General features: G+C 33.1%; 7 protein-coding genes across 7 annotated transcripts; all 7 read right to left on the reverse strand.

Annotated features, from left to right (window-relative positions):
- Positions 1-1,171: 1,171 nt before the first annotated feature.
- On the reverse strand, positions 1,172-5,118 carry LOC114727955 (peptidyl-prolyl cis-trans isomerase D-like). The gene is made up of 10 exons (XM_028914745.1): positions 5,041-5,118; positions 4,861-4,915; positions 4,611-4,702; positions 4,454-4,478; positions 2,726-2,764; positions 2,506-2,623; positions 2,250-2,362; positions 2,092-2,173; positions 1,823-1,941; positions 1,172-1,368 (listed from the first exon to the last, which is right to left on the reverse strand). Exons 1-10 carry the CDS (start codon positions 5,116-5,118, stop codon positions 1,172-1,174), a joined length of 918 nt encoding a protein of 305 aa, XP_028770578.1.
- Positions 5,119-22,296: 17,178 nt separating this feature from the next.
- LOC114727926 (Werner Syndrome-like exonuclease) lies at positions 22,297-22,963 on the reverse strand. The gene has a single exon (XM_028914711.1). It carries the CDS (start codon positions 22,961-22,963, stop codon positions 22,328-22,330), a length of 636 nt encoding a protein of 211 aa, XP_028770544.1. The 3' UTR covers positions 22,297-22,327.
- A 3,277-nt stretch (positions 22,964-26,240) lies between these two features.
- Positions 26,241-27,629, reverse strand: LOC114727956 (uncharacterized). Its single transcript, XM_028914746.1, has 3 exons — positions 27,110-27,629; positions 26,845-27,005; positions 26,241-26,765 (listed from the first exon to the last, which is right to left on the reverse strand). The coding sequence occupies exons 1-3, from the start codon at positions 27,627-27,629 to the stop codon at positions 26,241-26,243; spliced, it is 1,206 nt and encodes a 401-aa protein (XP_028770579.1).
- Positions 27,630-35,765: 8,136 nt separating this feature from the next.
- On the reverse strand, positions 35,766-53,394 carry LOC114727957 (uncharacterized). The gene is made up of 4 exons (XM_028914747.1): positions 52,881-53,394; positions 36,860-37,020; positions 36,044-36,778; positions 35,766-35,885 (listed from the first exon to the last, which is right to left on the reverse strand). The coding sequence occupies exons 1-4, from the start codon at positions 53,392-53,394 to the stop codon at positions 35,766-35,768; spliced, it is 1,530 nt and encodes a 509-aa protein (XP_028770580.1).
- Positions 53,395-56,764: 3,370 nt separating this feature from the next.
- Positions 56,765-58,675, reverse strand: LOC114727958 (uncharacterized). The gene is made up of 4 exons (XM_028914748.1): positions 58,162-58,675; positions 57,503-57,750; positions 57,056-57,352; positions 56,765-56,872 (listed from the first exon to the last, which is right to left on the reverse strand). The coding sequence occupies exons 1-4, from the start codon at positions 58,673-58,675 to the stop codon at positions 56,765-56,767; spliced, it is 1,167 nt and encodes a 388-aa protein (XP_028770581.1).
- A 7,330-nt stretch (positions 58,676-66,005) lies between these two features.
- Positions 66,006-66,704, reverse strand: LOC114727925 (Werner Syndrome-like exonuclease). The gene has a single exon (XM_028914710.1). The coding sequence runs from the start codon at positions 66,665-66,667 to the stop codon at positions 66,032-66,034; it is 636 nt and encodes a 211-aa protein (XP_028770543.1). The 5' UTR covers positions 66,668-66,704; the 3' UTR covers positions 66,006-66,031.
- Positions 66,705-69,841: 3,137 nt separating this feature from the next.
- On the reverse strand, positions 69,842-70,692 carry LOC114727927 (uncharacterized). The gene is made up of 2 exons (XM_028914713.1): positions 70,260-70,692; positions 69,842-70,084 (listed from the first exon to the last, which is right to left on the reverse strand). Exons 1-2 carry the CDS (start codon positions 70,629-70,631, stop codon positions 69,953-69,955), a joined length of 504 nt encoding a protein of 167 aa, XP_028770546.1. The 5' UTR covers positions 70,632-70,692; the 3' UTR covers positions 69,842-69,952.
- Positions 70,693-72,089: the final 1,397 nt, after the last annotated feature.

A 72,089-nucleotide genomic window follows, 5' to 3' on the forward strand; every position in this document is an offset into this window, starting at 1 on the left:
AAATAGGTGTTGCTTTCCTAAAATGTTCTTGCTAATTAAGTATATTCCTCTTTAGCTCTTCTTTGGTAATTACAATAATTGAAGAAAAATAAAATCACCTAAAACAGGAAATAAATTATGATATACTACCTCTGTTCTTTAAAATAAAAACTAGTTGACTAATTTAAGTATATTATAAAAATTAGTTAAGTTAGTTATCGTTTCTTGAACAACACTAAAATTTTGAAAGAACTTCTTTGGATTAGCATTAAACGATGGTTGAAATTAATTTCCATAGTACCATGGTTAAATATAAAAACTAGTTAAAGATTGAATTTGATTTTAAATATAAGATATCGATTCACTTTGTTTCTCAAATTTATAATATTTTCTCTAAAATATTCTCATTAATTGCAAGATGTTCTCACTAAAAGATATTTTTAATGTACATGATTAAATAGGATAATTTAGAGAAGGCAACACAAATTTATTATATTAACTAACATCGTATATTTCTAAATTCTAAGTGCCACAGATTAGAATAGAAACTTCATTTTCCGGGCTACACTTTTTACATGGTAAAACATGCAAACATTAATACATACTTGGAGCAAGTGAACAATATGTTTTTCATTCAGGAGCTGAAGTCTTGGTTTCATGCTGCTCCTGAGGTTGTGGAATCAGTTGGCACTACAGGTGCAACTTGGGCCTTGAAAGTTAGTGATCAGAATGGAGAAGGGAATATAAATGCTATTTTACAGGAAGCCTCTACAAAACTCATGTCGAAAAGTCAAGAAAAAGTGACTGAAGCAGTAAATAAATATTGAAACAGAAGCTTTGAGAAAGGGAGAATCAGGCCCCCAACAACATTGGACTCCCCATGGGGACCTAACATATAATCTTAAGCACGTAGCACTTGTATTCACAAACATAGAATATGTCTGTATTATTTGGGCATTTTTTGACACGGAAGAGGAGATAGATAGCCTGGACCTGCTATTAAAGAGTTCACCAAAAGCTAAATTCAAAATATAATTTAAGAAATTCAATTCGGTTCCATGATCAAATACAGCAATTACTATTCCGTAACAAAACAGCATTATCATCATATCTCACAGCTCAACTGGCTCCATATTTTAACCTAAATATGAAAATGACTTCTTCATCTTTTCTTTTACTTTTCCTTTTCTTTTTAGCGCAAAAACGGATATTCATTTACTTCGAAACTGTACGAATAAGTAACTGGTGGAACCAAAATAACATCTAGATCAAAATGGTGGGACCAGAAAGACATCGCCAGATTGAAAGAGAAATCAGCAATACTACGTTGGTCTGGGGAAGAAGGTTTTGCGAAGCTTTGCCTTTGTGGAAGGCCCTTCTTCACTTGCCCTGCAAGGACACAGGATCGAGCAGGGTATCAGGATCAAGACTAATTAAAAAAATCAATATATTAATAAAATAAGCACTTATTATTATTATTAACATCTGTTGGAATGAACTGAATAATTTTCCTTTTAAGTCTTAAATGATCAATTGAATTTCAAACCTTACAATCAAATAAGCCTACGATTCATATTGACTCAATTAATGATATTAATATTTTTGCACACTAGAATATTGCTATTTTCGTTGTTTTTGTAATTCGTCATTGCTCTTTTTGGGTGGATGTTTGTCTATATATATTCTAAAACAATTTTTTGCAAGTCCATCCATCCGTCTTAATTTCTTCTAATGTTCAACCACCTTAGGATCCCTGTATCTTTCTAGTGTGAAAAGGGTCCAGGAAAGAGAGAAGGAAACAAAAATTTCAGGAGAGATTAAGGGTTCCTACTGTTTAACATACAAATGGTGGAAACAAAAAAGATCATCAGCTTGAAAGAGAAATCAGTTAACCTTTTTTCGGGGAGGATGGGTTTATAAACCTCCTTTGGCTTTGAGGAAGATGGCCTTCGATAATTTGCCCTACAAGGAGACAGTCAAATAAGGTCTCTTCATTCTGCTAGAGTACATACACATAGGAGCTCACACCATCATATGCAATATTATTCAATCATGTTCAAATATGAATGCCATCATAATATAATGACAAACTAAAAATGTATTCTGTTTTACCTGTTTAGTTCAACTAGTGCTCTCCCCTGAAAAGAGAGCGCACTAGATAGACAAGGCTTCACATCAACAGGTCGGTCTCTGGCTGCAAATATTATTAGGATGAGCTCACGCAAAATTATCATTTTTAATGGAACTAATATGGTCAAAACGAAACCCACCATGATATAATACACCAGAACGGCAGATTTTAATTGGCGTATAGTAAATCAACTCTTGAATTGTTCTCAGAGTATCAAGTCCTTCTACAAGCTTCCCAAATACCACATGCGAACTGCAAAAGATTCCAAACAACAGAACTAGTGTATTATGAATTGCTACAATGCAATTTTGCACACCGGACAGTTTACATTCACACCCCAACCGGTCATGAGAAGATGAATAAAATGCAAGATTTAGAGTTAACCATCTATGAACCTGTCAAGCCTTGGATCAGCTTTCAGTGTGACAATAAAATGAGAACCAGAAGCTTTTTGATCACGTCGGCACATGGATAGGAGCCCTTCTTGGTCATGCTTAAGCTCATTTGACTCAACTGAAATGAATCACAATAATTTGAAACTCTATTAATCAAAATAAATAGACAAAAACATTTTGAGAACTTTTTAAAAGTGAATCCTGGATGTAGCATTCTCACCTGGGAAGCATGGACCATATATGCTTTCTCCCCCTTTCCCTGCAAAAAGATTGAGAACAAGACACAGGTGTAAGAGTACATATTACATTTAGGAAGGAGAAGTGATTAGTAAGTTTGGAAATTATAGCAAACTGGGCATCAAGCCAAATGAACTTAGCAATTAGCATTGTAGTTATGAAGAACCTCATAGTACTTAATCAATAGTGTTGAGAGGATCGTTTAATGAAGAATTTATCAAAAATAAAACATTATTTTATATAAATTGACGATTTAATGTACTCAGTAGTGACTGTTAAAACGTAGGATTTCCAACAGACACACTATTTAAGCACCCATTTAGAAATACATCTTAGGCGACAACATTTTCATGAGGGAAGACGATCCAGCTAAAATCCTCAATTGCTGATCTTTAATTCAACCCTAATATTTAGGGACCGAAATGATTTGAAGACAAAGGATACAAAATTTACTTAAAGTTGATATATCAATATCTAATATAAAAGATATAACAAGACCCATTGTTCCCAAGCAATGAAAATCTTCAAATACAATGATACGCCAAAAAAAAAAAAAAAAACAAAGAAATCTACTTTCATTTGATTATAAACAACAAAATGTGATAACTGGTAAAAATAATAATTTCATTCATAGATGAATTGCTATGGAAATAAAGAATGATTTTAAGAAGGTTGTTGATTCAGCTGAGGGTGTTGGTAGCCGACCTTTAACAGCCACCAAGGCATCATGTGTACTGGCATGGAATTGTCAAGGGTTAGGGGTTCCTCGACAGTTAAGAATTTAGAAAGTGTGATTTACACTAAAAAATCCCTAATTGCGTTTCTGATGGAGAATAAACAGAGAAAGATGGTGGTAGAGAGGTTGAGAAGGAGGTGTGGGATTAGATGAAGCTTAGTTGAACCAGAAGGGAAGAGTGGTGGTCCGGGTTTTTATGGTGGTATAATGCAATGAAGTACTGTTTAGCAGTAAAAATTTGATTCATGCTCGGGTTGTTTCCGGGAAATTTGAGATGCCTGGCTTCATAACATTTGTTTATGGCCCTACAGAAGAAAGGGAGAGAATGAAGGTTTGAAGCAAGGTAAAGGAGCTTGCAAGAGAAGTGGTGGGTCCTCGGTTATGCTTGGGAGATTTTGACAACTCGGCTTCACAAGAAAAGAAAGGACGTAGACCAAGAGCAATTAGGAAGATCACTAACTTCCAGCAGTTCATAGTAGATTGCGAGTTTACTGATATGGGGTTTCAAGGGCTGAGATGTACTTGGTGTAATAAAAGGAGGGATGGGGATAATATAAAGGAGAGAATTGATCAGGTGCTTGCTAATATTGAGATAAGAGAGAATATTAGTTGACTTGCAGTATGAGGGAGTTAGAGCACCAAGGAACTTTAAATTTGAGCAGGCTTGGATTGATCATTCTGAATACAGTGAAGTAGTGAGGAGTGCTTGGGGTATGGGTATGGATGGAGTGAAAGAAGCTATAAAGCGTCTGCTTAACTGTGAGAAAGCTTTAATCAAATGGAGTAGGAGGTTTCCAAATTATAGAAAGTTGGTTGTAACTTGATTTGTTCGGTGATTAATAAAATGGATTAGTGTTTAGGTCCAAAAAAAAATAATAATCATTACATCCATAGAAATCCACTAAATGTATTTCTCAAGTTACAAGCTTCAGAAAGCAGTCTATCCTAAGGTCAATGCATTGAAAGAAAACGTACCAGTTTCCCAGCAAAAACCACCTCCCTGCAAGAGGAAAAGTAGCATCAGTATATAGTCCTGATGCCACATTGCTAAGAAAACTGTTTTGGGCATTAAAAAGCCTATGTATCATGGACAACTTAGTAAGCATAAACTTAAAACTATATCGTTAGATACCTTCACATAGGAGCTGCCTTTCTTGAGACGATGAAAGTAACAATGTTTGTACTGCAGTATCTTTCCCGTTTTTGGACTAGTTCCCTTTTCTCCTGAACAAAGAGAAGATGAAATGAGGATTGGGTAGACCACATCATAAAACACAAAATTCAAAGTCAGTTAACACGCCCAAGGTCTTGTTCAATTAGTAAGACTGTAATTGCAGTATAGGAGGGTTCTACTAGGGATATTAACGAAATCAGATTATTACCTGTACATAGAGCACGGAAATTTTCTGCAGTGAAGGGAGCACTGTCATAGAGTAGCTGGGGCAATGGAAGAATTCATTAGTTTGCATTTATATTCACAGTCAACGTAGCAAAATTTAAAAATAAAATAAAAACTCCATGTATGATCATTGTAATTCAAAAGTGCAAAAACAAAAAGGTACCTCAAAAACCATCCTTTCATGGGGGGGCGAACATATTTCAACATCCATAAAAACAGGGAATTTCTCTTCCTCTGCCATCGTCGTTTTTTATCGAGCAGAACTACGCCAACAAGAACACTGATGTCACAAAAATCAATCAAGAGAGACCTTGAACTTGAAGACGAAGGACGTAGAGAAGAAACACCGAACAGTGTCGACAGGCAGAGAACTTGATCATACCTTGGAATGCAGTGACGGAGGAGATGGAAGTGCCAAGCCGTGGCGACAGGCCGAGTACTTGAAGGAAAAGGAGACGTAGAAGAAATGCCGAACGCTGGACAAAGGGAAGGTCCTGGCTCGGCCTCACGCTGTAGCGGACTGAAGCAGGACAGGAGAGGCGGAGCGCGAACCAGGGTTTGGGAGAAGCGGAGGAAAGGAACGGAATCGCGGATGGGGGAGAAAGGAAAAGGACGTACCCGCGTGGGTTAGGACTCAGCTTCTCTCCTTTACCTCTTTCCTCCGCTGGCCGTGCGCTGCCTAAAGTAGAAGGCCAAATGAGTGAATGATAGTTTCCAAATTGGAGAGGAGGCGCTAAGTCGTAACTGGGAAAAAAGCTAGTTATTGTAATAATAAATTAATATCTGTTATAAATAAAAAGGAAATGGAAAAGAATCATATAGTCTTTCTCATTCTATTTAAAAGTACTCAATATATTATACTCATCCGGTTCTAATTATAAGACCCAATTAACTTATTTGAGGAGATTAAGGAAGTAAGTTAAGTTGGTTATTTATAATAAATAAGTGTTGTCATTCCTAAAATATCCTTACTAATTAAGTATATTGGCTAAAACTATCATTATTAGAAGGATTATCTTGGAAAAAAATACATAAATATAAGAGACAAAATGGATTGGAGTCTTATAATTAGGACCAAATAAAAAGTCAAATGGGGTCTTACAATAAAGACCGGAGGAGTACATGGTTTCTATTTATAGACACAACTTTACACCTTTGATAGAATCTACAAATTACATAATAATAAGAGATAATTATAGAATATATAGATAATAGGAGATATTGAAGATTATGGGAGATATAAAAAATAATAGGAGATATATAGACATCCACAAAAATATTATTATATTCATAACAATCATTTAAAATTACTGTTGCCACTTTTTTTAATTCTTAATGATATTGTATCTTACGTTGTCTTCCTATTGTGACTTGATTTGGATTAGATTGGTCGGGTTTTTCTCGATATCGTTGTTGTTTTTTTTTTTTTTTTTAAACCTTTATAGTATCATTGTTGATCGGCAATTTGTAAAATTGTACATTGGTATACATCGAAAAAAATGTACATTGATGTATAAAATATTAACTTCATCTTTAATATAAAAATTCATTTAATTTTTATTTTGATTTTAAATATAATATCTCAAGTCGTTTTGTTTTTTATATTTATTTTTTTTTCAAAATAGTATTTATAATAATGATAGTTCTAACCAATACACTTGATTAGTAAGAATATTTTAGAAATGACTACATCTATTTATTACAAATAATTAATTTAACTAATATTTTTAATCTATTCAAATTAATCAATTAATTTTTATATTAAGGATTAGAGATAGTAATTACTAAAATTCAATAGAAACTGTTCATAATAAAAACTATAAATTATACCCACGAAGACGCGTCTGATTAAATTATGATATATAAAATATGTTTATTACTTATGGCTCTTCATTTATGTGAACATAGTCATATCTTTTTAGATTGTCTAACACAACACAAAATGATAATTTGTCTAAAAAGTTGGAGATTTATTAGAAGATAGAGTGATGGGCCAATTAAAACCAAAAAAAAAAAAAAAAAGAGGAAGACGATCTACCATATGCATGCACTAGAAGTAGACTTTTAGCGGGCTTATGTTCCAACCAGGCCTTTAAACTTTTTGACGGATTTTGACCCAAAAAGTAAGGATTCTTTTAGTTCGAGTTTGGGCCAAAACTCCAGCAATTGTATTCTTGTCTTTTATTTTAGGGACAATTAATCCGCAGCTCTTTATAGTTTCAACGGATTTTGAATCAGGTCCTTATAGTTTTTTTCTTTTTATCAGGTCCTTATGCTTTCACCTGTTTTTAATTAGGTCCTTGTATTTATTTTTCTTTTTATCAAGTCCTTATAAATTCACCTTATTTTTAATTAAGTCCCTGAATTTTTTATTCTTTATTTTATAAATTCTAATAGTACTATTATATAAACATAAAATAGTATATATTATTTAATATTAGTTTATAAACAATAATATTCTAAAGATATTGAATTATTATAATGATTTTAATTTTTTCAGAAAAAAATTAATTGTTCTAAAAAATTTCCTGAATTAATTAATTCTATTACTTTTTTATTACATAATTATTAATTTAATTTAATTATTAATATTTTATATTTCAGTATTAATCTATTTAATTAAGCTTATATTTAATTAATAAATAAAAATTAAAACTACATGGACTTGATTAAAAATTTAGTGAAATTATAAGGACTTAATTAAAAGAAAAATAAATACAAGGACCTAATTAAAAAAATGTAAAAGTATAAGGACCTGATAAAAAGAAAAAAAACTATAGGGACCTGATTCAAAATCAGTTGAAACTATAAGGACTTGCAGATTAATTAACCCTTTATTTTAATGGGATCCTTCCCAATGTTGGTAACTTACAAGCCAGATTTTAGCTTCTTTATTTTTTGGGCCATAATATTCAACAATAAAGTGCTGGCCCAAAAAAAAGCGTTAATGATCCTATTTAAAGTTTTAAAATGATTGTAAGTATTTTTGTAATTCATCAATATCTTTAATATTTATATGTGTTCTTGGACATTTTGCATTACTCATTCACGTTGGTTAATTTGACTTCCTCTCCAGTGTCCATCATCTTTATCCCAATTCCAGAGATTTGAGGTCCACATGGGCTTATAGTTCTTCGTTTTATGTAAAATAAAACGAAATGATAAATAAAATAAAGAATAATTTTATACACAGAAATAATAATTATATTTCTTAATAAAACATGTTTACTACCAGATGATGAAACAATGTTATAATCATTATCATCCATAAATAAATTAAAATAGAGTAACATAGAATCAAAGGTGAATTAAATTATTATTTATTCACAGCTTGTGTGGCTTTTTTATTATTATTTAATCATCTAATAATAATTAGCAATATATACATATCTATTTTAAATTTTTGGTAAAAAAAATCTCTCGGTTTTACCCATCCTTAATATAAGAACTAGTTGAAGATTGAATTTAATTCTAAATATGAGACCTTAATCCATTTTATCTCTTAAACTTATAATATTTTCTCTAAAATACTCTTATTAATTGTAAGGTGTTCTCACTAAAGGATATTTTTAATGCATATGATTAAATATGATAGCTAGTTTAGGGAAAGCAACATAAATTGTTAAAATGAACCAGTCCAAGAGGCAACGGAGACTCATGCAGAAAGGGAACCACGTCGCAGTACACGTGAAAGGAGACTCACATGGAAATTTAGGGAGGACTGACGACTATAAACCGTTAGAGGAAAGAGAGTGAGGGTGTGAAATATGTAATGATTCTCTGATTCTCCTTCCTGTACCTCTCGTCCTCTCTGAGCTTTCTTTCCCTCCCTTCCCTGGTTATATTCCTCTTCTGTTGCTTTACGTTACTTTTGGCTATCAGTTTGTGATTTGGATACTGTATTGTGTCAAAACGTCATGCTCCTCCGGTCCTTATTATAAGACCCCATTTAACTTTTTATTTGGTTCTAATTATAAGACCCAAATCCATTTTATCTCTTATATTTATGCATTTTTTTCCAAGATAATCCTTCTAATAATGATAGTTTTAACCAATATACTTAATTAGCAAGGATATTTTAGGAATGACAACACTTATTTATTATAAATAACCAACTTAACTTACTTTCTTAATCTCCTCAAATAAGTCAATTGGGTCTTATAATTAGGACCGGAGGAGTATATATATATACACACACACAGATAAATCCAGATTTCCATATTTACTTCTCTGCGCTACTATATACATTCATACGAACATTCCACAAGGGTTCCGAAAGAACGTAAAATCCTGCCCACATTTGCATTTCATATTCTTGGAAGTGCTCACCAGAGAACCACCTTCTCCAAAAAGACAACGTTTACAAGCAAATACGACTGGATAAAGCAAATACGTTGGGCACCAAACCACCGTTATGTAATTATTTATTCAGTCAGAAGCCATCACACTTCTTCAAAACAAAACAACAAGGTAGAAGTACGAAAGAGAATCAGGAAATCGAAGCACTAGTCACGTAGCTCGTAGGCTTCCATTTCGCCAACAGTTATTTTTTTTTTGCTTTGCGTCTTTGTTTCCCCTTCTTCTTAACATTATTTGATAAAAATTCTTGCAGGCCAATTGTCAAAGCTGATGTTGAAACCATGGAAGCTTTAAGGATGCTCATAACCTGCATTTGTATGCATGAGTCTGATGCAAAAGGCAAAAGAAAATTGCAGCAAGCATGCTAATAAATCTGATCACATTCAAGGGAAAACAAACCCAAACCATATAACTTCTTGTTTTTTGGTTTCAAACAAAATTTGCATGTCCTTTAATTTGTCTGTTTAAAGGTTAGAAGATACGTACCTCTTGTACCCCAATGGAGATTGTTCTTTCTTCCAAGTCATGGTAAGGCACCTTGAATTCAGTCAAAGGTGATAAAACATCATGACATGATAAAGGTTTCACAGACAAGTCATCAGCAACCATGAACTTGGTTCCACTCTTTGCATATCCACTGCCTGATTTGTCCTCTGTTACTGGAGACTTAGGGTCGCACATTCTTACTCTTCTCACACCACGGACATACAAACTAGTATCGGCAGTCAAATAATATGGACCAACAGCGTAGTCGTTAGAACAACAATTTAACCGAGACGGACACTTTAGTTCATCAATCGGTAACATCTGGTTATTAACATTAAAGAATGGGGCTATCATGAGGTTGGCGAACACATTTTTCAACTTCTCTGACTTCAAGTCTCCCGTTGAATCAAAATTGAAAAAACTGTTAAATAATTTGTCGACGCATTCCAATCCAGAGTTTCCTTCTAAAACTCTTTCTACTGCTCCTACTGGGAATGTCAAGAAACTAAGAAGCTGGTCCATGACATCTTCCTCAACTTGAGCAAACAATATCTTGAACTTTGATTTTCTGATCAATACCTTCATCTTCATCGTCCTAGTGTTCTCTTTGCCTAGTCTCTCAGTTATCTTGAGAAAGGTTTCGGAATTCACAAGGCTGTGCTCCTTCCTTAACAATGAATCTGTGAGAGCCGTCTTCGAGATTATCAAGCACTTGAGTAGGTCCAAGATCTTCGAAAACATAACAAATCATCATATGATGAGAGATAAAGGATTTAAGACTCATGGTGATGACATAATCAATGGTTCCAGAAGTTCACCTCTTTTGAGCGAAGAACCACAGTGGATTCCTGGGGTGGAACTTTAGAGCGTAGATTCTTTAGCAGACACAATATTGTGCTCAAATCAGCAGGGTTTACAGATAGATCATCGGAAATAATAAAAGATGCAGTCTCCTTTACATAGCCTTCCCATGTATCGTCTGCATTTTGGACAGGTAGGAGATGAAGCAATATTAAATTATTAATAATCGAGTCAAACGTAGCATATGGTTTGTTCAATAAGGATAGACCAAAAACATAAAATGGGTTGCAAAAAGATATTATTACCTCTAGTATCACTATCACCTACGTTTTTATCGGATCCACTAACCACAGGACTGCATAAGAGTGATCCGCAAGCATTCAGAAGGAACGTAAAATCCCGCCCACATTTGCATTTCATATTCTTGGAAGTGGTCACCAGAGAAGGTCCTTGAAAAAGACAACGTTCACAAGCATAATACTTGATTGGATCAGTATCGTCAATGCTGAGTTTGAGTTTCTGATTATAACGTTCCATGGAGTTCCTTGGCTGAAGCAGCATTTGCTTGCATGTCTCCGAATTCAAATACTTGGGGTCTAGATTTCCCACACTTTCATACAGCGAGCTTATGCATCCGAATCGGCAAGGCTTCGTGTTTGAATCCCTACTTACGAGTCTAGCAATAGTTCCCAGTGGCAGTGTCAAGAAGCTTAAAAGAATATCCACAAAATCCTTCTCTGCTTCGGCAAAGAGCACTCCGTTTTGCTCTTTGTCCACAAAAACTCTCAAGGAAATTTGTTCCGGAATAGCAGTTGAAGCCATGGGAGCAATATTATTAACCCACCAAATCCAGCAAACGTTTCAGAAACTGTAACGGGGACGTAACGTATTTGAATTTGAATTTGAAATTGAAATATATATATATATATATATATAAAGCATGCGAGAAGATATATCGTACCTGTACTGGAGAGTGGCTCTCGTTATGGAGGTTATGGTTATGAACAAGGGCTCTTCAATTATTGGAAACTGATGATATGACCAATGCTTTGCGACTCCTCCTTCATTGCTAAGGTAAATGCTTGCAATCCTTTGGAAGTCAAAAAGTTCTTGCCTTCGTTGCTAAGTTGAGATTTTTTGTTAAAGCCTTTCTGCCCATCTTCTCCTCTTTAGCTCTTCTCCAGTAATTACAATAATTGAAGAAAAATAAAATCGCCTAAAACATAAAGTAAATTATTTTATATATATATAATTATATCAAGTTCTCTTATCACATATGGATATGTGTCATGTGTCATATATGACTATATGTAATTGGAAAACATGATATAATTGGACATAGGAGATTTAATCTAAGTATTTTCCTATATATAATTAGTATATAACATAAATCTTTTAACATATTTATATCTAATTTTTAAACTCTATAATTAAAATAAATACGCGTCTTTATTTTTTAAGTTGTGATCGCCGATATTAGAAGACATAAAAATAACCCATTATCGTGTTTCTGATAATTTTTTTAGAAATTTATTAATATAGCCATAATTATATTAGTGAGAAGACTATCTTACATTTTGTTTTAAAAATTAGACCCTAAATTCAAAAGAAAACCTCACCAGAACATATCCTATACGTATGAACGCAACAAATGGTAATATTAAATTCATTAGAGTGTTTTATGCAAACATGAGCCAGAAAACCAACCTTGTTAGTCCCCGATCCATTGTGCCACATGAAGCATGAGAAACAACCGCATTATTTAAGGAGTAAATCATAATACCATTGGTTACATTTTTTTCATATACTCATCTGACTGGACCGGATCGGATTGCAACATTAAGAGTTGGGAGAATCATTATAAAGTTCTAAATAAAAAAAATATTTACTTAAAATTTTATTAATAACAGAGCAACTTGCAACAATAAATTTCAGAATAATAAATAATAACTACTCACTTATTATTGGACTTACCAATCATCGGGAATTCATTGTAATTCTCGCTCCAAATTACAAATTTTATTATTGGGTTGCTTGGAGCTGCCGTAATTCATAGGCCTTGCCTTGTTTCAATAAGCGGTACCATACTTGGCCTTATATTCATAAACCCCATTAGACCGTATATATTAAATATTGAAAATACATTATACTTTGTATCCAAAAAAAAATACCATACTACATATTATAAAGTAAATAATAATTTATTCTCAGAAAAGGCATCTAGATGTGAATAATTCCGTAAGTATCGCACCAAAACCTTTCAACCTTTCAAGACAACTGGACAACTAAATGTTGTAAACACGTCATGTTTCATTTTGTGGAAGAGTAAAGAGCAGTTTACTACTTATTTTGATACAGTAAAAATATTCATGCATCAATTGAAATTGATTTTCTTTTCAAATGAACTTAAAAGATCAGCCTTCACTTTATTCTAGTTTTAAGGAAATCCTTTGTCTTCTTGATTATTGACGAGAAGGTGCCTTTTCAAGCTATAACTATTAAAGGTCAAGTTTAAAAAGTTGCAAATTTTTTAATATTCAGTTAATTTTAATTAATTTCCTTAATCCTTAAAAAAGTAGTTAATATGATTTAATAGAAAAGACTGGAGAGAGTAATTAATTTTGAAATAATTAAAAAACAAAAAGGGAAGTGGAACAATATATGATCCGACTTGCTTCAACTCCTTATGATGTTTAGAAATGAAAATTAGCCTTTCCATAGTAATCACCATATATTTCAATATAATCTTTTTTATAGTTTTATTTTAATATGATCATGTTTGAGCAGCTATAATCAGTCATAGCAGTATTTCCTCCCGTAGACGGTAGTAATCATGATTCCTTAAAAATGAAGTCTTGCAATTTGCTTTCAACTTTTTTTTTCTTTTTCTTCTTTTTTTTTTTGCCCATGTTTGCAGGAGAATTTGCTTTTTCATTATTTTTTTGGCCAAAGAGAATTTGCTCTTTTAAGTTTTGAAGAAATTAGTTTTTCTGGGTCGGCTTCGAAGAATTCTGTTGTTGCTGCTATTATTTCTGATGCCAGACTGATATTTCATTTATTAACACTGCCATATTTCTTTTATATTGAAGGTCACACCTTTTTCTTTCTGAAAATTCCAGTTTTCGGAGGCCCTTTTTGCTTTGCTTTCATGGAAGTTTTGATGAATCATTGGCAATCGCAGACGCTGCTACATATTGCTATTAAACTTTAGTTGCATGGTTGATGCATATTTGGTGATATATATATATATATATATATTAGTTGCAAGGGAGAATCTGATAATGGGAAAGCATGCATATACTCCTCTGGTCCTATTTATAGGGCACAGAGAGAAGGTTTTTTTTTGTCCTATTTATAAGTCACTTCATTAACTTTTCAGTATGAATGTACTATTTTGTCCTTCATTTATTATAGTGTAAGTAGTTATTTTTTTTGAAAGGAGTATATATTAAATAGGGGTAAAGTTGGAAAGTTACTATATTTTAATGGAGAGTTAATGCAGTTTAAGGTTTTCCTTGGTCTGTGTGAAACATGTTGGAAGTGCCTTATAAATAGGACCAGAGGAGTATATATTATTATATTTATTTATGTACTATATACTCTATTTTTTTTGGCTTGAACTTATTATTATATATGTTGTTAGGGTTATTATATATATTTGGAGAAAAAAAACAACTTTAAATCATTAGATAAATTTATGTATATGTAAATAAGGGTTTTTTTTCTTTTGATACACTATTTTTACCTATTCCCATACTCTTTGTAATCCAACCAAACATTTCTTATGTCTATACATCACTTTTCTTTAATGGTGTACCAAACAGACTCATGTAATCATCATTATATTTTATTACATTCCCTTATATTTCCAAAGATTCAGTGAACCAAACAGGCACTTAAGGTTTTTTTTTTTTACTTTATTGCTGGATACACCAAAAAATATTTTAGGGTGCTAGATATACCTAAAAAAATATTTTAGAGAGCTGGATGCTCCGAAAAATATTTCATGGTACTGGATACATTTAAAAAAAATAATTCAAAATATTGGATATATCACAAAATATAAAATACTCTAAGATACTGAGTGTTTTATAATCCATTTAAAGAATTTATATTATTTTTTAATATTTTCATTTCACACAGAAAAAAAAAAGTTCTTTTAAAGAACACTGACTTCTGAAAAGAGAGATATGGAGAAGTGGCTCTCGAAAGAAGCCCAAGCTACTAATCATTTAGTGCTCGTTTGGATCTTTGTTTTGGAAAGATACTGTGCCTAAGAAACTGGAGAATGCACGTTGGTGAGTCACTTGGTGATAAAAGTTTGTTTAGGTAGGCTACTTTTCAAAGTAACTCCTGGACAAAAAGCTAAGTGCGTTATAACGCTAGGATTTCTGGCTTTTAGAGTTTGTAACATGGAGAAAGAAGGAATAAAGATGAAAAAGAAAGATAAGAGTATTTAAATAAGTTCTATCTTGATCCAATAATTTGATTTTTTTTCTAAGATGAAAAAAATTAACTAATAAAATTTAATTAATTATTTTTCTAAAACTTATCAACTTGTATACATATCATATATTATCTTCGCTTCTTAATATAAGACCCGAAAAGACAAACTTGAATAGATTAAAGAAGCTAAATAAATTACTTAATTATATTATATGTTACATGACATCTCTAAAATACTTATGTGTAACATTAGATATTTAGATTACACATTAGTTTATAAGTCAAATAAATTAATTTGAAGAAAAGCGGCAAATATAAATATTTTAAAGTAATTTATATAACTTCATTAGCCTTTCCCAAATTAGTTAACTGAGTCTTATATTAAGAACTAAAAGTAGTATATTATAAAACTTATGTCCCTTTTCTATTATTTTATATCTAAATTTATTTTTTCATTATCTATTTAAATAAGTTTTAACTTTTCAAACTGACTATCCAAATATAAATCATTTTACACTAATTAACTCTTACTCTAATTGACTTTTGTAAAAGTCAGATAGAATAAAAGTCAATTTTGTCACTACCAATGTAAACACACCCTGACTCATTGAAACTAAATTTCTTATCAAATGATCTTGATCCCTCTTACATTGTCTTAAAAAATACATGAAGAGAACAAAAACTACTTACAAAATATTTATCACTTGTGAGTAACTCGCAGGTTCAAACTTACGGTTGGGTGTGTGTGTGATCTGTGAAGCCTTTCTTGTGAGAAAAGGAAGAAAAAGCGCACGTGTGATTTTTTTTTTTTAAAAGAAAACAACAACAACAAAGAAGAGAATTCAGAAGCATGCCTTAACAAGACATCAATACTGTGTATACTAGTCTTGGATCTTGTCAGAGAAGCATCCATTATGAAATACCCCTATTATATAACACACGACACATGTTATTGGTAAAGTCACTTCAGGAACCATTGATAGAAAAGTTTCATTCAAATACAAACAAACTCCGATGAAATCCACGTTCACCACAACCTCACATCACGCCAGAATTAATTGGTACAGTAAAAATATTCATGCATCAATTGAAAACGATTTTTTTTTTTCAAATGATCTCAAGACATCAATCTTTACTTTATTCCGCTTTTAAGAAAATCCTTGTTTATTATTGATGAGACCTGGCTTTTTCGTTCTTTCTCCCAATAAACTTTAACCATTGAGGTTAAATTTAAAAAGTTGTAAAAAATTTTAATATTTAGCTAATTTTAATTAATTTCCTTAATCCTTATTTTGGTACAGAAAAAATATTCATGCTTCTATTGAAATTGATTTTCTTCTCAAATGAACGTAAGCGATCAACCTTCACTTTATTCCAGTTTTAAGAAAATTATGTGTCTTGTTGATTATTGATGAGAAGGTGGCTTTTTAAGCTATAACTATTAAAGCTTAAATTTAAAAGGTTGTGAATTTTTTTAATATTTAGTTAATTTTAATTAGTTTCCTTAATCCTTAAAAAAAAAGTAGTTAATATGATTTAATAGAAAAGACCAAGGAGAGTAATTAATTTTGAAATAAAAAAAAGAGAAGTGGAACAATATATGATCCAGTTTAACACAATCCCACATCACACCATAATTAATTGGTACAGTAGAAATATTCATGCGTCAATTGAAATCGGTTTTCTTCTCAAATGATCTCGAGATCAATCTTCACTTTATTCCAGTTTTAAGAAAATCCTTTGTATTTGCTGATTATTAATGAGAAGGTGGCTTTTTTGTTCTTTCTCCCAATAAGCCTTAACCATTGAGGTTAAATTTAAAAAGTTGTAAAAAAATTTAATATTTAGCTAATTTTAATTAATTTCCTTAATCCTTATTTTGGTACAGAAAAAATATTCATGCATCTATTGAAATTTATTTTCTTCTCAAATGAATGTAAGCGATCAACTTTCACTTTATTCCGGTTTTAAGAAAATTCTTTGTCCTGTTGATTATTGATGAGAAGGTGGGTTTTAAGCTATAACTATTAAAGGTTAAATTTAAAAAGTTGTGAATTTTTTTGATATTTAGTTAATTTTAATTAGTTTCCTTAATCTTTAAAAAAAGTAGTTAATATGATTTAATAGAAAAGAACAAGGAGAGTAATTAATTTTGAAATAAAAAAAAGAGAAGTGGAACAATATATGATCCAGCTTGCTTCAACTCCTTACGATCTTTAGAAATGAAAATTAGCCTTCCCATAGTAATCACCATATATTTCAATATCATCATTTTTTTTGTAATTTTATTTTAATATGATCATGTTTGGGTAGCTATAATCAGTTACAGGAGTATTTCTTGCCGCAAACCGTAGTAAGCATAATTCCTTAAAAATGAAGTCTTGTAATTTGCTTTCAACCTTTTTTTTCTTTTTCAACCTTTTGTTTTTTCCTTTCTTTTTTTCTTTTTCTTTTTTTTTTAGCCACTTTTTGCCGGCGAATTTGTTTTTTCATTTTTTTTTGCCAAAGAAAATTTGCTTTTTCAGGTTTTGAAGAGATTGGTTTCTCTGGTTCGGCTTCGTTTGAATAAAATATCATCTGATTGTGTTCAAGAAAAGAGTAAACATTACAATATCATTGGGTTGTTTGGGATACCTAAAAAACAAAATTTTACATTAGTCGAGACAAAACTCTTCTAATATATTTACTTCGTATATTATAAATCACTTTTAAATTATACTTTGGTTTACACGCAGATACTTACGTTATTGGTCTAGGAAGGAGGATTGAGATGTCGATTCCCAGTAGGATCTAAATTTTTACATTGGTCAAACATAATTAGAATAAGTGCATCTAGCATCTCAAAATATTTTGTCAAAAGCATCTAACACCTTAAAGTATTTTGTAGTGCATTTAGTATCATGAAATATTTTTCAGGTGTGTCTAGCACCCTAAAATATTTGTCAAGTGCCTCTAACACTTAAACTATTTTTTTTATCTTGTTGCCAGATAAACCAAAAAATATTTCAGGGTACTGTACATACCTAAAAAACTACTTTAGAGAGCTGGATGTTCCGAAAAGTATTTCATGGTGTTGGATACACTTAAAAAAAATAATTCAAAATATTGGATACACCACGAAATACAAAATACTCTAGGCCATTGAATGGTTCTTAATCCGTTTAAAGTATTTACATTTTTTTTTATATTTTCATTTCACACAAAAGAAAGAAGTTCTTTCAAAGAACACCGACTCCTGAAAAGAGAGAGATGAAGAAATGGTTTTTGGAAGAAGACCAAGCTACTAATCATTTACTCCTTTGGTTCTTAACATAGAACTTAATTATTGAGTTGATCTTGATCCTATATATATATCACCTATTTATTAATTTTTTTTTTCTAAATTACCCCTTTTTCATATTCCCTCAATTATAATCAAGTAGGACATGGAGGGAAGATATTAAGAAAGATAATTATAGTATTTTAGGAAAAACATGTCATATTTTTTATAATTAGTTAAATAGGTCTTATATTAACGACTGAAGGAGTACTTATTGAAACTAAATTTCCTATCAAATGATCTTGATCCCTCTTACATTGTCTTAAAAAAGACATGAAGAAAACAAAAACAACTTACAAAATATTTACAAATTATTCATCACTTGTGAGTACTCCTCAGTAGAGCCGGTAATATGGGCCAACCCGCCGATTATGGGTTGGCCCGTGGCGGGCCTGAAGCTTGGCGGGTTGAGCTTTTTAGGACCGTTTTTTGACGGGCTAGAATTTTTTCAACCCGACCCGCGAGGGGGGGTTGGCGGGTTAGGCCCGCCAACCCGCCAAATTTTTTTAAATACTTTTTTTTAATAAAACCTACTCAAAGTCTCAAATTCCTAAATACCTAAAATAAAACATGCAAATAGAAAGTATCATAAATAAAACATGGAACCCATCCAAAGTTCCAAGTTTCAAGTTTCAAATATATCAAAATATTAAACATATGATTAAATGAACATGATATGTCCTTAATAATTTAACAAACATTTCAAATTAAAACATAAATCCAAATTAACACTACCACAAAGTCACAAACACAATGTCACTACACAAATCACTATCAAGTGCTCAATCATCACTCACGAGCTAGGGCAAAGGCGCAAAGCAAAGACAGAGAGTAGAGAGCTTGGGGCTTGGGACTTGGGACTTGGGAGTTAGGACTGGCCGAGGGCGACTGGGAGACTGGGTCTGGGAGGAGTGTGACACGCAAGCAAAATGTGAAATTGGGACCGTGTTGGTGTTGTCGTGTTAGACTATTAGACATGGACTGCTCACTGTTGCACTATGGACTAGGCTAAGAGTGTAGAGACTGAGAGGCAAAGGAAAAAAATTTGCAAAAAAAAAATATGGTTAAATGGGTTGGCCCGCCAACCCTGCGGGTTAGCCCGCCGCGGGTCTGGGCTTGGTGGTTATGGGCTCAAAACTTCCATTTTAAAACGGTCCTAATTTTTATCAACCCAACCCGCCACTTGTTGGCGGGTTGGTGGGTTGAGCCCGCGGGCTCAACCCATATTACCGGCTCTACTCCTCAGGTCCTATTTATAGGGTAGAGAGAAGGTATTTTTTGGTCTTATTTATAGGGTACGGAGAGAAATTTTTTGTATGGATGTACAATTTTATCCCTAATTTATTATTGTGTTGACTTTGTTTATATAAGGTATAATATATATTAAATAGGGATAAAGTTAGAAATTCCTTAAATTTTAAATGAGAGTTAATGAAGCTTAAAGTTTTTCTTAGTCTGTGTGAAATATGTTGAAAGTGCCTTATAAATAATTGGTACAGTAAAAATATTCATGCATCAATTGAAATCGATTTTTTTTTTCAAATGATCTCAAGAGATCAATCTTTACTTTATTCCGCTTTTAAGAAAATCCTTTGTTTATTATTGATGAGACCTGGCTTTTTCGTTCTTTCTCCCAATAAACTTTAACCATTGAAGGTTAAATTTAAAAAGTTGTAAAAAATTTTAATATTTAGCTAATTTTAATTAATTTCCTTAATCGTTATTTTGGTACAGAAAAAATATTCATGCTTCTATTGAAATTGATTTTCTTCTCAAATGAACGTAAGCTATCGACCTTCACTTTATTCCAGTTTTAAGAAAATTCTTTGTCTTGTTGATTATTGATGAGAAGATGGGTTTTTAAGCTATAACTATTAAAGGTTAAATTTAAAAAGTTGTGAATTTTTTTGATATTTAGTTAATTTTAATTAGTTTCCTTAATCTTTAAAAAAAGTAGTTAATATGTTTAATAGAAAAGAACAAGGAGAGTAATTAATTTTGAAATAAAAAAAATGAGAAGTGGAACAATATATGATCCAGCTTGCTTCAACTCCTTGTGATCTTTGGAAATGAAAATTAGCCTTCCCATAGTAATCACCATATATTTCAATATCATCATTTTTTTTGCAATTTTATTTTAATATGATCATGTTTGGGTAGTTATAATCAGTTACAGGAGTATTTCCTCCCGCAAACCGTGATAAGCATAATTCCTTAAAAATGAAGTCTTGTAATTTGCTTTCAACTTTTTTTTTTCTTTCTTTCTTTTTTTCTTTTTCTTCTTTTTTAGCCACTTTTTGCCGGAGAATTTGTTTTTTCTTTTCTCTTTTTTTGCCAAAAAGAATTTGCTTTTTCAAGTTTTAAAGAAATTGGTTTCTCTGGTTCGGTTTCGTTTGAATAAAATATCATCTGATTGTGTTCAAGAAAAGAGTAAACATTACAATATCATTGGGTTGTTTGGGATACCTAAAAAAAACAATTTTACATTAGTCGAGACAAAACTCTTCTAACATATTTACTTCGTATATTAAAAAATATTCATGCATTAATTGAAATCAATTTTCTTCTCAAATGATCTCAAGAGATCAATCTTCACTTTATTGCAGTTTAAGAAAATCCTTTGTCTTGTTGATTATTGATGAGAAGGTGGCTTTTTTCGTTCTTTCTCCCAATAAGCTTTAACCATTGAAGGTTAAATTTAAAAAGTTGAATTTTTTTAATATTTAGCTAATTTTAATTAATTTCCTTAATCCTTAAAAAAGTAGTTAATATGATTTAATAGAAAAGACTGGAGAGAGTAATTAAGTTTGAAATACAAAAAATGAGAAGCGGAACAATGTATAATCCAGCTTACTTCAATTTCTGACGATTTTTAGAAACAAAAATTAGCCTGCCCATAGTAATCACCATATATTTCAGTATCATCAGTTTTTTATAATTTTATTTTAAAATGACCATGTTTGGGTAGCTATAATCAGTCATAGGAGTATTTCCACCTGTACTAATAATAATTTCTTAAAAATGAGGTGTTGGAATTTGCTTTCAAGGTGTTTTGTTTTCTTTTTAACCTTTTCATCTTCTTTCTTTTTCCTTTTCCTAGCCCTTTTGACTGAAGAATTTGCTTTCAAGTTTTGAAAAAATTGGTTTCTCTGGGCCGATTACAATCATAAAGCATCATGTGGCTGTGCTCAAGAAAAGAGTAAACATCACTACGTTAGTCTACGAAGGAGGATTGAGACTTCGATTCCTTGCGGGATTAAAATTTTTATGTTGCTCAAATATGACTAGGTTTTTTTTTTTTTTACTAGAGAATATGACTAGGTTTAAAGAATTTATATTCCTTTAGTCTTAAATATAAAATTTATTTTGTAATACAAATTACATTATAAAATAATTTTATATTTAGATATGGAAGAATATTATTTTTTTAATATTTTTATTTCACACAGAAGAAAGAAGTTCTTTCATAGGACAGACTACTAAAAATAGATCAAGAAATGGCTCTCAGAAGAAGCCTAAGCTGCTAATTATTTACCTATGGAAACCAAATTTCTTATCAAATGATCTTGATCACTCTTACTTCTCTTATAAAAAAATAAAAAAATAGAACAAAATTCAAAACTTAAAAAATACTTACAAAATATTTACAAATCATTCATCACTTGTGAGCACCTTCGTGTTCAAACCTAGTTGGGTGCGTGTGTGTGTGAAGCCCTTCTTGTGAGAAAAGGGAAAAAAACAACATCAACAAAAGAAGAGAATTCAAACGCATGCCTTGGCAAAACAAGACATCAGTTATATATATTGCGTATACCAACCTTGGATCCTCCAAAATCCTATTATTGTCTGAGAACCATCAATTATGAAATACTCCACACACGAGACATGTTATTGGTAAAGTCACTTCATGAACCATAGAAAAGTTTCATCAAAATACAAACAAACTCCAGTAATCCACATTTAACAGAACCACACATCACACCAGAATTAACTTATCCACGAATTGTACCAAGTTCTGAATCCCAAGCAATCCCCATGGCTAGAGTTGGCCAGAATACAAAAGCCTTGCGACTTCAAAAGAAATAAAGGCATCGATGCAGGCGTATTTTACCTGCTCAGGAGTAAGCCACAGATTGTCCCATCTGCTTCTACTGATACTCTTTGGCTTCTCAATTTCCTTCCCAAGAACACGCAGAGCCAGAGTCTTGAGCCCCGATTTCTTCAGTTCATTATCCCCCAGCTTGTCAACCGCCAGATCGCGCAGATCAACGAATGTGGCCACACTCAGTTCGTAGTCGCACACGAGTTTCTCCACATCCTCTTCGATCCCAACGCCCACGAAAGTGTGATTCGCGTTTGCGAGAAAATTGATCAGGGATTGGGGGATGTTTGGGGCGTGAAGGATTTGGAATATGAGGCATCGAGGGCCGACGCAGAGTTGTAATGTGGCGACCGGATTCTCCATATTGCGGTGGAAATTCGGGCGCCATTCGACGTCGAGGCCGACGATAAGAGGCTGGGGGAGGGAATGGAGGTTGCGGGTTTCGGAGAGCCAGGAATCGACCATGGAAGGGGAAGAAGTGAGCAGTGTGTGAATGTTGTGAGTGTAAAAGGAAACATCGTAGAGATTGTGAGTGTCGTAGGGAAGGGCGTGGTCTACTATGGCGATCGACATTTCAGATTTGCAGAGAAACCAAGGGGACCGAGAAGCTTTTTGAATAGTGGAGGAGAGAGTGGACTTCGCGATGGAGACGACGCTCGCTCGGAATCAAAATTCAAAATATATTTATCGTTTAAAATTATTGTTACCATTTTTTTAATCCTTAATGATATTGTATTTTACGTTGTTTTCCTATTGTGACTTGATTTGGATTAGATTGGTTGGGTTTTTCTCGATACCATTGTTGTTGTTGTTTTTTTTTTTAAACCTTTATATCATTGTTGATCGGCAATTTTAAAATTGTACATTGGTTATTGGTATACACCGACAAGAAATGTACATTGATATATAAAATATTATCTTTATCTTTAATATAAAAATTCATTTAATTTTTATTTTGGTTTTAAATATAATATCTCAATTCTTTTTGTCTTCTATATTTATCTATTTTTTCAAAATAATATTTATAATAATGACAGTTCTAGCTAACATACTTAATTAGTAAGAATATTTTAGGAATAACAACACCTATTTATTACGAATAACTAATTTAACAAATTTTTTTTAATCTATTCAAATTAGTTAACTAATTCTTATATTAAAAATTAGATGTAATAATTATTAAAATTCAATAGAACTGTTTATAATAAAAACTATAAATTATACCAATGAAGACGCGTCTTCTGATTAGGTTATGATATATAAAATATGTTATTACGTATGGCTCTTCATTTATGTGAATATAGTCATATCTTTTTAGATTGTCTAACACAGCACAAAATGATACTCCTTCCGTTTCTTATTATAAGAGACATTTGATGCTTATGGCATGTTCCTATATAAAAGAGACACTTAAAAGTTGTCTCTACTTTTTTGTGTTAATTTTCTATTTTACCCATATTTATTGTCTCCAACTAATACACTCTCTCATTCCCACTTCTCTTTCTTTTAATAATTTACCATTGTTCTCTCTCATGCTCTCTCTCCTTATTAATGAGGGTATTTTTGGAAAAAAAAGTTATACTTCTTACATATTAATTGTTCTTAACTAATTTTAACTGTTTTTTTTATCAACGTAATTCGGTTATTCGTCTCTTATAATAAGAAACGGAGAGAGTAATTTGTCTAAAAAGTTGGAGATTTATTAGAAGATAGTGTGATGGGCTAATTAAAACCCAAAAAAAGAGAGGAAGAAGATCTACCTTATGCATGCCCTAGAAGTAGACTTTTAGTGGGCTTATGTTCCAGCCAGGCCTTTAAACGTTTTTGTCCCAAACAGATGCCATTAATCTGCACTCTCATTGAGAACGAAGAAATTTAATTTGCCAATGAGGCTACGCTCTTTAGAATTCAGATTGGCTCCGCCTAACGCGCAACCCTCAACTATTCCTTTTTCGAATAATTATAGTTTAATATTACAATTAAAATTATATAAAAATTATTAAATAGTTTAGATTATTAAAAGTTTTCAGATTACGTCTAGTTAAAATATTATCATATTAAATCTTTAATTATCTTCTTGGTATTCTCCATCTCCCCTTTAAATCAAGAGTTGTTATGAAGAGAAAATTTGTACAAAAACAATTAACTCTTTAATTCAGTTTCAATTATGTGAGTGTTATCATTTTTTAATTTAATACATAATATAAAAATAAATATATTTCAAATTTTTTTTAGCATGCTCGAAAGTTAACAAAATAAATATGGATTTCAATGAATCTTATATAAAAAATAATCATGTGTGTCCCTTTACAGTACACAACCTCAAGCATCTCAATTGCACCCACACACACACACCGCCGCGTCGTCAATTTGCATCTTAAATGGACAATACGCATAATTCAATTAAGTTGACCATGTAGATAATCCATAGTTAATTCACTACCATTGTCCACTTTAATTATTTTCGTCTCATTTTAAATATACACTGTGTGTAGTGTAGGAAGAGCAGTAAAGCACCATTAGCGCGTGAAAGAGACAAGTGTGCTTTCAGTGTGGCCGTTATGGACACGAGAAACACCAATGCCCACATGCTGTACTAATGGAGTTGCATCGTAGTAGTGAAGGGGCTGCGGTGCAAGAGGAAGAGGTGCAGAAGGAATCTAATAGGGCTGAGAACGCAACTGCAGGAAGAAAATTGAAGAAGGCTGAGATCACGGCTGAAGGAAAGAAGGCACTGGTACGAGCACCCCAACCCCCGGCGACCAAGAACTCACTGGTGACTCCCGACCCTCACTTGGGCCCTCAGATGCTGATTAGTCGGGATTTCCGAGGGGGAGTTAAAATTCCGGATATGATGGGATTTGAACAGGATAATATTGCAAGCAATCAGAGCGGGATGAAGGGGAGAGATGACGGAAGATCAGGAATACAGAAAACAGTATCACAACGCAAAATAAAAGAGCAGTCTTTGGGTGATGGTCAACCACAGAGCCGAAACTCTGGGAAGGATATTTCCAATGGCAAGTCCGTGTGGGTCCAAGTAGGGTCGAAGAGGGCAAATACAGGAAAATCTAAAGTGGGCAACGAAAATAAAGCATCTGACAAGCCCAAGTCCAAAGGGAAATTAGACGCCAACTCTACTTTCCAGCCTATCCAAAGTACTATGGACAATGTGCATAAGAGGACTTGCCAAACAGCAGTAAAGCACCATTATACAATTACTGATTCAATCACAAGCCATCACACTTCTCCAAAACAAAACAACAAGGCAAAAGTCTGAAAACAAGTCAAGAAACTGAAGGGCGTTGCTCTCAGGCTTCTATTTAGCCAACCGTTATGTTTCTGCTTTCCGTCTTTAATATTGTTTGATAAAAATTCCCTCAGGCCAATTGTCAAAGCTGATGTTGAAACCATGGAAGCTTCAAGGATGCTCATAACCTGCACTTGTATGCATGAGCCGGATACAGAAGGCAAAAATAAATTGCAACAAGCATGCAAATAAATCTGATCATATTCAAGGGAAAACAAACCCAAACCATATAACTTCTTGCTTTTTCGTTCCAAACAGAATTTGCATCTCATTCGTTCCAAACAGAATTGGCATCTCATTTGTTGTGTCTAAAGGTTAGAAGATGCGTACCTCTTGTGCCCCAATGCGGATTGTTCTTTCTTCCAAGTCATGGTGAGGCACCTTCAATTCAGTTAATAAGGATGATAGAACATGGTGAGATGAAAAGGGTTTCACAGACAAGTCATCGGCAACCATGAACTTGATTCCGCTCTTTGCATATCCATTGCCTGATTTCTCCTCCGCTATTGGAGACTTAGGGTCGCACATTCTTACTCTTCTTCAAACATGGACATACAAACTTGCATCAGCAGTCAAATAATATCGACCACTACCATCCTTGTTAAAACAAATACCTAACTCGGACGGATACTTCAGTTCATCGATAGGTAACATCTGGTTATTGACATTAAAATATGGGGCTATCATGAGGTTGGCAAACACGTGTTTTAGATTCTCTGACTTCATGTCTACGGTTGAATCAAAATTGAACAAACTGTTATATAATTTGTCGACACACACCACCCCAGAGTTTCCTTCTAAAACTCTTTCTACTGCTCCTACTGGGAATGTCAAGAAACTAAGAAGCTGGTCCATGAAATCTTCCTCAACCTGAGCAAAAAATATCTTGGACTTCGATTTTGACATCAATAGCTTTATCTCCATCGTCCCAGTGCTCTTTCTACCTTGTCTCTCATCAAATATCTTGGACGAGGTTTCTGAATGCACGAGGCTGTGCTCCTTCCTTAACAATGTATCTGTGAGTGCCGTCTTGGAGATCAACAAGCACTTGAGTAGGTCCAAAATCTTCGAAAACATAATAAATTAAAGCATCAGGTGATGTGATACAAACAAAATAAAACATAATATGTTTCTAGAACTTAACCTCATTTGAACTGAGAACCATAGTGGATTCCTCCGGTGGACCTTCAAAGCGAAGATTCTTTAGCAGACACAATGTTGTGTTGAAATCAGCAGGAATTACCGCTAGATCATCAGAAATAATAAAAGATGCAGTCTCCTTTACATAGCCTTCCCATGTATTATCTGTATTTTGGAGTAGTTATGAAAGAAGTAATAGTAATAATCGAATCAAATGTGGTTTGTTTAATAAGGATAACAAAAAATATAAAATGCATTGCAATTATTACCCCCAGCATCGCCACTCGTGTTTTTATCAGATCCACTTAACAGAGGACTGCATAGGAGCGATTTGCAAGGGTCCAAAAAGATGCGCGTAAAATCCTGCCCGCATTTGCATTTCATATCCTTGGAAGTGCTCACCAGAGAACCATCTTCTACAGCACGACAACCTCGACAAACGTTATACTTGGTTGGCTCAGTGTCATCAATGTTGAGTTTGAGGTTTCGATTATAACATTCCATTGAGTTCCTTGGCTGAAGCAGCATTTGTTTGCATGTCTCTGAATTCAAATACATGGGGTCCAGATTCCCCACACTTTCATAGAGTGAGCTTATGCATCCGAATCGACAAGGCTTCGTGGTTGAATCCTTACTAACAAGTCTCGCAATAGTTCCCAGTGGCAGTGTCAAGAAGCTTAAAAGAATATCCACAAAATCCTTCCCTGCTTCAGCATAGAGCACTCTGTTTTGCTCTTTGTCCACAACAACTCTCAATGAAATTTCTCCCGGTATAGCAGTTGAAGCCATGGGAGCAATATTATTAACCCACCAGATCCAGCAAATGCTTCAGAAGCTGTAACGAGGACGTAACCTATTTGAATTTGGTGTGCGTGTGTGTGTACAGCACACAAGAAGATATACAGAACCTCTATTGGAGAGTGGCTCTCGTTATGGAGGTTATGGGTATGAACAAGGGCTCTTGAATTATTGGAAACAGATGAAGTGACCAAGGCTTTGTGACTGACTCCTGCTCCTTCAACTTTCAATTAGGCTTACTCGATAAGTAAATGCCTGCACTCTTTTGGAAGTCAAAAGATTCTTGCCTTCATTGCTAAGGTAAGATTTTTTGTTAAGTGCCTTTTTCTGAGGGGTTGCAATCAAGTAAAGTATGCACTCATAATAATCGATGAAAATTAAAATTACCTGAAACATGAATAATATTAAATTACGATACTATATATTTAGTATAATATAAATCTTTTTATCACATATTGATATTTAATTTTTAAAATATATAAATCATTTTTAAGTTGTGCTCGCAAATATTACAAGACATAAAAATCACCCATCGTCATATTTATTTAGAATTTTATTAATATAACCATAGTTATATTAGTGAGAAAATCATCTTACATTTTTGTTTTAAAAAAAGTTAATATAATTTGTAGTCTGTTAAGTTTGTCTTTATTTTGGTTTAGTCCCTGACCACAGTTTTTGTTCTTTTAAGTTTCTTTTCATTTAAAATATTGATACATATAATTCAATACAAACTTACACCATTCTCCCTTTTGAAAGACTAAAACCTATAGTTTAAAATTTAAATGATTAAAATTAAAATAAAGATAAACTTGATAAACTAAAAATTATATTAACTTTTTTAAAAATTAGACCCTAAATTCAAAAGAAAACGTCGCTAGCAAATATCCTTCACCTTTTTTTGGCCACAGCTCATATCCTATGCCTATCAGCGCAGCATATGGTAATATCTGAACCCCATTGGACCGTATATATTTTTTCGGCCAAAACATTGGACCGTATATATTAAATATTAAATTTTTTCATATATTTCACTACTTTCTTTTTTCTGCTAGAAATATGTTATACTACATATTATAAAGTAAATAATAATAGGATAAAGTGCTTAAATACTTCAGAAGTATTCATGTGGATTTCTTTTGCTTTTATATGCTCAAAAAGTTTATTTTCGTAGCCAAAATACGTTAGCTGTTATCTGCTATTTAATTTGATTGTTAAATTATGCAATATGACTGAGGTCCATAACAGTCAAAATTAACGGTGGATAACAGTTCAAGATAGAAATACCATGAAATAATATTTTTAGAGTATATAAGAGTCAGAAAAAATTTTAGGTGCTAGATGCTCATTCTTAAATATTTCAGGATACTTAAATACCTTATCCTAATAATAATTTATTCTGAGAAAGGCAACTAGATGTTAATAATTCCATAGGCATTGTGCTGAAACCTTTTAGAACAACTATATGTTGTGAACACATTATGTTTCATTTTGTGGGAGAGTAAAGAGTAGTTTACTCTTAGTTTGGTACAGTAAAAATATTTTTGCGTCAATTGAAATTGATTTTCTCGTCAAACGAACGTAAGGGATCAACCTTCACTTTATTCCAGTTTTAAGAAAATCTTTTGTTTTGTTGATTGACGAGAAGGTGGCTTTTTAAGCTATAACTATCAAAGGTTAAGTTTAAAAAGTTGCAAATTTTTTTAATATTTAGTGAATTTAATTAATTTCCTTAATCCTTAAAAAGGTAGTTAATATGATTTAATAGAAAAGGCCGGAGAGAGTAGTTAATTTTGAAATAAAAAAAATGAGAAGTATGATCCAGCTTGCTTCAACTTCTTACTATCTTTACAAGTGAAAATTATTAAATTAGTCTTCCCATAGTAATCCCAGTATATTTTAATATTATCATTTTTTATAATTTTATTTTAATATGATCATGTTTGGGTAGCTATAATCAGTAATAGGAGTATTTCCTTCGGCAGACCACAGATCGCAGTAATCATAATTCCTTAAAAATAAAGTCTTGTAATTTGCTTTCAACTTTTTTTTTTTTAACTTTTTTATCTTTTTCTTCCTTCCTTTCCTTTTCTTTTTCTTTTTCTTTTTCTTTTTTGACCCCTTTTTGTTAGAGAATTTGCTTTTTCTTTTTCTTTCTTTGCCAAAGAGAATTTGCTTTCTCAAATTTTGAAGAAATTGATTCTTCTAGGTCGGCTTTATTTAAATAAATAAGAAATAAATTAAGTCAGTTATTTTTAATAAATAGGTGTTGCTTTCCTAAAATGTTCTTGCTAATTAAGTATATTCGCCTCTTTAGCTCTTCTTTGGTAATTACAATAATTGAAGAAAAATAAAATCACCTAAAACAGGAAATAAATTATGATATATTACCTCTGTTCCTTAAAATAAAAACCGGTTGACTAATTTAAGTATATTATAAAAATTAGTTAAGTTAGTTATCGTTTCTTGAACAACACTAAAATTTTGAAAGAACTTCTTTGGATTAGCATTAAACGATGGTTGAAATTAATTTCCATAGTACAATGGTTAAATATAAAAGCTAGTTAAAGATTGAATTTGATTTTAAATATAAGATATCGATCCACTTTGTCTCTCAAATTTATAATATTTTCTCTAAAATATTCTCATTAATTGCAAGGTGTTCTCACTAAAAGATATTTTTAATGTACATGATTAAATAGGATAATTTAGAGAAGACAACACAAATTTATTATAATTAACTAACTTAATTAATTTTCTTAATTTTTTTCAAATTGATTATGTGATAAGAACCAGAAGTTGTACATAGTTGTACATAGGAATGGGGAAAGGGGATCTGATTTCTCCATATATTTTCACTCTATGTATGGAAAAGTTAAGCCATGTGATTATGGATGAAATTCATAGAAGGAAATGGCTCCCCATCACCTGGAAGGGAGAAAAAAAAATCGTCCACCTATTTTATGAAAATTTTAGAAATTCTTTTGATCTATAATGGGGGGTTGCAAATTCCCCATTTATGAGTCCTGTCAACACTGTCTTGTCCTTTCTATTTCTTCGGCATCACACTTTCTCTCTTTCTCGTACGGCTCACTTCTCAACCCCTCCCATATCATCTTTCTTAGCCTCCAACCGTCAATTTCTTTTTCAAAGCGCCTCACTCATTTTCTTCGTTGGTCTCTTCTTCTTCAGTCTACGTCTTTACTAATGAGGAGCTAAACACTGAAGATGGTGGGGAGATCTGGTGACCACGACAACAGCGGAGAGGCACTGATGAGAATGGCGATGACACTGGGGAAGCAGAGACGAGGAGATCATGGCTATAGGAAGGTGAGTGACAGGAGTGAGGGCTACACATTGGTCCTCGCCCTCTCTATTCCATCGCATTCTTCTTTTTCATTTCTCAGTAAGGATGGTAGGGAGATCTAGCAGCCTTGGCGACGACGGAGAAGCCATGATCACGATGGCCATGATAGTTGGGAGGCAGAGATGAGAGGAATCGGCGGTGATTCTTTTCAGGCGAGGATGCGACAGTAGAGAGAAATCGCTGAGGATATGACAGATAAAGTCAGCTTGCAGTGCTTTTGGCTTCTTTTTTGATGATTATTTTTCCTCTTCTTCTTACATTATATCTTGACCTTCATACCCGCAGCATTTGCCTTCAGGTTCGTTTGAAAAAGGATGGTGGATGTTTCCACTTCATGACATTCCCCCTTCTTTTTCACGAGCATGGACATTAAAGAGGGCAGCGAATCTACGAGATAATAGCGATTGTACATTTATATTGTAATCCTATATCTCCATTTTATATTTCCTCATTTCAGCAATATTTCAGCTATCGTTTTTTCTCATGCTGCCAAAATTTCATCTTTTTCCCAACCAGATTCAGTGTTGTGGCTATCAACTCTCTCTAGGTTCTCCATCCTTGAACATTTTATCAGTAGAATCAAGGGACATAGCAGAGAGAGGGAGACGTATGAAATGTTTGCAAGTGAATAAGGATCACTATCAAAGAAAGGAAGACAAAATGCTTCTACTTCCTGTCAACAATTATGGTCCCACAGACTAGACCTTCATTCGATCCAAGGGCCTTCTTCAATGCAAGTGTTGTTATCTTTTCCAAGTCAAGAAGCTTTGTCCAAACCTCAAGAAGTTTTCTCATTCCTCTTCTCATTTTACCTATTTTTGCTGATTTGGCATTTGAAACAGTATATCAAGATTAATTGATGGGGTTTTTCTATATTCTCTGTCCAATTGTAAGGATCTACACAAAAGACGAAATCAATTCACATAGGTGAAAGAAAGACGGGGCACGTCATTTTCCAGAAAAAATGAAATTGAATAACGTGCGTGTGTGGGGACCTTTTAAACATGTATTTTTCTTCCACCCAAGAGGGGCATCCTGTTGCAAATAAAAATCAAAGTCAAATGTAAACCTTGTACTTTATACGTTGTGCTATCGAAGTCCAACTATTAATTTCATCTATATCTATAGAATATTTTTGATACTATTAACCAACCATGTATATGTTTGCAGAATTCCCGAGCCACGAAATGCAAAGGATGCTCCAAAGTCTTTTATTATTTAGCATTTGAATGTTTTTTTGACTTTTTGTGATGATCCACATAATATACTTTGAAATGCTGATTCACATTTAAGATTTAGTGCGATGGTTCATGGAATAAGACGGGATAGGATGTCAAGTAGTAAAAAGGTTCATGGGGGTGGATTTTTCAATCAGTTGACATACTGCACACCGGAAGATGTTAGATGTTGTGCATATTTTTGGACGCGTACTCTGACCTTTGCTTAGAATGCATAATGTGGACCGTGGTGGTTTATCCTATGAATAATTAAATTCTAACTAATGACTGTAAGTGCTACAGAGCTTCGTATGTAGATAACTTTTGGTAATGCAAAATTGTCCGGCAAAAGTGCGGTGCAGGCTGTAAAATTTGTCTCTAATGAAACCGGTCAAAACTTCTGAAAAAGTTAACTTGACAAGGAAATTAGGAAAAGCTATTCATCCTTTTTTGAATAGGATGGTATCGCTTCTCAGGGTATCTCAGTACAACGGTCAGACTAATCTCATGTGCACTCGCAGGTATCGAGCTCATGATATGGTAAGGAAGGCGCTTTGCATTCCCGTTTGCGACCAGTCGGACCCGATCCTTACAGGCAAAGCTATTCATCCTTTATCACAAGGAAAAGTCTAAGAGCTGCAAGTCAAAGTTTAAAATACATATGACAAGAGAGTTATTCACTTAAACTTCATTCCCTTAATTCCACTCAATTGTCGGATCAATTTAAAAGTGCGAAACATATCTCTGCTATAAAATATAGACAATGAAAAGATCATTTGCCAAGACATCCGATTAGGGCATACAATTATAAGTGAAGCTAATGATTACTTCAGACATGGGAATGAGATATTAACTCCTTGCTGTTATGGCCAAGTAGTACTTTGAGAATATTAATTTGCTCCCTTGATGTGGACACTAACAATGACAATGTTTATGCGTCAAATTTAATGAGTGAGATTTTTTCAAAGCTACAACTCACTAATGAAACAATCTATTTCTTTGTTACCAAGACTTTTTTAAGACTATACAACTCGCCAAGGAAACCTTTGCGACAATTACTTCAAGTAACTCACTAACATGGCAACATGTATGGTTGCATATACATGAACATAATCATATGTGATCATATAAACATTGTTATTTTTAGTATAATAATAAATCATAATCAGATGCGGGATTTCTGCGCATAGAAAAACCTTCCATTAACAATAACAATGTTTATGTTCATAAAACTTCAGCGTTTTCATTTTTAACATAAAACATAGAATATATAATATTAGTAGTATAAGATTTTCATATAAAAAAATAGAAGTTAAGATCATGTTGGTTGTTGGTTGTTTGTTGTTTGTAAGCATCTGGTCCTTCGGCTATATTATAGCTGTTGTCACTGAAGAAATAAAAGATTAACAGTGACAGTTGCGTAAGAGAAAAGCTGCATGGGTTGATTTGTCAGTTAAAAATCACAAGACCATATTTAAAACTAATGCTGCCATGTCAATTTAATGACCCCTAACAACTTATTAGCAAATGGATAAAAGGATGCTTACTTATGAAGACACTTTGTTGTCCAATGGTTATAGGCAAATGCAAAGATAAAAGAATGCTTAGCTGCCGGAAGTCATGCAATCACGAAATCATTTTTTATATGTCGTAGTTTCCCTTTTTTTTTTTTTTGTGGGCCAAAGTTTTAGTTTCCATGCGGATAATCCAGCATAACGTTATTTAGGTTAAGCATCCCTCATTTGTTTTTCCAAACATATTCCTTTTCCTAGAATCAGCTTATTTCCTGGAGTACAGACATACTTCAACTATGACTATATCTCTCTCTCTATGTGGTTGCATTTTTATTCCATATTCAATTCATAGATGTAGCCTCTTCAATCAATATCCTGTAGTTTATCCAACAAAGTAATAAACTAACCTGCCATGAAAACACTAAGGTCATGTTTGATTCTAGGTATTAAAGTTTAAGGGATTGGGAATGGAGTTGGGAATGGGAATGGGAATGGGCATGGGATTGGAGTTGGTATTAAGTTTTAATATTATGTTTGGTCTGGGATGGGATGAAGAAAAAATAGGTAAGACCCAACTCAAACAAAAATTAGTAAAAAGACATTATTGCCCTGGTTTTCTTCTGTTCTTCCACCTTCCAAAAATCCATCCCTGCCGGGTAGTTGAGCGCCCATCAATAGAATGAATCAGGAAAATCAGAAATTAAAATCAGAAATATAACCATTAAATTGAAAACAAACTATTTAAAATCAATTTTTATGCCCTAGATTTAAAATTTTTAATTAATGATTTTCAAGTAAAAATTTATTTTTTTAAAAAACTTATAGTTAAGATATTATATTTATTTTGGATTATATACCTATTAAAAAATTATTTTTTAAGAAATAAAAATATTAAATATTAAATTTCAACCGTCCATATTAAATTTGAATGGTTGAGATTTGATGAGTATCATAGTGCTTATCATTGCGATCAGCACTGAAACTAGATTCCTTTCAAACTCACCAACAAATAGAGGGAGCACATTCCATGCTCATCACAATGATGAGTATGGAATGCTTATCACAATTTGAACAATTCAGATCGATTTTAGATGGTTCATATTGAATTTAAGTTTTTTATATATTTTAATCAACTTTTTGCTTTAATAGATACAGAGTTTTAAGTAAATAGAATATCATAACTAAGATATCTTTAAAAAATAAATTTACCAGTTAAAAAATTATATATTAAAAATTTTAAATCTGAGCCATCCATATTAGATTTTGGATGGTTTAAATTGTATTATAGTGATAAGCACATAGTATTCATTGTTATGATGAGTACTGACTAAAGACCGTTAAATAGGTTGGAGGTGGCATTTAATGACGCATGGTGATTTTGGTGACTTTCTTTGTATCAAATAATAATATTAGTAAACAATAAATTAAGCACTATGAAAAGCATCTGGAAATTACGCATTTTTTAGCTTTAGATATTTTCGTCATATGTTGTGGATTATAGGCCCAATAGAGATTTTTTTCCCCCCTTACTAAGTAATGATATTCATCCTAATTACAATATCAGATATTTTCATCAATACGTGGTGGGACGTGGTTAGAGAGGGAAAAAAAAAACAGAGAGAGCCAAATACCAATTTAATCTATTGGGAGATACTTAGAGAACTGCAAATAAAATGCTCTCCAAATGTTAAGTGGAAGCATCGCCATAAAAGAAAAGCTTGAACCGCCCGATACAAGAGAGAGGGAGCTCAGTTTTTTCAATAGCAGTCCTATGTTTCTACAATGGTTGTAGCGTTAACACTTTGATTTTTTTTTTTTTAAGTGTAAAGAGACATTATTTTAGGTGAGGTTCTCATTTAAAGTAATTGCTCCCCGTGCAACGCACGGGACAGCACCATCTAGTTACTAGATAAAGCAAATACGTTGAGCACCAAACCACCATTATATAATTATTTATTCTACCATAAGCCATCACACTTCTTCAAAACAAGAAGACAGAAGTACAAGAGAGAATCGAGAAATTGAAGCACTAGCCACTGCTTCGCGTCTTTGTTTCGCCCTCTTCTTTAATATTATTTGATAAAAATTCCTTCAGGCCAATTGTCAAAGCTGATGTTGAAACCATGGAAGCTTTAAGGATGCTCACAGCCTGCATTTGTATGCAAATAAATTTGATCATATTCAAGGGAAAACAAACCCAAACCATATAAATTCTTGTTTTTTCGTTCCAAACAGAATTTGCATCTCAGTCGTTCCAAACAGAATTGGCATCTCATTTGTTGTGTCTAAAGGTTAGAAGATACGTACCTCTTGTACCCCAATGCGGATTGTTCTTTCTTCCAAGTCATGGTGAGGCACCTTCAATTCAGTTAATAAGGATGATAGAACATGGTGAGATGAAAAGGGTTTCACAGACAGGTCATCGGCAACCATGAACTTGGTTCTGCTCTTTGCATATCCATTGCTTGATTTCCCCTCCGCTATTGGAGGCTTAGGGTCACACATTCTTACTCTTCTCACAACACGGAGATACAAACTTGCATCAGCAGTCAAATAATATGGACCAATAGCATGCTCGTTAGAACAGACACTTAACTCAGACGGATACTTTAGTTCATCGATAGGTACCATCTGGTTATCGACATTAAAATATGGGGCTATCATGAGGTTGGCGAACATGTTTTTGAGATTCTCTGACGTCAAGTCTACGGTTGAATCAAAATTGAACAAACTGTTATATAGTTTGTCGACACACACCGCCCCAGAGTTTCCTTCTAAAACTCTTTCTACTGCTCCCAATGGGAAAGTCAAGAAACTAAGAAGCTGGTCCATGAAATCTTCCTCAACCTGAGCAAACAATATCTTGGACTTCGATTTTGACATCAATACCTTAATCTTCATCGTCCCAGTGCTCTCTCTGTCTTGTCTCTCATCAGTTATCTTGAACGAGGTATCGGAATACATAAGGCTGTGCTCCTTTCTTAACAATGAATCTGTGAGTGCCGTCTTGGAGATCAACAAGTACTTGAGTAGGTCCAAAATCTTCGAAAACATAATAAATTAAAGCATTAGGTGATGTGATATAAAGAAAATAAGATATAGTTAATGTTTCCAGAACTCAACCTCATTTGAACTAAGAACTACAGTGGATTCCTCCGGTAGACATTCAGAGCGTAGATTCTTTAGCAGACACAATGTTGTGTTGAAATTAGCAGGAGTTACAGATAGATCATCAGAAATTATAAAAGATGCAGTCTCCTTTACATAGCCTTCCCATGTATTATCTGCATTTTGGACAAGGTCTAAAAGAAAAATATTAATAATCTAATCAAATATGGTTTGTTAATAAGGATGACAAAAAATATAAAATGCATTGCAATTATTACCTCCAGCATCGCCACTCGCGTTTTTATCGGATCCACTTAACAGAGGACTGCATAAGAGCGATTTGCAACGGTTCAGAGGGAACCTAGAATCCCGCCCACATTTGCATTTCATATTCTCGGAAGTGCTCACCAGAGAACCACCTTCTCCAAAAGACAATATGCACAAGCATAATACTTGGTTGGCTCAGTGTCATCAATGTTGAGTTTGAGGTTTTGATTATAACGTTCCATGGAGTTCCTTGGCTGAAGCAGCATTTGCTTGCATGTCTCTGAATTCAAATACTTGGGGTCCAGATTTCCCACACTTTCATACAGCGAGCTTATGCATCCGAATCGACAAGGCTTCGTGGTTGAATCCTTACCTGCGAGTCTAGCAATGGTTCCCAGTGGCAGTGTCAAGAAGCTTAAAAGAGTATCCACAAAATCCTTCTCTGCTTCAGCATAGAGCACTCTGTTTTGCTCCTTATCCACAACAACTCTCAATGAAATTTGTTTCGGTATAGCAGTTGAAGCCATGGGAGCAATATTATTAACCCACCAAATGCAGCAAATGTTTCAGAAACTGTAACAACGACGTAACCTATTTGAATTTGAATTTGATATAATATACACACATCGCTATCGAGGTTATGGTTATGAACAAGGGCTCCTGAATTATTAGAAACTAATGATATGACCAAGGCTTTGTGACTCCTCCTTCTTTAACTTTCAATCAGGCTTACTCGTTAAGTAAATGCCTGCACTCTTTTGGAAGTAAAAAAGTTCTAGCTTTCATTGCTAAGTTAAGATTTTTTGTTAAATGCTTTTTTCTGCCTATCTTCGCCTGTTTAGCTCTTCTCCAGAATTTTTAGCGGCTGCAATCAAGTCAAGTATACACTTATAATAATCCATGAAAAATAAAACTACCTAAAACATGAAATAAATTATGATACTATGATACGTATAATATAAATCTTTCGTCACATATTTATATTTAATTTTTAAAATATAAATCATTTTTTAAGTTGTGCTCGCGGATATTACAAGACTTAAAAATCACCCATTGTCATATCTGTTTAGAATTTTATTAATATAACGATAATCATATTAGTGAGAACATCATCTTACATTTTTGTTTTCAAAAAGGGTTATTACAATTTTTTGTCTCTTAAGTTTACCTTTATTTTGATTTTAGTCTCTCAAATTTCAAATTATAAATTTTGATCTCTTAAATTTTTTTCATTTAAAATATCAGTTCCTATAATTTAATAAAAATCTGGACCATTATGTCATTATGGGATCAAAACCTATAATTTGAAATTTGAGAGACCAAAATCAAAATAAGGGTAAATTTGATGACACTAAAGATTATATTAACCCCTAAATTCAAAAGAAAGCCTCACTTGCACGTATCATGTACCCTTTTCCGGCCACGACATATCTCCTATGGCTATCAACGCAGCGTATAGTAATATATGAACCCCATTGGACCGTATGTATTTTTTCGGCCAAAACATTGGACCGTGTATATTGAATATCGAATTTTTTCATATATTTTACTACTTTCTTTTTTCTGCCAGAAATATATTATGCCACATATTATAAAGTAAACAATAATGGGATAAAGTGTTCAAATACCTCGAAAGCATCTATGAAAAAACATTCAGCATGTGGATTGTTTTTGCTCTTATATACCCAAAAAGTCTATTTTCGTAACAAAAATACATTGACAATAATTAGCCGTTAAATTTGATTGTTAAATTACACGATGTGACCAGTATCCTTAATGGTTAAACTTAACGGTGAATAGTAGTTTAGAACAGAAATTATATGAAATAAAACTTCTTGAGCATATAAGAGTCAGAAAAAATTTTAGGTGCTGGATGCTCATTCATAAATACTCCAAGGTATTTAAATATCTTATCCTAATAATAATTTATTCTCAGAAAGGCAACTAGATGTTAATAATTCATAGGTATTGTGCTAAAACCTTTCAGAACAATTATACGTTGTAAACACATCATGTTTCATTTTGTTGGAGACTGAAGAGTTGTTTGCTCTCATTTTGGTACAGTAAAATTATTCACGCGCCAATCGAAATTAGTTTTTCTTCTCAAATGATCTTGAGAGATCAATCTTCACTTTATTCCAGTTTTAAAAAAAATCCTTTGTCTTGTTGATTATTCATGAGAAGGTGGCTTTTTCGTTTTTTTCATTAAGCCATAACTATTAAAGGTGGCAAACACCCTAAATCCATGAATCTTAGACTATTACTTGAATCTCTCAACTGCCCAACTTCTTCACTGATGTCAACGGTGACGAGAACTTCCGCTTGTCCCGTATTTATGCTGAAGAAAACAGTTGTGGGGGACCTTGAAAATATTAGCAGAAATATCAGGTTACTATTGGAGATTTCAGCGCCTATCTTTCTTTGAATGACAAGGTACGTACGTAGGTAATGAGTCTTGTAATTATGCAACCATGAGACCTATTAAAGATTGTATTGAAGAAGCTCAACTCATACAGATACCGTTTAAGGAAAGAATTGACTGGGCATGTATTGAAGAAGCTCAACTCATGCAGATACCGTTTAAGGAAAGAATTGACTGGGCATTTGCTAATAGATTCAATGCCTTGTACTCTTTTCTGCAAATATAAATCATCTCCAAAGTGATGGCCAAGCACACTTAGGTTCTGTTTGGTACAAACCATTAAAAATAAGAAATAGAGTAAGATTAAACTTCAAAAAAATTATTAAAGAAGTATTTAGTATAAATAATTACTTGTTACGTGAGATTAGACAAACTCATGAAGATGAGATTGGCGAATACCATGCCATCTCCCGTTATGGGTTTTTCCAATCTCATACACATAGTTTTGTCCAATCCTATGTAACAAGTAATTTTTCTAATAGATTTTTTCAATCCCAATCTCAATCACAATCTCTACCTCTCATTTTCCATGCTTCATACCAAACAGTATCTTAGTAAGTTGGTTGGCAACAAACCAACGCAGTTTTATAATAGGGAAGGCAGCGCAGTGATATCACTATAATTGCTTGGAATAATTTGCTCAATAAAGCTTTTTCTTTTTTTTTTTTTGGGGGGGGGAGGTTGTGGGGTTCACAGCAGCCAAAGTGAACTTGAAAACCGTTATAGATTGGAATGGAATTTCACCCGAGAAATACTAATAGAAACTCGTCTCAGCCTGAAACTTTGTAAAATCATTGTGGTTTGTATTGATAGTATTAATGCGCAGAGCTTATGGAGTGGGGAAAGGGGATTTGATTTCTCCATATATTTTCACTCGTGTGGAAAAGTTAAGCCATGTGATCGTGGATGAAATTCATAGAACGAAATGGCTCCCCATCACCTAAAAGGGGAAAAATCATCCACTTGTTTTATGAAGTTCTTTTCATCTGGAGTAGGGGGTTGCGAATTCTATAGTTGATAGGAAAGCGAAGGAGAATCACTAGATAAAGCAAATACGACTGGATAAAGCAAATACGTTGGGCACCAAACCACCGTTATGTAATTATTTATTCAGTCAGAAGCCATCACACTTCTTCAAAACAAAACAACAAGGTAGAATTACGAAAGAGGATCAGGAAATCGAAGCACTAGTCACGTAGCTCGCAGGCTTCCATTTCGCCAACAGTTATTTTTTTTTTTGCTTTGCGTCTTTGTTTCCCCTTCATCTTAACATTATTTGATAAAAATTCTTGCAGGCCAATTGTCAAAGCTGATGTTGAAAATCATGGAAGCTTTAAGGATGCCATAACCTGCATTTGTATGCATGAGTCTGATGCAAAAGGCAAAAGAAAATTGCAGCAAGCATGCTAATAAATCTGATCACATTCAAGGGAAAACAAACCCAAACCATATGACTTCTTGTTTTTTGGTTTCAAACAAAATTTGCATGTCTTTTAATTTGTCTGTTTAAAGGTTAGAAGATACGTACCTCTTGTACCCCAATGCAGATTGTTCTTTCTTCCAAGTCATGGTAAGGCACCTTGAATTCAGTTAAAGGTGATAAAACATCATGACATGATAAAGGTTTCACAGACAAGTCATCGGCAACCATGAACTTGGTTCCACTCTTTGCATATCCACTGCCTGATTTGTCCTCCGTTATTGGGGACTTAGGGTCGCACATTCTTACTCTTCTCACACCACGGACATACAAACTAGTATCAGCAGTCAAATAATATGGACCAACAGCGTAGTGGTTAGAACAACAATTTAACTGAGACGGACACTTTAGTTCATCAATAGGTAACATCTGGTTATTAACATTAAAGAATGGGGCTATCATGAGGTTGGCGAACACATTTTTCAACTTCTCTGACTTCAAGTCTCTTGTTGAATCAAAATTGAACAAACTGTTATATAATTTGTCGACGCATTCCAATCCAGAGTTTCCTTCTAAAACTCTTTCTACTGCTGCGCTCCTACTGGGAATGTCAAGAAACTAAGAAGCTGGTCCATGACATCTTCCTCAACTTGAGCAAACAATATCTTGAACTTTGATTTTCTGATCAATACCTTCATCTTCATCGTCCTAGTGTTCTCTCTGCCTAGTCTCTCAGTTATCTTGAGAAAGGTTTCGGAATTCACAAGGCTGTGCTCCTTCCTTAACAATGAATCTGTGAGTGCCGTCTTCGAGATTATCAAGCACTTGAGCAGGTCCAAGATCTTCAAAAACATAATAAATCATCAGATGATGAGAGATAAAGGATTTAATACTCATAGTGATGACATAATCAATGGTTCCAGAAGTTCACCTCTTTTGAGCGAAGAACCACAGTGGATTCCTGGGGTGGATCTTTAGAGCATAGATTCTTTAGCAGACACAATATTGTGCTCAAATCAGCAGGGTTTACAGATAGATCATCGGAAATAATAAAAGATGCAGTCTCCTTTACATAGCCTTCCCATGTATCGTCTGCATTTTGGACAGGTAGGAGATGAAGCAATATTAAATTATTAATAATCGAGTCAAACGTAGCATATGGTTTGCTCAATAAGGATAGACCAAAAACATAAAATGGGTTGCAAAAAGATATTATTACCTCTAGTATCACTATCACCGCGTTTTTATCGGATCCACTAACCACAGGACTATAAGAGCGATCCGCAAGGGTTCAGAAGGAACGTAAAATCCCGCCCACATTTGCATTTCATATTCTTGAAATTGGTCACCAGAGAAGGTCCTTGAAAAAGACAACGTTCACAAGCATAATACTTGGTTGGCTCAGTGTCATCAATGTTGAGTTTGAGGTTTTGATTATACCGTTCCATGGAGTTCCTTGGCTGAAGCAGCATTTGCTTGCATGTCTCCGAATTCAAATACTTGGGGTCCAGATTTCCCACACTTTCATACAGCGAGCTTATGCATCCGAATCGGCAAGGCTTCGTGTTTGAATCCCTACTTACAGTCTAGCAATAGTTCCAGTGGCAGTGTCAAGAAGCTTAAAAGAATATCCACAAAAATCCTTCTTTGCTTCGGCAAAAGCACTCTGTTTTGCTCTTGTCCACAACAACTCTCAACGAAATTTGTTCCGGAATAGCAGTTGAAGCCATGGGAGCAATATTATTAATCCACCAAATCCAGCAAACGTTTCAGAAACTGTAACGGGGACGTAACACATTTGAATTTGAAATATATATATATATATAAAGCATGCAAGAAGATATATCGTACCTGTACTGGAGAGTGGCTCTCGTTATGGAGGTTATGGTTATGAACAAGGGTTCTTCAATTATTGGAAACTGATGATATGACCAATGCTTTGCGACTCCTCCTTCATTGCTAAGGTAAATGCTTGCAATCCTTTGGAAGTCAAAAAGTTCTTGCCTTCATTGCTAAGTAGAGATTTTTTGTTAAAGCCTTTCTGCCCATTTTCACCTCTTTAGCTCTTCTCCAGTAATTACAATAATTGAAGAAAAATAAAATCACCTAAAACATAAAGTAAATTATGATATATATATATATATATAATTATATCAAGTTCTCTTATCACATATGGATATGTGTCATGTGTCATATATGACTATATGTAATTGAAAAACATGATATAATTGGACATAGGAGATTTAATCTAAGTATTTTCCTATATATAATTAGTATATAACATAAATCTTTTAACATATTTATATCTAATTTTTAAACTATATAATTAAAAAAATACGCATCCTATTTTTTAATTGTGATCGCCGATATTAGAGACATAAAAATCACCCATTATCGTGTTTCTGATAATTTTTTAAGAAATTTATTAATAAGCCATAATTATATTAGTGAGAAGACTATCTTACATTTTGTTTTAAAAATTAGACCCTAAATTCAACAGAAAACCTCACCAGAACACATCCTATACGTATGAACGCAACATATGGTAATACTAATTCATTAGAGTGTTTTATGCAAACATGAGCCAAAAACCAACCTTGTATTTAAGGAGTAAATCATAATACCATTGGTTACATTTTTTTTCATATACTCATCTGACTGGACCGGATCGGATTGCAACATTAAGAGTTGGGAGAATCATTATAAAGTTCTAAATAAAAAACATATTTACTTAAAAATTTTATTAATAACAGAGCAACTTGCAACAACAAATTTCAGAATAATAAATAATAACTACTTACTTATTATTGGAACTTACCAATCATCGAGAACTCATTGTAATTCTCCCTCCAGAATTACAAATTTTATTATTGGGTTGCTTGGAGCTGCCGTAATTCACAGGCCTTGCCTTGTTTCAATAAGCGGTACCATACTTGGGCTTATATTCATAAACCCCATTAGACCGTATGTATTAAATATTGAAAATACATTATGCTTTGTATCCCAAAAAAAAAAATACTACTCATACTACATATTATAAAGTAAATAATAATTTATTCTCAGAAAAGGTATCTAGATGTGAATAATTCTGTAAGTATCGCATTGAAACCTTTCAACCTTTCAAGACAACTGAACAACTAAATGTTGTAAACACGTCATGTTTCATTTTGTGGAAGAGTAAAGATCAGTTTACTCTTATTTTGATACAGTAGTTTTAGTCAATACACTTAATTAGTAAAAATATTGTAGGAAAGACAACACATATTTATTACAAATAATTAACTTAATTAATTTTCTTATTCTGCTCAAATTAGTCAACTAGCTTTCTATATTAAGGACCAGAGATAGTAATTATTAAAATTCAATAGGAACTCTTCATAATAAAAACTATAAATTGTACCGATGAAGACGCGTCTTCTGATTAAATTATGATATATAAAATATGTTATTACGTATGGCTCTTCATTTATGTGAATATAGTCATATCTTTTTAGATTGTCTAACACAACAAAATGATAATTTCTCTAAAAAGTCGGAGATTTGTTAGAAGATAGAGTGATGGACTAATTAAAAACCAAAAAAAATGAAAAAGATCTACCTTATGCACGCCCTAGAAAAGATTAACATATGTCGTCAGGGAAAGTATGCTTGTTGATTAGTACTAAGCCAATATAAAATAAAGGGAGAATTTCACTGAAGGATCGCAGAACACAATTAATATAAAAAGCCCCCAAACTTTCTGAAACCTCACTGCAGGATCAAAGGACCAAATTGAAATTAAAATTTAGAGTGAGATTACAATAATACCCCTCTCTTTTTATTTTATTAAAAAATAAATATTTACCGGAGTTACTGTTCCGGCCACCGGAAGTCAGAGGTCCAGCCACCGGCGCTTAGGTGGCCGCCACCGGTGGCCGGAACAGTAGCTTCGGTCGGCCTCCAGTGGCTGAATTTTTTTTTGTTTAAAACAAGGTGGCCAATGGAGGGTTTGAATCCATGACCTCTTGGCACACCAAAAGGTTTGCAACCACCAAGCCAAGCAACCCATTCAAACATAAAATGCAAATAAGAATACATATAACAAAACAAACGTAACTGTTTGAGTGTAAGTGAACAAGTGAAATTAGACGATTTAAATGTGAAATTCAGTAATTTACAACAAAAATTAGGTAATCTACAAATAACATAATAGAAGTCATAATCCCAAATGCAAGTGTTTAAGTGCAAATGAGCAAGTGAAATTTGAAGATTTACAATAAAAGTTTATGGATTTACAATCCAAATTTGACAAACACAAGAGAATTCATGACCCAAAATGTAAGTGTTTGAGTGTAAGTAAACAAGTGAAATTTGACGATTTACAAGTAGAATTCAGCAATTTACAACAAAAATTAAGCAATTTACAAATAACATAATCGAAGTCATAACCTCAAATGCAAGTGTTTAAGTGCAAATGAGCAAGTGAAATTCTCTTACAAATCCATAAAATTTTGTTGTAAATCTTCAAATTTCATTTGCTCATTTACACTTAAACACTTGTATTTAGGATTGTGAGTTCCATTATATTATTTGTAAATTTTCTAATTTTTGTTGTAAATTATTAAATTCCATTTGTAAATCGTCGAATTTTACTTGTTCACTTACACTCAAACACTTACATTTTGGGTTGTGAATTCTCTTGTGTTTGCCAAATTTGGATTGTGAATCCATAAACTTTTATTGTAAATCTTCAAATTTCACTTACTTATTTGCACTTAAACACTTGCATTTGGGATTATGACTTCTATTATGTTATTTGTAAATTGTCTAATTTTTGTTGTAAATTGCTGAATTCTATTTGTAAATCGTCAAATTTTACTTGTTCACTTACATTCAAACACTTACATTTTGGGTTGTGCATTTTCTTGTGTTTGTCAAATTTGGATTGTGAATCCATAAATTTTTGTTGTAAATCTTCAAATTTCACTTGCTCATTTGCACTTAAACACTTGCATTTGGTATTATGACTTCTATTATGTTATTTGTAGATTGCCTAATTTTTGTTGTAAATTGCTGAATTCCACTTGTAAATCGTCAAATTTCACTTGTTCACTTACACTCAAACATTTACATTTTGGGTTGTAAATTCTCTTGTGTTTGTCAAATTTGGATTGTGAATCCATAAACTTTTATTGTAAATCTTCAAATTTTACTTGCTCATTTGCACTTAAACACCTGCATTTGAGTTTATGACTTCTATTATGTTATTTGTAGTTTACCTAATTTTTATTGTAAATTGCTGACTTTTACATGTAGATCGTCTAATTTCACTTGTTCACTTACACTCAAACAGTTGCGTTTGTTTTGTTATATGTATTTTTATTTGCATTTTATGTTTGAATGGGTTGCTTGGCTTGGTGGTTGTAAACCTTTTGATATGCCAAGAGGTCATGGGTTCAAACCCTCCCTTGGCCACCTTGTTTTAAACAAAAAAAATTCCGGCTACCGGAGGCTGATCGGAGCCGGTGGCCGGACCTCCGACCTCCGGTGGCCGGAACAGTAACTCTGGTAAATATTTATTTTTAGTAAATAAACAGAGAGGGGTATTATTGTAATCTCACTCTAAATTTTAATTTCAATTTGGTCCCTTGGTCCTGCAGTGAGGTTTCAGAAAGTTTTGGGGGCTCTTTGATATTAATTGTGTTCTACAGTCCTTCAGTGAAATTCTCCCTAAAATAAAAGTCAACAATAAGCACTAATAATTTACTACTTCTGGTCTTAATTATAAGTTAATTGACTAATTTGAGAAAATTAAGAAAAGAAGTTAAGTTAGTTATTTGTAATAAATATATATTGTATTTTCTAAAATATCCTTGTCAATTAAGTATATTGGTTAGAATTATCATTATTAGAATAACTACCTTAGAAAAAAAATATACAATATAGAGACAAAGTAGATTAGGGTCTTATATTTAGGATTAAAATAAAAGTCAAACAAGATTTAATGTTAAGGACCGAAAGTAGTATTAAAGATGAGTCCAAAAGCAACATCACCATTGCCGAAACAACACGAGGAAATTGTACAATTAACTTGCCAAAGAGGACTAACTTCTGCAAAGCGTAGAGAATTTGCTGCCTAATTTATTTATTCAAATTAAGCTTAAAAGATCATCATCATGAATCTATGATCTCTTAGTATGGACATCTCTATGCCAAAGATTATGGCGAAATTTCTTAAAGCAAAGCGTAATTAATTTTAAATCAGTTGTAAGATTCGAAAATTTAAAGATCCAATTTAATTATCTACATGTAATGCAAAGCATTGGTGATACAAGAGGGAGGCCACTACCTTTTAATTATGACCTTTTCTTTATGGAAAGAGTTGGATTGCTCCTCTGTGATTTTTATTATAATATTAATAATTAATATTTGATCCAATCTTTTTTTGGTACATAAGAGAGGTCGAAGCTTATAGCAAAAATTAAAACATTGGAGATTGTAATCCCATAGCTTCTTTCTAAACCAGAACCCTCATCTATTGAAGTACCATGTCAGGTAAAGAAGTAGTTGTAAAACCCCTCTTTGCCATGCTATCAGCAATCCTACTGCAATCTCTATGGACAAAATTGATTTGTACCTGCCAGCTCCTCAATAAATACTGTTTAATGTCCAGCAAGGGAGCAGCGCAAGTGGCATTTAAGCTATGTTTCTCTAAGGGGCTGTTTGGTTTGAGGGAAGAGTAAGGAAGAAAGGAGAGGGTGGGATAAGGGAGGTTAGGGGGAGGTTTTAACCTTACTTTATTTGATTTGATTAAAAGAAGGGGAAAGAGAGATATTCAATGATCCTTTGTTTAGTTCAAGGGAGAGAGGAGCGGGATAGTAACAATTAATTTACCATTTTACCCTTATATATTAATTTATATTTTATTTATATATTATATAATTCACTCACATCTTATTTCAAATTATTTAATTCTATAAATATTCAATCTTGTCATATTAATATGTGTATTTCAAAATTAGTGCAGTAATTTTTTTATTTTAATAAATATAATAATATAATTTAAATAATCAAATTAATAAATTTTATATGCTCCAAAAAAATAAAATTTTTCCTTTTCTATTTTTTCCCAAATTTAAAATAGATTTTACTTAACAACATAATATATTTGTAAAAATTAATTCATTTTGTAACAATATAATTTTTCATTGCAATAATATTTTTTATTTTAAATTAGTTTTTATTATAATATATTTTAATTATAACAATATTTATTTTATATTTTTCTTATGATAATATATATTTTTTAAAATAAATACTATAATAATATATTTTATAGGTATTAATAAAATATCACAAAAGCATGAGAGGAAAACAGTATAATATTTTGGCTTCCTTTCAAAAAATCTTAATTTGGGAGAAGGCAAAATCAGGGAGGGAGGGAGGGGATCCCTTCCTCTCCAAAATTTCTAACCGAATGAGGAGAAGGGCTCATTTGCCCTCCCCTCTCCTCTCCTCCCCTTCCTTTCAACTAAACACACCTAATAGTGCATTAGTGAGTTTCTTACTGCCAGATTCTACTATAATGTTTTTGAGTCCATTAAGCATTGCCCATTCTTCTGCTTCATGGGCACTATAATTCTCAAGATAATTTGAGAATCCAGCAATCCAATTACCTCGATAATCTCTAAAAACACCACCACAAGCAATAGACTCTGAAATTTCAGATTTAGCCCCATGGACATTTAATTTTGCAGTATTTGGAGGAGGTGGAATCCACTGCTTGAGATAGCAGCACTAACATCACACTGTAAATGATCTTTCCTCATAATGAATTTGTGACGGGTATTTAAAATCGTAATGGCGCGTTCAAGAGGTTTCTGAAAATTATCTTGATAAATGAATTCATTTCGCCAATTGCAACTCCCCAGGTGAGACTCCCTTCAGTGTTCCCGTTAGAAGCAAAATCCTGTTTCAGATTCATAGAAACCCACTCAACAAGAGAGGCCGAAAAGAAGAGCTGAGTAGCAGAAGGCTTTATAATTCTCAACCATTGCTGTCTTGCATAAGCACAACCACACTGGACACTTGGAGGAATAATAGGCAGAAGAATATTTAATTTGTTGTTCCACTTTCGATTGGGCTGATCCTTTTTGTCCCAAACAAATGCCATTAATCTGCACTGTCATTGAGAACGAAGAAATTTAATTTGCCAATGAGGCTACGCTTTTTGGAATTCAGATTGGCTCCGCCTAACGCGCAACTTTCAACTATTCCTTTTTAGAATAACTATAGAGGGAAATGACCAAAAAAAATAACAAATAAACTTCATGATGCCAAAAACATATTCTGAATTTGGGAAATTCCAATTTCGTCACAAAAGACTAATTTGACATTTATAAGTTTGCTGAAATGACCATATTACCTTCTATTTTATTTATTGTTTTTAAAATACTAAAGTCCCCACTGGCCGGCTGCTCACTGGAGCTCCAGTGACCAGTCGACAATTGGTTCCCAGAGCTCTCCGGTGATCGGCCAACAATTAGTCGCTAGAGCTCCGGCAGTTGGAAATAATTTTTTAAAATTTTTTTACAACTTTAGTGTAACAGTTAACAACTTTTGTAACACTATTAACAACTTCAGTATAACAGTTAACAACAGGTTTTCTGGGAAATTCAATAAGCTCCGCGGCTGAAAAAATTTTTTTGAAAATTTTTACAACTTTAGTATAATGGTTAACAACTTTTGTAACGCTATTAACAATTTCAGTATAGCAGTTAACAACAAGTTTTTCAAAAAATTCAATAATTGGTCGTCGGAGCTTCGGCAGCGAGAAACAATGTTTTAAAATTTTTTTACAACTTCAGTATAACAGTTAACAACTTTTGTAATGTTATTAACAACTTCAATAGAGTACTTAACAACAAGTTTTCCGAAAAATTTAAAAAGTAGCATTTTTACAATTTCTAAGAAAACATGCCTTTTTTATTTTTAAGAAAACATGTTGTTAAACGCTATATCGAAGTTGTTAATAAAGTTACAGAACTTGTTAACGGCATTACTGAAGTTGCAAAAATGGTACTTTTTGAATTTCTCGAAAAACTTATTGTTAATAGCGTTACAAAAGTTATTAATCATTATACTGAAGTTGTGAAAATTTTCAAACAAATTGTTTCCAACTGCCGGAACTCTGACGACCAATTGTTGAATTTTCTGAAAAACCTATTGTTAACTGCTATATTGAAGTTGTTAATAGCATTACGAAATTTGTTAACCGTTATACTGAAATTATAAAAATTTTCAAAAAAATTGTTTCCGGTCACCAGAGCTTGTTGAATTTCCTAGAAAACCTGTTGTTAACTGCTATATTGAAATTATTAATACTGTTACAAAAGTTGTTAGCCGTTATACTGAAGTTGTAAAATTTTTTTAAAAAAATTGTTTTCGACTACCGTAGCTCCGGCGACCAATTGTTGGCCAATCGCCGGAGCTCCAGTGACTGCTACCACTAGAGCTCTGACGACTAGCCGGTCAATGGGAGCTTTGGAATTTTAAAAACAATAAATAAAATGAAGGACTATATGGTCATTTCAGCAAACTTATAAATGCCAAATTAGTCTCTTATGACTAAATTGAGATTTCTCAAATTCAGGAGATGTTTTTGGCATTATGAAATTCATTTGTCATTTTTCTGTCATATTCCCTAATTATAGTTTAATATTAAAATTAAAATTATATAAAAATTATTAAATAGTTTAGATTATTAAAAGTTTTCAGATTACGTCTAGTTAAAATATTATCATATTAAATATTTAATTATCTTCTTGGTGTTCTCCATCTCCCCTTTAAATCAAGAGTTGTTATGAAGAGAATTTGTACAAAAATAATTAACTCTTTAATTTAGTTTTAAAGAGAAATTTATTTTTTTAAAATTCCAAAACAATAATTATTTTGCAACATAAAAATATTTCAATTCAATTTCAATTATGTGCGTGTTATCATTTTTTAATTTTATACATAATATGAAAATAAAAATATTTCAAATTTCTTTTTAGCATGCTCGAAAGTTAACAAAATAAATATGGATTTCAATTAATCTTATATAAAAATAATCATTTGTGTCCCTTTACAGTGCACAACCTCAAGCATCTCAACTGCAGCCACATACACACACCGCTACGTCGTCAATTTGCACCATAGATGGACAATATGCACAATTCAATTAAGTTGACCATGTAGATAATCCATACTTAATTCACTACCATTGTACACTTTATTTTCGTCTTTAAATATACACTATGTGTAGCGTATTCGAATGATAATTAGATTGTATAAATTTATCTGGGCTAATTACTTGGATATGAGAAGAGGACTTGCTGATTTTGCTAAGAGGACTTGTTAAAGAGCCGTAAACCACCGTTATATAATATAATTATTGATTCAATCACAAGCCATCACACTTTTTCAAAACAAAACAACAAGGCAAAAGTCTGAAAAAGAGTCAAGAAATTGAAGGACGTTGCTCTCCGGCTTCTATTTAGCCAACGGTTATGTTTCTGCTTTCCGTCTTTGTTTCATCATCTTCTTTAATATTGTTCGATAAAAATTCCTTCAGGCCAATTGTCAAAGCTGATGTTGAAACCATGGAAGCTTTAAGGATGCTCACAACCTGCATTTTTATGCATGCATGAGTCTGATACAGAAGGCAAAAAAAGATTGCAGCAAGCTTACAAATAAGTCTGATCATATTCACAGCAAAAGGAAAGAAAATAACAAAAGAAAACCCCAAACCATTAAACTTCTTGTTTTTTCGACCTAAACAAAATTTGCATCTCCTGTTATTTGTCTGTCTAAAGGTTAGAAGATACGTACCTCTTGTGCCCCAATGCAGATTGTTTTTTGCTCCAAGTCATGGTAAGGCACCTTGAATTCAGTTAGTAAAGATGATAAAACATCGTGAGATGATAAAGGTTTCACAGACAAGTCATCGGCAACCATGAATGTGGTTCCACCCTTAGCATATCCATTGCCTGATTTTTCTTCCGTTGTTGTAGACTTAGGATCGCGCATTCTTACTTCTCCCTTATAATAATATTCACTATACAGATTTGCATCGGCAGTCAAACAATGTGAATCTTTCGTCCGCCAATAAATTAACTTTGACGGATACATCAGTTCATCAATAGGTAACATCTGGTTACTCGCCTTAAAATATGGGGCTACCTTCAGGCTAGCGAACATGTTGTTCATCTTCTCCGACTTCAAGTGCCTGGTCGAATCAAAGTTGCTCAAACTGTTGTATAAATTATCGACACACACCAACCCAGAGTTTCCTTCTAAAACTCTCTCCATAGCTCCCAGTGGGAATGTCAAGAAACTAAGAAGCTGGTCCATGAAATCTTCCTCAACCTGAGCAAACAATATCTTGGACTTCGATTTTGACATCAATACATTCATCTTCATCGTCCCAGTGCTCTCTCTGCCTTGTCTCTCATCAGTTATCTTGGACGAGGTTTCGGAATGCACGAGGTCGTGCTTCTTCCTTAACAATGAATCTGTGAGTGCCATCTTGGAGATCAACAAGCACTTGAGTAGGTCCAAAATCTTCGAAAACATAATAAATTAAAGCATCAGGTGATGTGATATAAAGAAAATAAGATATATTTAATGTTTGTAGAACTCAACCTCATTTGAACTGAGAACCATAGTGGATTCCTCCGGTGTACTTTCAGAGTGTAGATTCTTTAGCAGACACAATGTTGTATTGAAATGAGCAGGAGTTACAGATAGATCGTCAGAAATAATAAAAGATGCGGTCTCCTTTACATAGCCTTCCCATGTATTATCTGCATTTTGGAGTAGGTATGAAAGAAGTAATATAATAATCGAATCAAATACGGTTTTTTAATAAGGATAACAAAAAATATAAAATGCATTGCAATTATTACCTCCAGCATCACCACTCGCGTTTTTATCGGATCCACTTAACAGAGGACTGCATAAGAGCCATTTGCAAGGGTTCAGAAGGAACGTAAAATTCCGCCCACATTTGCATTTCATATTCTTGAAAGTGGTCACCAGAGAAGGTCCTTGAAAAAGACAATCTATACAAGCATAATACTTGGTTGGCTCAGTGTCATCAATGTTAAGTTTGAGGTTTTGATTATAACGTTCCATGGAGTTCCTTGGCTGAAGCAGCATTTGCTTGCATGTCTCTGAATTCAAATACTTGGGGTCCAGATTTCCCACGCTTTCATACAGCGAGCTTATGCATCCAAATCGGCAAGGCTTCGTGTTTGAATCCCTACTTACGAGTCTAGCAATAGTTCCCAGTGGCAATGTCAAGAAGCTTAAAAGAATATCCACAAAATCCTTCCCTGCTTCCGCATAGAGCACTCTGTTTTGCTCTTTGTCCACAACAACTCTCAATGAAATTTGTTCCGGTATAGCAGTTGAAGCCATGGGAGCAATATTATTAACCCACCAAATGCAGCAAATGTTTCAGAAACTGTAACGACAACGTAACCTATTTGAATTTGAATTTGATAAAATACACACACACATAAAAGCATGCAAGAAGATATATAGTACCTGTATTGGAGTGTGGCTCTCGTTATGGAGGTTATGGTTATGAACAAGGGCTCTTGAATTATTGGAAACTGATGATATGACCAAGGCTTTGTGACTCCTTCTTTAACTTTCAATTAGGCTTGCTCGTTAAGTAAATGCCTTCACTCTTTTGGAAGTAAAAAAGTTCTTGCCTTCATTGCTAAGTTAAGATTTTTTGTTAAATGCCTTTTTCTGCCTATCTTCGCCTGTTTAGCTCTTCTCCAGAATTTTTAGCGGCTGCAATCAAGTAAAGTATACACTTATAATAATCGATGAAAATTAAAATTACCTAAAACATGAAATAAATTATGATACTATGATACCTATAATATAAATCTTTTCGTCACATATTTATATTTAATTTTTAAAATATAAATCATTTTTTAAGTTGTGCTCGCCAATATTACAAGAGTTAAAAATCACCCATCGTCATATTTGTTTAGAATTTTATTAATATAACCATAATTATATTAGTGAGAAAATCATCTTACATTTTTGTTTTTAAAAGGGGTTAATATAATTTTTAGTCCTTCAAATTTGCCTTCATTTTGATTTTAGTCCATCAAGTTTTAAATCATAAATTTTAATCTCTCAAATTTCTTTTTTTAAAATAGCAGTCCCTATAATTTAATGAAAACTTAGACCATTCTGTCCTTGTAAGACCAAAACTTATAGTTTGAAATTTGACGAACCAAAATCAAAATAAGGGTAAATTTGATAACACTAAAGATTATATTAACCATGTTAAAAATTAGACCCGAAATTCAAAAGAAAACCTCACTAGCACATATCCTATACCTTTTTTCCGCCACAACACATATCCTATAGCTATCAACGCAGCATATAGTAATATATGAACCCCATTGGACGGTATGTATTTTTTCGGCCAAAACATTGGACCGTGCATATTGAATAATGAATTTTTTTCATATATTGTACTACTACCTCCGGTCCTTATTATAAGATCCCGTTTGACTTTTTGTTTGGTCCTAATTATAAGACCCCAATCCATTTTGTCTCTCATATTTATATTTTTTTTCTTCAAAATAATCCTTCTAATAATGATAGTTCTAGCCAATATACTTAATTAGCAAAGATATTTTAGGAATGACAACATTTATTTATTACAAATAACTAACTTAACTTACTTCCTTAATCTCCTCAAATAAGTCAACTGGGTCTTATAATTAGGACCGGAGGTAGTACTTTCTTTTTTCTGTCAGAAATATATTATACTACATCTTATAAAGTAAATAATAATGGGATAAAATGTTTAAATACTTTGAAAGTATCTACGAAAAAACATTCAGCATGTGGATTTTTTGTGTGCTCTTATATGCCCAAAAAATTTATTTTCATAACAAAAATACATTGATCATTATTAGCCGTTAAGTTTGATTGTTAAATTATGTAGTTTGACTAGTGTCTGTAATGGTTAAACTTAACGGTGGATAACAGTTCATGGTAGAAATACTATAAAATAAAACTTCTTGAGCATATAAGAGTCAGAAAAAATTTTAAGTGCTGGACACTCATTCATAAATACTTCTGAGGTATTTAAAAACCTTATCCTAATAATAATTCATTCTCAGAAAGGCAACTAGATGTTAATAATTCCACAGATATTGTGCTAAAACCTTTCAAAACACCTATATGTTGTAAACACATCATGTTTCATTTTGTGGGAGAGTCAAGAGTTGTTTGCTCTTATTTTGGTACAGTAAAAATATTCATGCGTCAATTGAAATTAATTTTTCTTCTCAAATGATCTTAAGAGATTAATCTTCACTTTATTCCAGTTTTAAGAAAATCCTTTTGTTGTTGATTAGTCATGAGAAGGTGGCTTTTTTGTTTTTTCTCCCATTAAGCTATAACTATTAAAGGTGGCAAACACCCTAAATCCATGAATCTTAGACTATTACTTGAATTTCTCTACTACCCAACTTCTTCACTGATGTCAACGGTAACAAGAACTTCTGCTTGTCCCGTTTTTATGCTGTAGAAAACAGTTGTGGGTGGACCTTGAAAATATTAGCAGAAATATGAGGTTACTATTGGAGATTTCAGCGCCTATCATTCTTTGAATGACAAGGTACGTGCGCAGGTAATGAGTCTTGTAATTATGCAGCCATGAGACATATTGAAGAATGTATTGAAAAAGCTCAACTCATGCAGATACCGTTCAAGGAAAGAATTGATTGGGCATTTGCTGATATATTCAATGTCATGTACTCTATTCTGCGAAGGTAAATCATCTCCAAAGTGATGGCCAAGCACACTTAGGTTCTGTTTGGTACAAACAATTGAAAATGAGAAATAGATACTGAGATTAAAATTGAAAAAAATTATTAAAAAGGTATTTAGTATGAGTAATTGCTTGTTACATGAAATTGGACAAACTCATAGACATAGGATTGGAGAATACCGTACCATCTCCCCCCATGATATTCCCCAATCTCACATATATAGTTTTGTCCAATTTCATGTAACAAACAATCTCTTATGCTAAACGCTCTTTTAAGATATTTTTTAAATCTCAATCTCTACCTCTCATTTTTAATACTTCGTAGTAAATGGTATCTTAGTAAGTTGATTGGCAACAAACCAATGCAGTTTTATGGGGAAGGCAGTGTAGTGATATCACTATAATTGCTCAGGAGGTAATTTGCTCGATAAAGGGGTTTTTTTTTTTTGCCCGGGGGGGAGGGGTGTGGGGTTCACAGCGGCCAAAGTGAACTTGGAAAACCTTTATAGATTGGAATGGAATTTCATCCTAGAAATACTAATAGAAACTCGTGTCAGCCAGAAGCTTTGTATAGTCCTTGTGGTTTGTATTGAGAGTATTAATGTGCACAGCTTGTGGAATGGGGAAAGGGGATCTGATTTCTCCATATATTTTCACTCTGTGTGAAAAAGTTAAGCCATGTGATCGTGGATGAAATTCATAGAACGAAATGGCTTCCCATCACCTAAAGGGGGGGGATCGTCCACCTGTTCTATGAAATTCTTTTGATCTAGAGTAGGGAGTTGCGAATTCTATAGTTGATAGGAAAGTGAAAGAGAATCACTATATAAAGCAAATACGTATTATTTATTCAATCAGAAGCCATCACACTTCTTCAAAACAAAACAACAAGGTAGAAGTACGAAAGAGAATCAGGAAATCGAAGCACTAGTCACGTAGCTTGCAGGCTTCCATTTCGGCAACAGTTATTTTTTTTGCTTAGCGTCTTTGTTTCCCCTTCTTCTTAACATTATTTGATAAAAATTCTTTCAGGCCAATTGTCAAAGCTGATTTTGAAACCATGGAAGCTTTAAGGATGCTCACAACCTGCATTTGTATGTATGCATGAGTCTGATACAGAAGGCAAAAGAAAATTGCAGCGAGCATGCTAATAAATTTGATCACATTCAGGGGAAACAAACCCAAACCATGTAACTTCCTTGTTCTTTGGTTTCAAACAAAATTTGCATCTCCTTTAATTTGTCCGTTTATAGGTTAGAAGATACGTACCTCTCGTACCGCAATGCAGATTGTTCTTTGCTCCAAGTCATGGTAAGGCACCTTGAATTCAGTTAAAGGGGATAAAACATTGTGAGATGATAAAGGTTTCACAGACAAGTCATCGGCAACCATGAACTTGGTTCTACCCTTTGCATATCCATTGCCTGATTTGTCCTCCATTATTGGGGACTTAGGGTCGCATATTCTTATTCTTCTCACACCACGGACACACAAACTAGTATCGGCAGTCGTCAAATAATATGGACCAACAGCATAGTTGTTACAACAACTTAGCCGAGACGGACACTTCAGTTCATCGATAGGTAACATCTAGTTATTAACATTCAAGAATGGGGCTACCGTGAGGTGGGCGAGCACGTTTTTCAACTTTTCTGACTTCAAGTCTCCCGTTGAATCAAAATTGAACAAACTGTTATATAAGTTGTCAACACACACCAATCCAGAGTTTCCTTCTAAAACTCCTTCTACTGCTCCTATTGGGAATGTCAAGAAACTGAGAAGCTGGTCTATGAAATCTTCCTCAACTTGAGCACACAACATCTTGAACTTTGATTTTCTGATCAATACCTTCATCTTCATCGTTCCAGTGTTCTCTCTGCCTGGTCTCGCAGTTATCTTGAATGAGTTTTCAAAATTCACAAGGCTGTGCTCCTTCCTTAACAATGAATCTGTGAGTGCCGTCTCTGAGATTACAAAGCACTTGAGTAGGTCCAAGATCTTCAAAAACATAATAAATCATCAGATGATGAGGGATAAAGGATTTAAGACTCATAGTGATGACATAATCAATGGTTCTAGAAGTTCACCTCTTTTGAGCTAAGAACCACAGTGGATTCCTAGGGTGGATCTTTACTTCGTAGATTCTTTAGCAAACACAATATTGTGCTCAAATCAAATGGGGATACAGATAGATCATCGGAAATAATAAAAGATGCAGTCTCGTTTACACAGCCTTCCCATGTATCCTCTGCATCTTGGACAGGTGCGAAATGAAGCAATTTTAAATTATTAATAATAGAATCAAACATAGTATATGATTTGTTTAACAAGCATAGACCAAAAACATAGAATGCGTTGCAAAAAGATATTATTACCTCTAGTATCATTGCCACTCGCGTTTTTATCGGATCCGCCAACCACAGGACTGCATAAGAGCGATTTGCAAGGGTTCAGAAGGAACGTAAAAACCCGCCCACATATGCATTTCATATTCTTGAAAGTGCTCACCAGAGAAGGTCCTTGAAAAAGACAATGTCCACAAGCATAATACTTGGTTGGCTTAGTGTCATCAATGTTGAGTTTGAGGTTTTGATTATAACGTTCCATTGAGTTCCTTGGCTGAAGCAGCATTTGCTTGCATGTCTCTGATTTCAAATGCTTGGGGTCCAGATTTCCCACGCTTTCATACAGCAAGCTTATGCATCCGAATCGGCAAGCCGTGTTTGAATCCTTGCTTACGAGTCTAGTAATAGTTCCCAGCGGCAGTGTCAAGAAGCTTAAAAGAATATCCACAAAATCCTTCCCTGCTTCAGCATAGAGCACTCTGTTTTGCTCTTTGTCCACAACAACTCTCAATGAAATTAGTTCCGGTATAGCAGTTGAAGCCATGGAAGCAATATTATTAACCCACCAAATCCAGCAAACGTTTCAGAAACTGTATATCGTACATGTATTGGAGTGTGGCTCTCGTTATGGAGGTTATGGTTATGAACAAGGGCCCTTCAATTATTGGAAACTGATGATATGACCAATGCTTTGCGACTCCTCCTTCATTGCTAAGGTAAAAGCCTGCACTCTTTCGGGAGTCAAAAAGTTACTGCCTTCATTGCTAAGTTGAGATTTTTTGTTAAAGCCTTTTCTGCCCATCATCGCCTCTTTAGCTCTTCTCCAGTAATTACAATAGTTGAAGAAAAATAAAATCACATAAAACATAAAGTAAATTATGATATACTACCTCATGTCTTTAATATAAGAGCTAGTTGACTAATTTAAATAGATTAAAAAAATTAGTTAAGTTAGTTATTTATAATAAATAAGTATTGTTTTTCCTAAAATATCTTTACTAATCAAATATATTAGCTACAACTATCATTATTCCAAGGATTATCTTGAAAAAAATGGATAAATATAAGAGATAAAGTAGATTGGGGTCTTATATTTTAGATCAAAATAAAAGTCAAATGAACTCTTATATTAAGGATAGGAGATAGTGTATAACATAAATGTTTTAACATATTTATATTTAATTTTTAAAATATATAATTAAAATAAATACGCATCTTTATTTTTTAAGTTGTGCTTATCAATATTACAAGACATAAAAATCACCCAGTGTTTCTGATAATTTTTTCAGAAATTTATTGATATAGCCATACATTATCTTTTAAAGTGTTTTATTAGTCCTAAAAAATTTTATTTCAAAAATCACCCAGTGTTTTATTTTTCAGAAATTTTACAAGACATAAAAATCACCCAGTGTTTCCAAAAAAATTACCTTACATTTTATTTCAAAAAATAGACCCTAAATTCAAAAGAAAACCTCACTAGAACATATCCTACACGAATGAACGCAACATGTAGTAATATTAAATTCATTAAAGTGTTTTATTAGTCCTGAATCCACTATGTTGCATGAAACGTGAGAAACATCCGCATTATTTACATAACTCATAATATCATTGGTTACATTTTTTTCATATATTGATCTGACTGGACTGGATTGTAACATTAAGAGTTGGGAGAATAGTTATAAAGTTCCAAATAAAAAATATAGGGAGAATTACAATTAGGTCCAATCCAAGGGAATTAAATACAAAAAGGTCTTTTTAAATCATGAAATTATTCTGAAGTCTCAAGGGACTTTTGTGCAATAAATTTTATTTGTTTAATTACCAAATTACCCTTTTTTTTAAGTTTATATTGACAACTAAAAGAGCAATGATTGACAACTTAGGATACAAAGATTGACAACTATCGCGGCTGGTTTGACAACTCATGCGTTACATTTTGTGATATGCTAAAAAAAATATGTTGTCAAACCAGCTGCGATAGTTGTCAATTCTAAGACCTTAAGTTGTCAATCACTACTCTTTTAGTTGTTAATGCAAATTTAAAAAAGAAGAAGAAGAAGAAGAACGGTAATTTGGTAATTAAACAAATAAAATTTATTACAAAAAGGTTTCTTGGGACTTCAGAATAATTTCATGATTTCAAAAGACTTTTTTGCATTTAATTCCCTTAGATGGGACCTAATTGTAATTTTCCCAAAAATATAATTGCTAAGATTTTTTTATTAATAACAAAGTATTCTTCAATGATAAGTTTCAAGATAATAAATAATAATTACTTACTTATTATTAGAACTTATCGGTCCTCAAGATGTCATTATAATTTTTCCTCCAGAGTTATAAATTTTATTATCGGGTTGCCTGGGGCTGCTCTAATTGATAGGCCTTGCCTTGTTTCAATAAACTGTACCATTCATGGGCTTATATTTATAAACCCCATTGGACCATATATATTAAATATTAAAATATGCTGATGTTCTTAGGGGTTAGGAACGCCAACCTTAATAGTTCTTGTCATGCCTTGATCCGGATTAGTCTAAGCCCGTTGTTGTGTCTAAAAGATGGCCTAGCTTAGGATATCGGGTACCAACGCAAAAAAAAAAAAAAAAAAAAGAAATGCTGATGTAAGAATCTTGTTGGTAGGCGATCTGTAAATACCTCTATAAACACTCTATGAGCCTAGAGGCATGCCCTGGCCCTGGTGAGCCCTTGGGACCCGACTCACCTAAACTTTTTTGTACCAAAAAAATTATTGAAAATATATTATGCTTTGTATAAAAAAAATATTATACTGCATATTATAAAGTAAATAATAATTTATTCTCAGAAAGGCATCTAGATGTGAATAATTCTATAAGTATTGTACTGAAACCTTTCAGAACAAGTATATGTTGTGAACAAATCATGTTTCATTTTGTGGAAGAGTGAAGAGCAGTTTACTCTTATTTTGGTATAGTAAAAATGTTCACGTATTAATTGAAATTGATTTTCTTCTCAATTGAACATAAGAAATCAAGCATCGCTTTATTTTAGGGCTGAGCAATGGGCAGGGTGGGCAAGCCCGAAGGTTAGCCCATAGCCCGCCCATTTGTGAATAAACGGGCATGGGCTAACCCATAATCCGATAGTAGCCCATTTTAGCCCGTATTAAATGGGCTACGGGGCAACTTGTTTGGACTGACCGAGTTACAGGGTAACCCATTTATGTTTCTGTTTTTTTTAGCAATTTTTCAGCATAGCTAATTTGTATATGTAACCTTATGAAGCTGTCAAATAAATTTTGCGTACCAAATGGCAAATCAAATATGAAATAACATCACATAATATCAACTATATTTAATCACACAACCTCACTTAGAGTCACAAACAATCAAAGTCTGATAAAATCACAAAAGTAGTCACCAATCATAAAAAGTCTCGTGAACTTTGGAAGTTCCAATTTCCACCTAAAGGATAAAATAAAAGTTTATACAAGCATAAAGGTTTGATAAAAGATGAATAGGAAACAATATCATCAATTGAATGAAGAATAAAAATATTTTTAAAAAAATTAAAACTTAAACGGGCGAGTATGGGCAGCCCAATACCTTACCCATAGCCCATCCCGATTAATGGGCTACCTCGCCTATTTAAGCCTGCCCGTTTATAATATCTTATTTGGGCTAATTGGACGAGCTTAAACGGGTAAAAATTTCATGGGTCACGGGCGGTTAGCAGGTAATGGGTTTCTTGCTCACCCCTACTTTATTTCAGTTCTAAGTAAATCTTTTGTCTTGTTGATTATTAGCGAGAAGGTGGCTTTTTTGTTCTTTCTCCCAATAAGCTATAACCATTAAATGTTAAATTTAAAAAGTTGTAAATTTTTTTAATATTTAGCTAATTTTAATTAATTTTCTTAATCCTTAAAATAAAGTAGTCAATATGATTTAATAGAAAAGACCGGAGAGAGTAATTATGTTTGAAATTAAAAAAGAGAGAAATGGAAAAGTATATGATCTAGCTTGCTTCAACTCCTTATGATCATTAGAAAAGAAAATTAGCCTTCTCATAATAATCACCATATATTTCAATATAATCATTTTTTTATAATTTTATTTTAATATGATCATGTTTGGGTAGCTATAATCAGTCATAGGAGTATTTCCTCTCGCAGACTGCAATAATCATAATTCCTTAAAAATGAAGTCTTCTAATTTGCTTTCAACGTTTTTTTTAGCTTTTTATCTTTTTCTTTCTTTCTTTTCTTCTTTATTTTTTCTTTGACCCTTCTTCGCCGGAGAATTTGCTTATTCTTTTTCTTTTTTTTGGTCAAAGAGAATTTGCTTGTTCAAGTTTTGAAGAAATTAGCTTTTCTGGGTCAGCTTCGTTTGAATAAAATATCATGTGGCCATACTCAAGAAAAGAGTGAACATTACAACATCATCCGGTTGTTTGGAATACTCAAAATACTTTTAAAAAAAAGTATGTTTTTATATTAATTAAGACAAGACTTTTTTTACATATTTACTTCGTATATTGTAAAATTATTTTTAAATTATAATTTGGTTTCTACCTAAATACTGACGTTATTAGTTTTGAAAGGAGGATTGAGATTTCGATTCCTAGCAGGATCTAAATTTTTACATTGCTCAAATATAATTAGAGTAAATGTATCAAACACCTTAAAATATTTTCTTGAAAGCATCCAGCACTTTAAAGTATTTTGTAGTACATCTAGAATCCTGAAGTATTTTTCAGGTGTATCTGGCTGGCACCTTAAAATATTTTTCAAGTGTGTATAACACCTAAAATATTTTTTTTGCCTTGTTGCTGGATGTATCAAAAAATATTTTAGGATACTGGACACACTTAAAAGAATACTTTAGAGAGTTAGATGTACCAAAAAATATTTCACGGTGCTGCGTACTTAAAAAAATAATTTAGGATATTGGATATACTACAAAATATAAAATACTCTAGACTACTGAATGCTTCTTAATCCATTTAAAGTATTTATATTATTTCTTAATATTTTTATTTCACACACAAGAAAGAAGTTCTCTCAAAAAACACTGACTAGTAAAAAGAGAGAGACGAAGAAATGGCTTGCGGAAGAAGCCCAAGCTGCAAATCATTTACTTATTGAAGCTAACTATCTTATCAATTATCAAATGATCTTGATCCCTCTTACATTGTCTTAAAATATACATAAAGAGGACAAAAACTACTTACAAATTATTCATCACTTGTGAGTAACCCGCAGGTTCAAATTTATAGTTGGGTGCGTGCATGCGATCTGTGCAGCCCTTCTTGTGAGAGAAGGAAAAACAGGTGCGCATGTGATTTTTTTTTTTTTAAAAAAACAACACCAACAAAAGAAGAGAATTCAAAAGCATGCCTTAACAAGACATCAATACTGCGTATACCAACCTTGGATCTTGTGTGAGAACCACCCATTATGAAATACTCCAATTATATAACACACGACACATGTTAGTGGTAAAGTCACTTCAAGGACCATAGATAGAAAAGTTTCATCCAAATACAAACTCCAATAAAATCCACATTTGACACAACCCCACATGACGCTAGAATTAATTGGTACAGTAAAAGTATTCATGTGTCAATTGAAATTGATTTTCTTCTTAAATGATCTCAAGAGATCAATCTCCACTTTATTCTAATTTTAAGAAAATTCTTTATCTCGTTGATTATTGATGACAATGTGGCTTTTTTGTTCTTTCTCGCGATAAGTGTTAACCATTGAAGGTTAAATTTAAAAGGTTGTAAATTTTTTAATATTTAGCTAATTTTAATCAATTTCATTAATCCTTAAAAAATAGTTAATATGATTTAATAGAAAAAACCAGAGAGAGTAATTAAGAGAGTGTTTGAATGGAATCAAAATCATGATTTTAAAAGTGATTTTATGGTATACAAAATAAATATGTGAAAGAGTTTATCTCAATCCCAAACACTCCTAAGTTTGAAATGAGAAAATGAGAAGTGGAGCAATATATGATCCGGCTTACTTCAGCTCCTAACGATTTTTAGAAACAAAAATTAGCCTTTCCAAAGTAATCACCATCTATTTCAATATCATCATTTTTTTTATAATTTTATTTTCATATGACCATGTTTGGATGGCTATAATCAATCATAGGAATATTTCCTCCCGTCATAATAATAACGAAGTCTTGGAATTTGCTTTCAAGGTGTTTTTTTTTTAATTTTTACTTTTTTTAATCTTCTTTCTTTTCTTTTTCCTTTTCCTTTTTCCTTTCCTGGCCTTTTTTGTCGGAGAATTTGCTTTTAAGTTTTGAAGAAACTGGTTTCTCTGGGTCAATTACAATCTTCATTTGAATAAAACATCATGTGGTTGTGCTCAAAAAAAGAATAAATATTACTATGTTATTGGTCTACGAAAGAGGATTGAGATTCCGATTACCTGCGGGATTAAAATTTTTATGTTGCTCAAATATGACTAGGTTTAAACTTTAAAGTATTTATACTCCTCTAATTCTAAATGTAAAATTTATTTTGTAGTATAAATTATACTACAAAATGATTTTATACTTAGGGTGTGTTTGGATGAAACCAAACCGTGGTTTGAAAAAGTGATTCTGGAGAATAGATTCTGGGGAGAATAGATTTTATAAAAAAGTGATTCTGAGAAGTGAGAGTGTTTAGATAGTTGTTATCAGAAGCACTTTTTATATATACAAATTACTAAAAAAAAGACATAAGTTAATATGATAATTACAGAAAAAATAGATTTTATGATATATTTTAATTTGAAGGAATAAAATTGTTAATAATATATTTTTTACTAACATAATTAATAATACATAAGATAATATAATTAATAAATAATTAATGTGTATATATTTATAAAATATAAGATTAAATATGTTTATCAAAAAATATGTTTATAAAAAAAATAACAAGATACATATCATATAGACTCTCACACTCTCCCTTTTTTCTCCAAAAGCAAAAAAATTTTACTTTTTCCAAAACCATGGTTTTGACCCAAAACCATGGTTTTAGTTTTTAGAGGGGGTGTTTGGGTGATTGACACCCCAAACCATGGTTTGGGTCCCCAAACCATGGTTTGGGGTGTCACCCAAACACACCCTTAGACGAGGAGGAATATTATTTTTTTAATATTTTTATTTCACTGAGGAAAGAAGTTCTTTCAAAGAACACCAACTATTGAAAAGAGATGAAAAAATGGCTTTCAGAAGAAGCTTTAGCTGCTAATTATTTGCCTATTGAAACTAAATTTCTTATCAAATGATCTCGTTCACTCTTACTTGTCTTAAAAAATACATAAATAGAACAAAATTTATAACTTAAAAAAAATATTTACAAATTATTCATTACTGGAGAGCATTTCGCAGGTTCAAACTTACAGTCGAGTGCGTGCGCACGCGAAGCCCTTCTTGTGAGAAAAGGAAAAAAGGAAGCCGATGTGATTTAGGGTGTGTTTGGTTTGAGGGGAGGGAGGGGTGGGGAAAGGGAGGGGAGGGAGATTTTAACCTCACCTTGTTTGGTTTGATTAAAAAGGAGGGGAGGGGAGGGTATCTAATGATCCCTTGTTTGGTTGGGAAAAAACAACAACAACCAAAGAAGAGAATTCAAATGCACGCCTTGGCAAAACAAGACATCAGTTATCTATACTGCGTATACCAACGTTGGATCCCCCAAAATCCTATTATTGTCTGAGAACCATCCTTATTAAATACTCCACACACGAGACATGTTATAGGTAAAGTCACTTCATGAACCATAGAAAAGTTTCATCAAAATACAAACAAACTCCAATGAAATCCACATTTAACAGAACCACACATCACACCAGAATTAGCTTATCCACGAATTGGACCAAGTTCTGAATCCCAAGCAATCCCCATGGCTAGAGTTGGCCAGAATACAAAAGCCTTGCAACTTCAAAAGAAATAAAGGCATCGATGCAGGCATATTTTACCTGCTCAGGAGTAAGCCACAGATTGTCCCATCTGCTTCTGCTGATACTCTTTGGCTTCTCAATTTCCTTCCCAAGAACACGCAGAGCCAGAGTCTTGAGCCCCGATTTCTTCAGTTCATTATTCCCCAGCTTGTCAACGGCCAGATCGCGCAGATCAACGAATGTGGCCACACTCAGTTCGTAGTCGCACACGAGTTTCTCCACATCCTCTTCGATCCCAACGCCCACGAAAGTGTGATTCGCGTTTGCGAGAAAATTGATCAGGGATTGGGGGATGTTTGGGGCGTGAAGGATTTGGAATATGAGGCATCGAGGGCCCACGCAGAGTTGTAATATGGCGACCGGATTCTCCATATTGCGGTGGAAATTCGGGCGCCATTCGACGTCGAGGCCGACGATAAGAGGTTGGGGAAGGGAATGGAGGTTGCGGGTTTCGGAGAGCCAGGAATCGACCATGGAAGGGGAGGAAGTGAGCAGTGTGTGAATGTTGTGAGTGTAGAAGGAAACATCGTAGAGATTGTGAGTGTCGTAGGGAAGGGCGTGGTCTACTATGGCGATCGACATTTCGGATTTGCAGAGAATCCAAGGGGACCGAGAAGCTTTTTGAATAGCGGATGAGGAGAGAGTGAACTTCCCAATGGAGACGACGCTGGCTCAGAGTCAAAATTCAAGATATATTTATCATTTAAAATTATTGTTACCATTTTTTAAAATTCTTAATGATATTGTATTTTACGTTGTTTTCCTATTGCGATTTGATTTGGATTAGATTGGTTCGGCTTTTCTCGATATCATTGTTGTTTTTTTTTAACCTTTATATCATTGTTGATCGGCAATTTTAAAATTGTACATTAGTATACACCCAAAAAAAAATTGTAAATTGATATATAAAATACTACCTCATATCCTTAATATATAAGATTGTTTGACTTTTATTTTTGTTCTAAATATAATATCTTAATTCATTTTATCTTTCACATTTATCTATTTTTTTAAGATAATCTTCATAGTAATGATAATTTTAGCAAATACACTTAATTAGCAAGAATATTGTAAGAAAGACAACACATATTTATTATAAATAACTAACTTAATTAATTTCTTAATCTACTCAAATTAGTTAACTAGTTTATATATTAAGGATCAGAGTAGTAATTATTAAAATTCAATAGGAACTGTTCATAATAAAAACTATAAATTATGCCGATGGAGACGCGTCTTCTGATTAAATTATGATATATAAAATATGTTTATTATGTATGGCTCTTCATTTACGTGAATATAGTCAAATCTTTTTAGATTGTCTAACACAACAAAATGGTAATCTGTCTAAAAAGTTGGAGATCTATTAGCAGTTAGAGTGATGGACTGATTAAAACAAGAAAAGAAAATGATCTACCTCATGCATCCACTAGAAATGGTTCGCATATATTGTCAGTGAAAGCATGTTTGTTGATTAGTACTAAGCCAATAAAAATAAAAGTTAAAATGATTACTTTACTAAGAGTAATATTAAAAAAAAAATACATGGAGAAAGGCAATATATGTGGAACCAACAATAAGCACTAATAATTTAATAAAGCTGAGTCCAAAAGCAACATTACCATTGCCGAAACAACACAAGGAAATTGAGGACTAATTTATACAAAGCGTAGAGGATTTGCTGCCTAATTTATTTATTCAAATTAAGCTTAAAAGATCATCATCGTGAATCTATAATCTCTTAGTATGGACATTTTTATGCCAAAGATTATGGTGAGATTTCCTATAAGAGACGGCGAAGAGTAATTAATTTTTAAATCAGATGTAAGACTCAAAAATTAAAGATCCAATTTAATTATTTACATGTAATGCAAAGCATTGGTGGTACAAGAGGGAAGCTGCTGTCTCTTTTTTTTTTGGCTAAAACATAGGCATTATTTTATTAGAGGTAATCCTATTTGAGGTACTATCAAGTGTTGAATGTGAATACTTCTCTTAGTAAAAATTTAAACCTTAATTTGTCACGTTGTAAAAAATTAACATATTCTATTAGACCCGACCCTTATCGGTCACTGGCTTTTAATCATGGCCTTTTCTTTATGGAGACAGTTGGGTTGCTCCTTTATGGTTTTTATTATAATATTAATAATTAATAATTAATATTTGATCCAGTTTGATGGAGTATGACTGGGTTAAACAAATGGATCCGTTTTCAGGACGGCTTTTTTTTTCTTAAAAAAAAGAGGCCGGATTTGTATTCCATAATCACAGGTAGACTTTTACTGGGCTTATGTTCCAACCAGGCCTTTAAACTTTTTGACTGATTTTGACCCAAAAAACTAAGGATTTTCTTAGTTCGAGTTTGGGCCTAAACGAAAACAATTGTTATTCTTGTCTTTTATTTTAATTAGAATCTTTCCCAATTTTGGTAACTTATACGCCAGATTTTAGCTTGTTGATTTTTTCGGCCGACCAGTTTTAATTTGTTGTTAGCACTTGTCATTAGCATTTCTTGAACAACATTAAAATTTTGAAAGAACTTCTTTGGATTAGCATTAAACGATAGTTGAAATTAATTTCCATGTTACAGTTTATTATGCTTAACATTTTATCAAAACGGTTTAGGTCTCATAGAATAAGCTGCACCATGTTGGGATGTTCAATTTGTTTTATATTTGTATATTTTCGAAGAAGACCATGAGATTCAAAATAAAGTTCTGGCCAAAGAGAAAAGTTAATGATCCTATTTAAAGTTTTAAAATGATTATAAGTATTTTTGTAATTCATCAATATCTTTAATATTTATATGTGTTCCTGGACATTTTGCATTAGCCATTCACGTTAGTTAATTTGACTTCCGCTCCAGTGTCCATCAACTTTATCCCAATTCCAGAGATTTGAGGTCCACATAGACTTATATTTCTTCCTTATGTATAAAATAAAATGAAATAAGAAATAAAATAAAGAATAATTTCATACACAGAAATAATAATTATATTTCTTAATAAAACTTGTATACTACTAGATGATGAAACAATGTTATAATCATTATTATCCATAAATAAATTAAAATAGAGTAACATAGAATCGAAGGTGAATTAAATTATTATTTATTCACAGCTCGTGTCGCTTTTTTATCATTATTTCATCATCTAATATTAATTAACAATATACACATATCTATTTTAAATTTTCGGTAAAAAAAAAAAGGTCTCATGGTTTTAAATATTACTGTATCCCGTCTTTAATATAAGAGCTAGTTAAAAATTAAATTTGATTTTAAATATAAGATCTTAATCCACTTTATCTATCAAATTTATAATATTTTCTCTAAAATATTCTCATTAATTGCAAGGTGTTCTCACTAAGGGATATTTTTAATGACATAATTAAGTAGGATAATTTAGAAAACGCAACACAAATTTATTACAATTAACCAAGTTAATTAATTTTCTTAAGTTTTTCAAATTAGTTATGTGATAAGAACCTCAAGTTGTACATAGTTGTACGTAGGAATGGGGAAAGGGGATCTGATTTCTCTATATATTTTCACTCTATGTATGGAAAAGTTAAGCCATGTGATTATGGATGAAATTCATAGAAGGAAATGGCTCCCTATCACTTGGAAGGGAGAAAAAAAAAATCGTCCACCTGTTTTATGAAAAATTTAGAAATTCTTTTGATCTATAATAGGGGGGTTGCAAATTCTGTACTTGATAGGAAAGTGAAGGAGAATTACTAGATAAAGCAAATATGTTGAGCACCAAACCACCATTATATAATTATTTATTCTACCATAAGCCATCACACTTCTTCAAAACAAAACGACAAGGCAGAAGTACGAAAGAGAATCAAGAAATTGAAGCACTAGCCAATAGTTATGTTTCTGCTTTGCGTCTTCGTTTCGCCCTCTTCTTTAATATTATTTGATAAAAATTCCTTCAGGCCCATTGTCAAAGCTGATGTTGAAACCATGGAAGCTTTAAGGATGCTCAGAACCTGCATTTCTATGCATCAGTCTGATACAGAAGGCAAAAGTAAATTGCAGCAAGCATGCAAATAAATTTGATCATATTCAAGGGAAAACAAACCCAAACCATATAACTTCTTGTTTTTTCGTTCCAAACAGAATTTGCATCTCATTTGTTGTGTCTAAAGGTTAGAAGATACGTACCTCTTGTACCCCAATGCGGATTGTTCTTTCTTCCAAGTCATGGTGAGGCACCTTCAATTCAGTTAATAAGGATGATAGAACATGGTGAGATGAAAAGGGTTTCACAGACAGGTCATCGGCAACCATGAACTTGGTTCTGCTCTTTGCATATCCATTGCTTGATTTCCCCTCCGCTATTGGAGGCTTAGGGTCACACATTCTTACTCTTCTCACAACACGGAGATACAAACTTGCATCAGCAGTCAAATAATATGGACCAGTATCATGCTCGTTAGAACAGACACTTAACTCAGACGGATACTTTAGTTCATCTATAGGTACCATCTGGTTATCAACATTAAAATATGGGGCTATCATGAGGTTGGCGAACATGTTTTTTAGATTCTCTGACGTCAAGTCTACGGTTGAATCAAAATTGAACAAACTGTTATATAGTTTGTCGACACACAGCGCCCTAGAGTTTCCTTCTAAAACTCTTTCTACTGCTCCTAATGGGAATGTCAAGAAACTAAGAAGCTGGTCCATGAAATCTTCCTCAACCTGAGCAAAAAATATCTTGGACTTCGACTTTGACATCAATACGTTCATCTTCATCGTCCCAGTGCTCTCTCTGCCTTGTCTCTCAACAGTTATCTTGAACGAGGTTTCGGAATGGACAAGGTTGTGCTCCTTTCTTAACAATGAATCTGTGAGTGCCGTCTTCGAGATCAACAAGCACTTGAGTAGGTCCAAAATCTTCGAAAACATAATAAATTAAAGCATCAGGTGATGTGATATAAAGAAAATAAGATATATTTAATGTTTCCAAAGCTCAACCTCATTTGAACCAAGAACGATAGTGGATTCCTCCAGTGGACATTCAGAGCGTAGATTCTTTAGCAGACACAATGTTGTATTGAAATTAGCAGGAGTTACTGATAGATCGTCAGAAATAATAAAAGATGCCGTCTCCTTTACATAGCCTTCCCATTTATTATCTGCATTTTGGACTAGGTCTGAAAGAAGTAATATTAATAATCGAATCAAATATGGTTTGTTTGATAAGGATAACAAAAAAAATAAAATGCATTGCAATTATTACCTCCAGCATCACCACTCGCGTTTTTATCGGATCCACTTAACAGAGGACTCCATAAGAGCGATTTGCAAGGGTTCCGAAAGGACGTAAAATCCCGCCCACATTTGCATTTCATATTCTTGGAAGTGCTCACCAGAGAACCACCTTCTCCAAAAAGACAAGATGGACAAGCATAATACTTGGTTGGCTCAGTGTCATCAATGTTGAGTGTGAGGTTTTGATTATAACGTTCCATGGAGTTCCTTGGCTGAAGCAGCATTTGCTTGCACGTCTCAGAATTCAAATACACGGGGTCCAGATTCCCCACACTTTCATAGAGTGAGCTTATGCATCCGAATTGACAAGGCTTCGTGGTTGAATCCTTACTAACAAGTCTTGCAATAGTTCCCAGTGGCAGTGTCAAGAAGCTTAAAAGAATATCCACAAAATCCTTCCCTGCTTCAGCATAGAGCACTCTGTTTTGCTCTTTGTCCACAACAACTCTCAATGAAATTTGTTCCGGCATAGCAGTTGAAGTCATGGGAGCAATATTATTAACGCACCAGATCCAGCAAATGCTTCAGAAGCTATAACGAGGACGTAACCTATTTGAATTTGGCGTGCATGTGTGTGTGTATAGCACACAAGAAGATATATAGAACCTGTATCGGAGAGTGGCTCTCGTTATGGAGGTTATGGTTATGAACAAGGGCTCTTGAATTATTGGAAACTAATGATATGACCAAGGCTTTGTGACTCCTCCTTCTTCAACT

The sequence above is a fragment of the Neltuma alba genome, unplaced genomic scaffold, assembly GCF_004799145.2.
Source record: "Neltuma alba isolate B1F8T4 unplaced genomic scaffold, ASM479914v2 tig00012515_pilon, whole genome shotgun sequence".
In the NCBI taxonomy this organism is placed as follows: Eukaryota; Viridiplantae; Streptophyta; class Magnoliopsida; order Fabales; family Fabaceae; genus Neltuma; species Neltuma alba.

Excerpts from the sequence above, each read along its gene's own strand:
- LOC114727955 (XM_028914745.1), bottom strand. The coding sequence starts at position 5,118 with ATGGCAGAGGAAGAGAAATTCCCTGTTTTTATGGATGTTGAAATATGT. Across the intron at positions 4,703-4,860 it reads TTTCCGTGCTCTATGTACAG|GAGAAAAGGGAACTAGTCCA; the intron begins GTAATAATCTGA and ends CTCTTTGTTCAG. Across the intron at positions 4,479-4,610 it reads AAGGCAGCTCCTATGTGAAG|GGAGGTGGTTTTTGCTGGGA; the intron begins GTATCTAACGAT and ends TTCCTCTTGCAG.
- LOC114727926 (XM_028914711.1), bottom strand. The coding sequence starts at position 22,963 with ATGTCGATCGCCATAGTAGACCACGCCCTTCCCTACGACACTCACAAT.
- LOC114727956 (XM_028914746.1), bottom strand. The coding sequence starts at position 27,629 with ATGGCTTCAACTGCTATACCGGGAGAAATTTCATTGAGAGTTGTTGTG. Across the intron at positions 27,006-27,109 it reads CACGAGTGGCGATGCTGGGG|ATAATACATGGGAAGGCTAT; the intron begins GTAATAATTGCA and ends TCCAAAATACAG. Across the intron at positions 26,766-26,844 it reads TGGTTCTCAGTTCAAATGAG|ATTTTGGACCTACTCAAGTG; the intron begins GTTAAGTTCTAG and ends ATGTTTTCGAAG.
- LOC114727957 (XM_028914747.1), bottom strand. The coding sequence starts at position 53,394 with ATGGCTTCAACTGCTATACCGGAACAAATTTCATTGAGAGTTGTTGTG. Across the intron at positions 37,021-52,880 it reads CGCGAGTGGTGATGCTGGAG|ATAATACATGGGAAGGCTAT; the intron begins GTAATAATTGCA and ends TCCAAAATGCAG. Across the intron at positions 35,886-36,043 it reads TCCGCATTGGGGTACAAGAG|GCTGTGAGCATCCTTAAAGC; the intron begins GTACGTATCTTC and ends ATACAAATGCAG.
- LOC114727958 (XM_028914748.1), bottom strand. The coding sequence starts at position 58,675 with ATGGCTTCAACTGCTATACCGGAACTAATTTCATTGAGAGTTGTTGTG. Across the intron at positions 57,353-57,502 it reads TAGAAGGAAACTCTGGATTG|TGTCCGTCTCGGCTAAGTTG; the intron begins GTGTGTGTTGAC and ends GATGAACTGAAG. Across the intron at positions 56,873-57,055 it reads TCTGCATTGCGGTACGAGAG|GTTGTGAGCATCCTTAAAGC; the intron begins GTACGTATCTTC and ends ATACAAATGCAG.
- LOC114727925 (XM_028914710.1), bottom strand. The coding sequence starts at position 66,667 with ATGTCGATCGCCATAGTAGACCACGCCCTTCCCTACGACACTCACAAT.
- LOC114727927 (XM_028914713.1), bottom strand. The coding sequence starts at position 70,631 with ATGTTCGCCAACCTCATGATAGCCCCATATTTTAATGTTGATAACCAG. Across the intron at positions 70,085-70,259 it reads TCCGCATTGGGGTACAAGAG|GTTCTGAGCATCCTTAAAGC; the intron begins GTACGTATCTTC and ends ATAGAAATGCAG.